At 35.0% G+C, this 71,537-nt stretch overlaps 5 protein-coding genes and 1 long non-coding RNA gene across 12 annotated transcripts; 2 read left to right on the top strand and 4 right to left on the bottom strand.

Moving 5' to 3' along the window:
* The first annotated feature begins 3,745 nt into the window (after positions 1 to 3,745).
* On the top strand, positions 3,746 to 10,174 carry LOC147291987 (aspartic proteinase 36-like). Its single transcript, XM_086236441.1, has 10 exons — positions 3,746 to 4,068; positions 5,781 to 5,910; positions 6,015 to 6,262; positions 6,629 to 6,856; positions 7,616 to 7,778; positions 7,986 to 8,059; positions 8,160 to 8,256; positions 8,779 to 8,845; positions 9,332 to 9,403; positions 9,714 to 10,174. Exons 1-10 carry the CDS (start codon positions 3,824 to 3,826, stop codon positions 9,884 to 9,886), a joined length of 1,497 nt encoding a protein of 498 aa, XP_086092567.1. The 5' UTR covers positions 3,746 to 3,823; the 3' UTR covers positions 9,887 to 10,174.
* A 10,741-nt stretch (positions 10,175 to 20,915) lies between these two features.
* On the bottom strand, positions 20,916 to 22,075 carry LOC147291986 (uncharacterized). The gene is made up of 3 exons (XR_015121007.1): positions 21,818 to 22,075; positions 21,223 to 21,316; positions 20,916 to 20,975 (listed from the first exon to the last, which is right to left on the bottom strand). It is a non-coding gene; the product is annotated as an uncharacterized LOC147291986 (long non-coding RNA).
* Positions 22,076 to 40,426: 18,351 nt separating this feature from the next.
* Positions 40,427 to 45,548, bottom strand: ANNAT3 (annexin 3). The gene is made up of 6 exons (XM_086237570.1): positions 45,325 to 45,548; positions 44,689 to 44,834; positions 42,973 to 43,200; positions 41,945 to 42,157; positions 41,749 to 41,838; positions 40,427 to 40,937 (listed from the first exon to the last, which is right to left on the bottom strand). The coding sequence occupies exons 1-6, from the start codon at positions 45,494 to 45,496 to the stop codon at positions 40,734 to 40,736; spliced, it is 1,053 nt and encodes a 350-aa protein (XP_086093696.1). The 5' UTR covers positions 45,497 to 45,548; the 3' UTR covers positions 40,427 to 40,733.
* Positions 45,549 to 50,369: 4,821 nt separating this feature from the next.
* On the top strand, positions 50,370 to 53,535 carry ANNAT4 (annexin 4). Its single transcript, XM_086237633.1, has 6 exons — positions 50,370 to 50,440; positions 50,946 to 51,121; positions 51,296 to 51,514; positions 52,252 to 52,476; positions 52,652 to 52,723; positions 53,174 to 53,535. The coding sequence occupies exons 1-6, from the start codon at positions 50,395 to 50,397 to the stop codon at positions 53,381 to 53,383; spliced, it is 948 nt and encodes a 315-aa protein (XP_086093759.1). The 5' UTR covers positions 50,370 to 50,394; the 3' UTR covers positions 53,384 to 53,535.
* Positions 53,536 to 53,933: 398 nt separating this feature from the next.
* On the bottom strand, positions 53,934 to 59,568 carry LOC147291983 (uncharacterized). Of its 6 annotated transcripts, none has more exons than XM_086237297.1 (9): positions 59,151 to 59,568; positions 58,698 to 58,790; positions 58,407 to 58,466; positions 57,198 to 57,266; positions 56,886 to 57,037; positions 56,247 to 56,392; positions 56,042 to 56,123; positions 55,803 to 55,919; positions 53,934 to 54,396 (listed from the first exon to the last, which is right to left on the bottom strand). In XM_086237297.1, the coding sequence occupies exons 6-9, from the start codon at positions 56,363 to 56,365 to the stop codon at positions 54,346 to 54,348; spliced, it is 369 nt and encodes a 122-aa protein (XP_086093423.1). In that variant the 5' UTR covers positions 56,366 to 56,392; positions 56,886 to 57,037; positions 57,198 to 57,266; positions 58,407 to 58,466; positions 58,698 to 58,790; positions 59,151 to 59,568; the 3' UTR covers positions 53,934 to 54,345. The 6 variants fall into 6 exon arrangements, with proteins under 6 accessions (XP_086093423.1, XP_086093427.1, XP_086093421.1 ...); XM_086237301.1 differs by having other exon boundaries at positions 56,886 to 57,005; XM_086237295.1 differs by lacking the exon at positions 58,698 to 58,790.
* Positions 59,569 to 64,004: 4,436 nt separating this feature from the next.
* LOC147291982 (annexin-like protein RJ4) lies at positions 64,005 to 68,807 on the bottom strand. 2 transcript variants are annotated; one of them, XM_086236089.1, is made up of 6 exons: positions 68,735 to 68,807; positions 66,984 to 67,129; positions 65,208 to 65,426; positions 64,728 to 64,940; positions 64,318 to 64,407; positions 64,005 to 64,208 (listed from the first exon to the last, which is right to left on the bottom strand). In XM_086236089.1, the coding sequence occupies exons 1-6, from the start codon at positions 68,805 to 68,807 to the stop codon at positions 64,005 to 64,007; spliced, it is 945 nt and encodes a 314-aa protein (XP_086092215.1). The 2 variants fall into 2 exon arrangements, with proteins under 2 accessions (XP_086092215.1, XP_086092214.1); XM_086236088.1 differs by lacking the exon at positions 68,735 to 68,807 and adding an exon at positions 67,304 to 67,376.
* Between the last annotated feature and the right edge of the window lie 2,730 nt (positions 68,808 to 71,537).

The raw sequence follows: 71,537 nt of genomic DNA, 5'->3' as shown, positions 1-71,537 counted from the left end.
TATGAAAAGTCAACGAGGATTTCCTTGCCCAAATTTCTTGTAGTTATATTAGGCAACAATAGAGTCGTTGTCTATAAATAGAATAAGCAATGACGATACTGTTGCATAATGTAATAGGAAATGAGACCATCGTTGCTCAATCTTTCGAAAAATTATATTTTCGAGTCACAATAGGCAACGATAAAGTCGTTGCCAATTTCGCAACGACCGCCGAAATCGTTGCCTATAATTATAGGCAAGGGTCCTAGGGCAACGACCCTAGCAACGGTAAAAAGTTGTTGCCTATTTGTTTAGGCAAGGAATTTTTAGCTTTAGACAACAACTTTCAATCGTTGCAAAATCCTTGTTTTCTTGTAGTGCTTGGGGGATTAATACATGTTTATTGGTATTAATTCCTTAGGGCATTCAAAGAGGGTGCCTCTGTCGCATACTCAGGGTTCGGGGTGTGACACTCAGGATTTCTAGAATGGGTGCCGCTGTGACGTGGCCAGTTTCGAGGTGTCACAATATAGATCTTATAATTTTGTCTGAATTTACTTGCATTTATTGCCATGCACTTTATTTTCTAAACCTTTGCATTAGTCCATATTCATGTGTGAAGGATTGTGACGTCCTTACTTATCCTTTTTTGCTTAACAAAATTAAAATAAAAAATGAAGCAAAGTATTGGGTATAGATAGCATTTCCCTTAATTATATTTTGAAATGTTGGGTGTCATGATATTTTTTCCCCATATTTATTTTCTAATATATGCTTGAGGATTTTTAAATCATATAACCTTGGCTGCCTTTAGCTTATAATCCTTGAAAATTAGTCAAATCGGAAATCATTTGTCTATCTAACTTTGATAAAACAAATGAACGGTTTCATCAAAAATATTTGGTTCGTCCATTTATTTGATCAAAGTTAGATAGGCAAATGATTTTCGATTTGGCTAATTTTTTGCAAGGATGATCTATCAATGGAGACGATCCTTGCGAACGGTTCGGATTGCCACAAAACGACTTGTGTAGGCCCCAATAGGGTATACCTCAACATAAATAAGTTGAGGTATACCTCAATAGAAGGAGCCTGTATATATATATATATCTTATAAGTTTATCTGAATTTACTTGCATTTGCAATTTTCTTTTTTAAACCTTTGCATTAATTTAGTCATATTCATGTGTAAAGGAGACGTGACTCCTTACTTATCCCTTTTTATTAACAAAATTAAAACAAATAAATAAACAAACTTAGTCATCTCTCCCCGTCCATGCATGCATGCGCACAATTGTGTATTGTCTATAAAGAATTAATTCGAGGAAGCTTCCTCCATTTTAAATGGTACGTGTAGTTTGGTGCCTGAATGGCAGTTAAAAATTAGATAAGATTAATTGAATGAAAGGAAAACAAAAACAAAAGTAATTTAGTAATTTATGAAGTGTTCAAGGATATTATTATTGAATCCCTTTTTCTCTCTCTTTTTTTTTTTTGTCTGGAATCCCTTTTTCTCTTAAAAGCAAGGAGTGAAATTTCGAAAATTTCGCCGAAATTTTCATTTTTTTGGGATCCCGAAATTTTATCACATAACCACGAAATTTCGGTAATATTTCGGCGAAATTTCGCCAAAATTTCGTCCGAAATTTCGGTAAGGTTTCAAGTGCAATTTTGTAAAATGTCGGCGAAATTTCGCGACTATATCTCTGCCAGTCTGCCCTTCGGTCGTCCACATCACCTTGGCGCCGAGAAAGTCGTCTTCGATGGTCTGGCTGTTGGGGTCGAGCTTGAGGACGATCTCGTTGTGCTTTTTGCCGGTGATGAGGTGGGGGAGGAGGCGAGCGACGGCGCGAGGCTAGCTGAGGAAGGAGGGATGAGGCGAGCGGGCTGGCTGGGGAAGGAGGGAGGAGCAAGCCGCAGGCGCGGGCGGCGCAAGGAGGTGGGCGCAGATCACTGGGCGTCTGGGCAAGGAGGGAGAAGGAAAGGAATAGTGGGCGTCTGGGCGCTGGGGGAAGAAGAGGAAAATGAAAGAAAAAGGAGGAAGGTCACGGGGGATTGGGGGAACTGGGGAAGAAGAGGAAAAGGAAAAAAAAAATAAGAGAAAAGAAAGGAAAAGGAAAAAAAAAAAAAAAAAAGAAGAGAAAAGAAAGGAAAAGGAAAAAAGAAAGGAAAAGGAAAAAAAAAAAAAAAGAAGAGAAAAGAAAAAAAAAAAAAGAAAAGAAAAGGAAAGAAAAAAAAGAAGAGAAAAGAAAAAAAAAGAAAAGAAAAAAAAAAGAAGAGAAAAAAAGAAAGAAATTTATTATTTTTTTTTTTTTAAGGTAGATTGAGATTTAGAGTCTTTAGGCAATTGGAAAGAAAAAAAAAAAGGTTTGAAATTTTATTTGGGGTTTTGATCTGGTCATTTTGGTGTTTCGTTTAGTTGTAACTTGTAAACATAAATTATGGAAAAAAAAATTTATCCCCTTATCATAAAGTTTCATTTCCTTAATGTTTTGGTTTTCCAATTTTGATAATTTGTAAAATTGAAATTTTAGATAAACAGTTGTCGCCGCTGCTCCCATCGGATTGGTTCTATTTTAACCAAATTCGACTTAATTTAACTATTGAAGACCATTTTCAAGTCCCTTTGAGTAAACTTGCTACTTTCTGTTGCCACATTGGTGATTTATTCGTGTAATTTTATTATGTAATTATTAATTAGTGACTCAATTTTTTAACAGTATTTGTCTCCAGCGCACATTATATTCACCTTATATCACATGAAACCTACTATATAATTTGGTTTCTTTAATGTTTTTTATCAATGTAGTAGATAATATGTTAAATAAGCATATGGTCAAATTTCATTCAAAATTTCCGTATTTTGATAATAATTTCCGTCGTTTTTGTCTAATTTTGTCGAAATCGAAATTTTAATCGAAATTTCCTCGAAAATTTCCGTCGAAATTTCCATCGAAAATTTCCTCGAAACCGAAATTTTACTCCTTGCTTAAAAGTAATTTTCTGAAGGTAATTGTGTGTCAAAATCTGAAAATGACTTGGTGATGTGCTAAAAAGTCTATGTACGTAAAAGTGCTTAACACATATACATACTTTTTCCATGATCTTTTTTTTTTTTATTAATCTATTGAATATATATTCTTAAGATTTGAGTTCAAGATCTTTTATCCAAAAATAAGAGATTAGATGTCATTCACTGGTCATTTGCGATGATGTTGGTAAGTAATATTACATATAAGCTAACCAACATAAACGTATATCGCTTATTCGTTATTGTAATTAGAATATACAAACCGTCTATTTTTAACTGTCATAAAAGAGTTAATTCTTTTTTTAAAAAAAAAAATTATCTAAGAATCATTCTAAAAAAGAAGTCTGAAAAATCTGAAACTATTTAACTATTTGATTAAATAATAATTTTAATTTTGTGTAGTTTTATTTACTTTGTCACAATTAAATATCTTTTCTATTTTTAAACACAAAATAGTCAAATAATATAATGACCCTTCCTTTATTTTTTATATATAACACCTGAACAGAAGTTAGAACTGGTGCGCAGTTTGTCAAACACATGGTTACGTGATGACCTAGTGAAAGTGATGGTACGTGGTTGGAACGCCGGTCAAAGAACAAAACAAAAGGTAGCTGAAACCAAAGAGTTATTATTACATATATATATATATAATATAATATAGTATAATAAAGGCAATGTCATTCATATTTTGAAATTCTGTTAAACGGTTGTTATCTGGGAGACTGGGACAGCCCTCCCTCTCTATATGAACCGGTTATCAGAGAGAGAGAGAGAGAGAGATCGATGGAGTGTTAGAGAGAGACCCAAGAAATGGCGGCAACTTTTCGGGCAAAGCTCCTGATGGCCGCCATACTGCTGCCGTGGGTGGTGGTTCTCTGCAGTTTTCCAGCGACTCTAACCCTGGAGAGAGCTTTCCCATCAAATCACAAAGTCCAGCTGAGTCAACTCAGAGCTCGAGACCGAGTCAGGCATGGAAGAATGTTGCAACAGTCCTCACCACCAAGTGGTGTCATCAATTTCCCTGTTGGAGGGACCTTCGATCCATACCTAGTCGGGTATATTAGTTTCTTGCAGTTCATAAATTTTTTTTCTTTTTGTATGATTGTTTAATTTCTTGTAAATGCTACCCAACATGTTTTTGTTATAACATGTAAATAATAGTTAGTCCACGTCTTACATTTGAATAAGTATGGATAAACCAATATAATATATCTTTATGATGCTATCATAGTGGAGACAAACAAACAACCTTTTAATTTAGGCTTTATTAATTGCATTAATGTCGTCCAGATTATATATGAGGGTTGTGAGCAAATGCCATCCAGAAAAAAAAAAAATTGTGACAATATATTTGCCATCCAATCTTTCAAAATGGAGCAAATTTGCCATTTGTTGTCAATTTCATCCATTCACCCCTTAAAATTAAGGGTATTTTCGTCAATTCATCTCATAAAATATGTAATAAATATATATAATATAATAGTTTAATATTTTTTTTGGCAACACTTCTTGCCCCCTCTCTCTCTCTCTCTCTCTCTCTCTCTCTCTCTCTCTCTCTCTCCTTTTTTCTTTGTCTCCATTTCCCTCTCTCATTTTTCCCATTCTCTCTGCCCATATTGAAGTGGCTAACTCTGAGGCCGGTGGTTGGGTGGGTGGCGGAAAGAGAAGGATATAGGGGAAGAGAGAAGGAGAGGGAGAGAGAGAGGAGAGGAGGGCAATGGCTGGGTGGGTGGCGCGGGGGTGTGTGTGTGGGAGAGGGAGCGATGGGTGGGGAAGAAGAACTAGAGTTATTTTTTAATATTCAAAGTTTTTAAAAATATTAATTTTGGTTTTTTTTTTTGGTGGTATTTTTAAGTTTTATTTTAATTATATTTACATAAAAGAATTATTTAAAATTCTTAATTTAACAGAATATTCTGATTTAACAAAAAATTTGAGGGCAAATGGCAATTTAATTTGCTCCGTTTTTAAAGATTAGATGGCAAATTATCACAATTTTTTTTCTAGACGGCATCTGCGCACAACCCCTGGACGGCATTGATGCAATAAAGCCTTTAATTTATTTTGGTTGAGGGGAGAGTATTGGATTATAATAACAATAGTTGTTCATTCTATCTCAACAAGTCAAATACGTAGATTTTTATATTTTTTTTCTCTTCTTTAATCGATCTACATTGTTTTTTTTTATATAAATATGGGTTTTAGATGATTTGATAATATCAAAAATTCTCACATGAGCACCGAGGTCATGAGGATCTGATCCAAATCCAAATACTATATACGGTACACATAATGCCTATCATATACTAGAACGGCCATATATGACCATACAGTGCCCATTCTATATATGAATGAAAAAGCTATTATATAGAATAGACATCTGTATCACCATATAGGGATATTCTGGCCTAAAATTGGACATCATGTATCGCAGTATAGTATTCGAGTCCAGACCAAGTCTTCACGACCCGGGTGCTCATGAGAGAAGGCGCCTTAATCATATAGTAATGCCAAAGCGACGGCATTTGAAGACCACATTAGTTTACAACATGATGATAGGTGATGCGTTAATTTGAACAACTAGTTATAATAATCGATGCAATCAAGTACACTTAATTGACTGTATTTATGTGGCAGTTGATCTGTACGTATATCTGCTGGCTAATCTCTTTTAGTCAATATCACAATTATTTTGATCAATAATCATACTTCTCAATTCTCATTTTGATTGTACTATCTTTTCTTGGAACTTATGTCTTGATCATAGGCTGTATTTTACAAGCGTGAAATTGGGTACTCCTGCAAGAGAATTCCATGTGCAAATTGATACTGGAAGTGATGTTTTGTGGGTCGGTTGCAATTCCTGCAATGGTTGCCCCCGATCCACTGGACTTAAAGTAAACTCATCTTTCTTAATCCTACTCTTATGTTCCTTCCTAATATGGTTTAATTCAATCCTACTCTTATTCTTTTCTTAATCCTACACTTGGTTTTCGCACAGATTCAGCTAAATTCTTTTGATCCTCAGAGCTCGCCAACTGCTTCATTGGTCTCTTGTTCTGATAAAATATGTAACCTTGGAGTTCAGTCACAAGATTCTAGCTGTGCTGATAATCAGTGTACTTACGCCTTCAGATATGGAGATGGCAGTGGGACATCAGGCTATTATGTATCAGACTTGTTGCATTTTGACACAATTGGTGGTGATCAGTCTGTGGCTTCAAACTCTTCAGCTTCCATTGTCTTTGGGTGAGATATGATGACTTTTTGTTAGCTTGATATATATTGTCTACTCATTCTTTGATAGCTTAAGCTTTTGAGGTGATTCTTGCAGTTGTCCAACATAGAATCATAGCTCCCGTTCCAGTAGGTCCTGCATTTGAAGCCTCAAAATATCCCCCACTTGACACTTATCATGTTATATGCATTTGTCTTTCTGTCTACCTGTAGGGTAGGGAAATACTAGAAGTCTAGAAGGATATTCATTGTTGATCAATTTCCTGATAGTTTAAGCTTTTGAGATTGAGTAGTTTTCACTATAATTAAGCACATCGGTCTTATTTTCTGTGCGTGTGTTGATTTGAACATAGCTTCGAATGGTGAATTATGAAACAGGTGTAGCACCTTAGCAACTGGGGTCTTGCAGAAAACAGATAGAGCAGTTGATGGGATTTTCGGATTCGGGCAGCAGGGAATGTCTGTCATCTCACAACTGTCTTCACAGGGAATAGCACCAAAAGCATTTTCTCACTGCTTGAACGGAGATGACAGTGGTGGGGGGATATTGGTTCTTGGTGAGATTGTGGAACCTAACATAGTCTATAGCCCGCTGGTCCAAAATCAGTATGTAAACAGTACAAGTAACATCTTATTATATTTTGTCGCATATCATAAATTCCATTCGACTAGTAAAATGGTACTACAGTGAATACAGTACTGAAAATTTTGATTATATGCAATTCTATAAGGGTAACAGCTATACAATTTCATCTAAATCAGTTGACATGCATCATTGCAGACATGTTTCTTAGGTTCAATCCACAACTAGTTTCTAGTTTGACTTTTCATGACTTCTTTATATACAAGTTTATTCTAAGGATAGTTTGTATGCATCTGATAGTTGCAATCTCTTAGTTTTTTGCTCTCAAATCACAGATGTAGGTCATAAATTGAGTGTGTTAAGAAAATGATGGACAACCTTTAATGTACACATGTTGCCATAACAAAACTGAGGGATTGAACCAGTAAAATGATCTCTACACATGTTACCAAAACAGTACTGTTTGATCAAATAAATTTGAATCAGTGCAGGGTCAAAAAATATTCTATTTTGGGAAAAATGGTCCATAGCATCAAATTGAACCCTGAGTAAAATTGGGAACCTCTATATATTATAAGTTGATAACTTGTAAACTAGCTTATTTTGCAGATGATAACAATTAATTGTAGCAAAAATTTAAGTCTGAATTCCATTTTGAAATGTTGGATGCTATGGCATTTTTCCCCCATTTATTTTTTGATATATGCTTTAAGACTTTATGAACTTATAAACCTTGGCTGCTGTAAGTTTAACTAAACTTACTTGCATGTTCAAAATTTCAGGCCTCATTATAACTTAAATCTGGAGAGCATTACCGTTAGTGGCCAAACACTAGCAATTGATCCATCGGTGTTTGCAACATCGGACAACCAAGGAACAATAATTGATTCTGGGACAACTATGGCATACCTTGCAGAAGATGCCTATGACCCTTTTGTCAATGCTGTAATTTTCTGTTGAAAATTTTTCCAGTGGTTAATTGATCGATCTATTTAAAATTCTGGTGTTTCTTGAGCTCTGTTTATGATTATCATACTTTTGATCTGGATCAAGTCTTTCTGGTGAATTCAAGCTGGAGCACAAAATGATTTTAGTAGATAGCTAAGAAAATGAATTATAATGTGAATAAGATGTTATTTTGTTGCTTTGCAGATTACAAGTTCTGTCTATCAATCTGTGACCCCTGTTACTTCCCAGGGAGATCAGTGCTACATAGTCACCTCCAGGTTCACATTTCGAATTTCTCATCTCAGATTATTCATCATTTTGTGCTGCTATTTCAGTTGAATATATTTTAATTCTTAAAGTGCATTTATTTCTGTTCAGCATCACTGATATATTTCCTCAAGTTAGCTTGAACTTTGCTGGTAATGCATCAATGATTTTAAGACCAGAGGACTACCTCCTACAACAGAATTCTGTAGTGAGTTTCTTTTTCTTCCATCTTATTTTCAAAGAAATCAAATCTAATTATATTTGCATCTTTGCAAACATAATTGCCATAATCTTCTTATTTCTAAATTGACCATCATAGAAATTGCTCTAATATTCTCAATGCTAATGATTAAAATAAATATGCCCAAGCTGATTAAAAAGAATATAATTAGACCTTCCAGTTTAATGCTGACACAGAAGATGCATCTTGCAGCCCCATCAATGCAAAAGATTATGAATTGTTATACTGGACTTTGCAACATGTTAATTGTCACGTATGTCAATTGCAAGGCACACCATTGATGGAAGCATAGAGCTAGCCAAACATTTCAGCTTTCCATATAATGTGGAAGAAACAAGAGTCGATCTCTTTTGTTTTATCCTATAATTTTACCTTTATAACTTTACCTTTCCTTTAAAGAAATTATGTTTTATCCTATAATTGCTAACACTGATTTTCTAATCTTGGATAATCTAACTGAAATGGGAGATTTTTTTCCCTTGGTTACAGAGTGGTGCTGAAGCATGGTGTATTGGCATTCAGAAAAGTCAGGGTCAAAATATAACAGTATTAGGAGGTATGAAAAATGAACACAACTTTAAGTTTGTTGAAACACCATTCTCTAGCAGCTTAAATTTTTTATGATGGGTGTATCAGATTGCTTATGTAGATTCAACTTCTTCTTCATGGATTACATTAGTTGTTCAAAAATTCTCAACCTTAATTTCCCATTTTATTAGTGTTGTATGAAACACTTGCAATTTGACAATAGGTTGAACTGTTGAAGTATAAAAGCTTGCAAATTAGGTTTTAATTAGTTTATAGAATCTTTTAGTTTTCATGAAAGTCATCGTTGCTTGTGACTTGGACATTTATGGTATGTTCTTGTGCTATTTGACATCTGCATGTCACTGGATGTATCCTTTCTCAAGCTGGTAGACTCCAAGTTCATGTGGTATATATTACATTCAGATCATGATATCTGCTTATTTGTTTAGGTTATGATTTTTTCAACTTATCTTTTCATTAAGATTACATTAATATTGTCATCCTTTTTCGACAGACCTCGTCCTAAAAGACAAAATCATTGTCTATGATTTGGCTAATCAACGAATTGGTTGGACTCAATATGACTGTAAGTTGGGATTAATTACTTATCTCTTATTCCAAGAGCTCAGCACACAAAAAAAGCACAAGTTGGTTATAAGCAAAATGGCTTTATGTTGAAAATATTGAAAACATGCCATATGTTATATGTTATAGTCCGTTATATGTCATGGCATTATGTGGTCATATGTTATCAGTTGAAGTCCTTAATATTTGTGAATTGAATATAATGAAAACATGTCCTGCTCATTTTAGATGCTGTAGTGACAAGGGAATTTGGCTTCTGTGTAGTTGTGTACACTGAATTCTAATTATATATGCATGAATTTACATACCAGGTTCGATGTCTGTCAATGTATCCGCAAATACTAGCACTGGAACTGCATCTGTTAACACAAGGTCCATAAATGTTAGCAGTTCATTGCGGAATGAGCCTTTCAAACTGATACCAATAAGCATGATGGCTTTCCTTATGCACATATCAATCATTGACATTTTCTCATTCCTGTAGCACATATAGGCCTCCTTCAGCTTGCAAGATTGGTTTGGTTTGGATTGGATTGGATTAAATTATTGCACATGTAGTGCAATAGGTCTTGGATCTTTGTATGCTTACTTTTCACAGAGTTTATAGTGTGCATTCCTCAAGACTTCACTTTAGATTACAGCAGTTAGCAATCAGTAGCTGCTCACTAGGGAGCAGAGTTGTTGGTCTTTGCTGTTTTGGGAGCACATAGATTTAGAAATTTTATAGGGGCTGCCTTCTAAGCACCATTGTAAATGACATTCATAAAGTTATTCGTTTCACAATAACTTAATTATAGCATCTTATGTTTGATGTCATATGCATAATCCATTTTTAATACACTTTTTAATATTTGATAAAATGAACCGGTCATTTAGTTCAAATTTTTATTTGAAAAATGTATTTGGATTTTGGACTTGCACTTCTACTGGCCTTTTCTCTGTCAGGTCTGCTTGCTTATCTCTTTTTGATTTGGAGAGATTACCTCCTTGGCCTTGGGATTTTATTTGGACTATGAAGGCCCTCCTAAGATGAAGACCTTTTTGTGGTTACTAGTTCATAATAGACTTCTAACTAACACTCAAAGAGTTAATTAGAAGAAGGCTTGCTAACACTACTTCTTACCCTTGTTTTGGTCTGTTTTATGAAACCTTGGACCATCTCTTTAGATCTTGCAGACATGCTATGAAGATTTGGACTTCTCTTGCTCTGCCTAATGATTTTTTGCCCACCGGCCTCACCCCTTGATCTTCATAAATGGCTTATGGTTAATCTAAAATCTAAGCATATTGGAGTTTATGGTTTGCCTTGGTCTCTGTTGTTTGTGATGGCCCTTTAGGTTTGTTTGAAATGGGGTTGTTGTGTTTTCTCTTGAGAGTTTTACTTTTCCTGAGCGCCCTCAACTTCTCATGGCTAATAAGTCGATCTATAGCACTGTTCGAGTTCCCAGGCAGGTTGTCATGGTTCATTGGACTGCTCCTGAGACAGGTTGGGTGAAGTTAAATTAATATTGATGGTTGCCATGGTTCTTTTAAACATGTTGGTGCTGGGGTGTGATTAGAGATAGCATGGGGAACTGTTTAAGGGGCCTTTTTCAGGGGTTAAGTGTTGCTTGGGTAGAGGGCTTCAGACAAGTTGTGGTCGAATGTGACTCTGACTCTGCTATCCAATTGGTTATGAACTCTTCTGAGGAGTGTACCCTTTCTTTAGTTATCAACTATTGCAGGGAATTTCTTAGTTTTATTGTACATATTTACAGGGAGGCTAATTTCGCAGTAGACCATCTAGCTAGTTTGTCTGGTAATCTCAGTTTGGTGATTCATTTATTTGATTTCCCTCCCCCCTCTATTGTTTCTATCCTTTCTAGTGACTGTATAGGTCTCGGCAGAGCCAGAGCTGTGGCCATGTAGTTTTCTGTTCTCTTTTTGGGCTTAGGCGCGCCTTCCAGCTTACCAAAAAAAAAAACTTTACTAAAATAGTTTTGATCCTAACCCTCACCTTTTCGACTAACCAAGTAAATCTCAAGGACGAGATTTCTTTTAAGAAGGGTAGAATGTGGTAACCATAATTTTTCCTTATTTATTACTGCCCTGTAGCATGCATAGAGTCCATTTTGATAAGAATAACCAAGTCATATGGGTGTTGTTCTTTCTATTAGGGATCGGCTTTGGCTGACTAGTAGTGGGTACGTGTCGGCTAGGGTTGGTCCACTGTATTTCATTACAGGTTATTGTTATTCTGCATGATGGCAAAGGTACATGTGCATAAGTATATGTATTTGACATGCATATTACACACATTGCATGAGATGAAGTTGTAGCCAAAGGATCAGTGAAACCTTTCTGAGAAAGGGTATGGTTGTGTTTGACTGGCCACATGAGTCTAATTAAATAAGATAAAATTGGAACCCTACGTGCAAACGGTTTTAGTGTTAAGTGAGCTGAGCAAAGGATCTAGTGGTTTGGTGATGCTCACCTCTCCCTACACAGATTTAATTCTATGCATGATTAGGGAAATAGTGATGATCAAGGTCTTTTCTGTTGATGAGACACCGCCGACTTCAACAACAATCGGGTATTCGATCTTGAGTAGCCTTTTAATGATCGAGTGAATACTAAATCAATTAGTTTTGTCTTGACTCTATTTCCTTTGTATAGAATTTGTGTAATGGCTCATTATTTGTTATTGTAACGTCACACATGAGAATTTTACATTGTAAGACTACCTCAGGGATGTGTTGGGTCAACCCTAGGCTTGTACTTTTCAATTGGTTTGGGACTGAGGTGTTAGGGGTGATGATCAATCTCATGTCAATTGCAGAGTACACCGTCTGCCACAAGCTCAATTCCTCTAGGCCCAGAATTGGAACGTGACATGCGACCCAAGTCAAACCACTAGGCATGTTATCGGTGTCAACTCGGCGGTTGAGACGAGTGATTGGTGGCTGAGTTAGGCGATCGACAATGTAATCCCTATTCTTCACAATGGATAAGTGATGAAATTACACCCATTAAAATGGAAAATTCAAGTAATCAAGTAAAGGCCTAAAAATTAGCTAGGGTTCAAGAATATCAATGGAAACAAACAAAACTTCTACCGAAAAAAAGACTCCAAAACCCAATATAAGGGTAAGGATAAGAGTTTAAGGTTAAACTTAAAATCTGAATTAGGCTCCTAGGATTTGAGAACCTGGCTCTATTCCCTGTCAAAGCCCATTGGGCTTAACTCACTCTTCAAATCAGCTTGTAAGGGAAGGATTGCCCAAGGCTGCCACACTATACAACCCAACTTTATCTTGTGATGTGAGAAATTTGTCATATGATTCATCGTAAAGTATAAACACAACCATTAAACTAAGAAAAATGCTACTTGGTACAACTATTTTTGTGAAGTTTTTTCTCAACCTATGTAGCAAATGATATGCGGACTACACCGTTGTATTAAAAACATCATAATGTTGCATGTAGAAACAATGTTAGAATGCTTTGTAAGTTGGGGAAAAAAGTAGAGAAGAAAAATTGGGCAAAACAAAATTCTTAAGTATGTACAAATATCCACCTAGGGGGGGGGGGGGAATATATAGGTTATACTTTCGGTCTTATCACAATAATCACACTCAACTCGCAATGTATTTGCAATGAGACAATAAACAACAATCCAACGATGGCTCAATAGGGATCCACTAAGCCGCCTTTGGTCAAAGAGCTATAAACTTACAAATTTATGGTCAAACCAATATGCTTTACAATAAATAAATTTTTCAATGTGATTGACCGACTTAGGTAAGCATATATATAAATATATTCAACACATACAAATTTAACTTTTTCAATCATCCAAAAAATTCAACAAGCACATTGAACAAGTCATTTAGCGTGAAAACCCTTCTTTGGGTGAAAACCATGGAACCAATTAAGCCGAGCACTCAAATTCACTATTAAAAAAATAGTTACAAGACACAAAGACTTAAAACAGACACACAACTGCATTGGTCAAATATCCTTCGGCTGAACCCACAAATGTAAGTCACTGCTACAACAATCTTTTAGAGATAACTCAACTCAAAAACACATGATCACGTCCAAGTGACCAACACATTATCCACAAGTTCCCAAATCACAAAGGACATCATAATACATTCAAAGGAAATTTCTCAAATCACAAAACCAAGGGAACGAATCACAAACAAGAGTAATAAGAAGAGAATGACGTATTGAAGATTCATGATCGAACAACCTAGAATAAAATTAATGCAAGATGTACAAATGTTTACCCAAATTTTTATCTGGCCATGTGTCGAATGAGCCGGAACCAAAAAGGGAAAAAGTCTTTCTTAAATGCGTTGAACAAGCAAATAACACAATCGTAGGCTGTCGCACCTCAAACCCCGGATATGCCACAAAGGCACCCACCTTGAATGCCCCAATGAATTAATACCACTAAATCAAGTATTAATCCCCCAAGATACCCAAGGAAGGTTAAGCCTTTTGGTTTAGTACGGGTTGAATCAGAGATAATAAATAGCGGAAAACATGAGAAGTGAAAATAAAACTTCTTTATAAAACCAACCCCCAAAGAATTAATAAAATTTGAAATACATAGTAAACACAAAGTAGAGGTTCCAAAACTACACAACACGTAATATCAAAGTAGATAGCTCAAAACAATCTCCAAACAATAAAGGAGAAATCATTTAAAATATACTCGATACGAGAAAACAATTAAATGACATCACCATTTAAATCCAAGAAGTTGACAAGTCTCATGATCCTGCTTTGATTAACCCCCGTCCAAGTTCGTCTCTTTACCGTGCTTTGTACCTATAAAACATCCAATAAACAAGGAACAAAAAAGAATGAAGGATGTAAGCATCACATACGATCATAGTTTCCCCTCAGGGGACCCTGGCTAGTTTGAAAACCACAAATTCCTTGTCAGTATAAATCATGGCGGAAATCATTTTCTGACGGATCCTTAAATCATCAAAATAAGTTCTTCAAACTTTTCCTTTGAAATTGTTTCAAAACATTTATGATTCGACTATACAAAAATATTATAAACATGCAAATTCATAACAAATCATTCATACCTGATGGTCGATACACAATAGTACAACTATGATATCAGCTGTAATAAACAAACAGCTATCGTAGCTAGTGAGAGTGTTACGGTAAACAGAGATAAGAACTCGCAATTGAGTAACCGTACCACTATCACCTAATCAGCTATAGGCAACTGCTTTGCACGGGCTTACATAACAACGTAATGTCTTGGCTAGGCCCTCTATAACTTTAATGATCAATTCTTCTAAAAGGTTTAAGGACTTGAACCCAAGGTCACAATCCTTAACTCTCAAACCAATCACAATATACATAATAATCATAACATGTTATAATAATTTAAAATCACGCGCACACACACAAAGTCCATAGTCAAGAATGTAGGATAAATCTCCCTACCTGGAATCCAATGCGCTTCTTGCCCATGCATCCTCATATGTCTCAAATCCATCCGCTTTATTGTTACGTCATAAAGAAATCATTCAATAACTGGTGTTTCTAATATCCGACATACAACAACTTAGTCAAAAATTAAGTTCAACACAATTTCGTAATGACCCTTCCTCTTGGGTCACACGCCCTTAAGAGACTCTAGTCCTAAGTTGACCAAACTCTACTCTTTAAGGGTTTATTAGTTTCAATTTTTATCTTAAAGCCAAACCACTTGAGTAATTGCTTTAATCCAAAACAATTCCACAATTTAATTAAGGTTAGAATAAATCAAACCTAAGTATTATTCAATTATCTTAATTAATTAGCATTTCTCCAAAACAAGCCACTAATTAACCAAGGTTGAATAATAACTTAAATTTAACTTAATCTCTATAATAGGGACATGCTAAGTCTAGCATATCATTAGCCTTTAATTATCTCCAAATTAAAGCTATAACTAATTATGTTTAATTAATCTATAATTAAGCAATTAAATCTCCAAAATAAAACTACGCATGCTTAATTAATAAATAAATCCTATTTAATTAAACTAAGCATGCAAACCTAAAATTAAAGCCTAAATATTAAAATAGTTATCCAGTTGTAGATCTCCAAAGCTAGACTTCACTCTTAGGGACTCCTCCTCCTTGATCTCCAAAACTTTTAACTATGAAAATTTTCTTCATTCCCTTTTGGTATGTCTCTTCTTAGATAGACTCTCAAAGAACCAAGAAGTGAGTAACTCTAACTTCACTTGGTAGTGCAAGTGAAAATGAGGTACAAGCGTCTTTATATATAGGCACAAGAGGGTGGGAAGAAGTTGTAAGTTTTCAATGTAGGACAAAAACACCTAAAAATGCACTAACAAGAGGGGAATTCCAAACCAGGTCAAGCGGTAACCGTGGGTCAGAAAAAAGATATTTTGTGAGATAAAACGGGAAGATCCAACAGGTCAAACGGGCTGGGCGAAGTGGGTCGACACGCAGGTCAAACAGCTCGCCCAGAGGTGACCGGGTCGCTCCAAGGAATGGACGGCCAAGATCAAATGGTCTTTAATGATGCTGTGTGGCTGGGATTAAAACGTGGTTTTAATCTCATGTGATGCAGCGCACCGATCCTTGCGTACGCTTGCTGTGTCAGCGCCTTTGGGCGAATGGTAACGTACCATGTGGGCGGTTGTCTGCCCAATCATCGTCCTTTTTAATTTCCTTTCTTTTTCCCTATTTTATAATTTCTCCAAACTTCAAAAATTCACCAAAAATAGTTCGGGACTCTAAATAATTCCCCGAAAAATCCTAAGGACTCGTCTCACTAAGTACTAACTTTCTATGATTTCAAAATAGTCAGGTAACATCTAGAAAATTTATGAAAAATCCTCCTCTTATAATTTAATTTTGAAAAATAGAAATAAATAAAATAATCACCAAACTCTTGAATATCCTTTTCCAAAATTCACTTCCACACAACTAAACTATAGAACCACAATCAAAAGTCTAAGTTAGTTAAAATAAAGTTAAGAAAAATTATAATTCCTTTAAACAAACCTTAAAAACAAGGTTGAAAATCTTAAATAACAAAATTACTATAAGCCGAAAATTCGGGTTGTTACATAGGCCAAGCGTATAACTGTAGTCCTGCGCACAAGTCTGTCTTCTAACCAGGAGACTGTGACTGAGGAAGGAACCCGGTCCCAACCGGGGGCTTCCACTACCTTGGTTGGAAGGACTTCAGGGTAGTGTTTACTAATTTGGTGTCATGACTATAATACGGTAAGTGAAAGTGAATGTTCGAGTGATGGACGTGAAATCAAAGTCCAAAAGATAACAATTAACAATAAAAATAATATTGAAGCAAAGATAATCTTTTGAATGAACAAAAATAATACGAGTGTAAAAAAGCACATTCAGCCACTAACCAAGATTCCATGATATCCTGGCTTCTCCTACAAACTTGCAACTAAACAACTGAGTCCCTAAAGAATAGGACTCACACGACTTCCACTACATAGTTCAGATTGTTGATGCACAAATTTCATCAAGCAATCAACGACAATAATCAAAACATAAAACGATAATCTCACAAGGGAACACAAGGATGTATAGTAGTTCACCTGATCCAAATTAGATCCAGGCTACGTCCACTTGGTTGTGAGTAGGGCTTCACTATGAATAATTGAAGAGTACAGAGAAATATAAGAGCCCTAGAGGAGGCGTTATGATTTTTTTTTTTCCATCTTATTAGGCGGAGGGCTTTATTTATAATAGATGATAAGACCATCACCTTTACAATTACCCTAATTGGATATAACACAGCTAAAGGTTAATTTTGATACAATTAAACAATAAGGTCATATCCACTCTAAGGCCCAATATTTTCGATCTAGGGCTCAACATGACACAAAATGGGTATCAACAGAAGTCCCCCAAGTTTTTGAGCAAAATGGTACTTTTTGGTTGGGAACATGTAATTAGCAGTGGCATGTTGATCGAGCTAAACAGTTGTCCTAGTCAGAGCTTATCATGGATCGGTATCGGTACCGGGCCATCTCCAAAGCACCTCTCTTCCAGGGCATCCCCTGGGTGTAGGCCTCTAAGACTCCCTTACAACGAAGCCCTAAGCCTATATTATCGGGTTGGGGCATTCTTTTCATGTTAAGCCTAAGCTATCATTGGCTTCGGACATTAATTCAATGTATTGAGGCCCACCTAGGCCTCACGTACGCCTTTATTGTATCGAGCGTTTGTATCCATGGGTACTAAGCCATGGTCCATCATAAACTACTAACCCGTGTTTAAGTTGAGGCTAGCCTAGCCTTGCTTCAGTTTAAAGGAAAACTTTAGTTCCTCATTGCTGACAACAATCACTTCAAAGAACCAACTCCCAACAATTTCCTTAGCTTCACGAACACAGGCAACTTGAAAGGCTTGGTTAATTAATATGTATGCCACTTGATCCTCACTTCTACAATAAATCATATCAATAACACCATCTTTGCAGAGATCACGCAAGAAATAATATCTCACATCAATATGCTTGCTCCTGCCATGTAAAACTAGATTTTTCGAAAGCTTGAGTGCTGAACTATTGTCACAAAAAACTGGAATAGAACCTTCTTGATAGCAATGTAGTTCTTCCAACAAGAGTCTATATATGAAGTCCCCAAATATATAAATTTCACTCACTGAAATTCTGAGCTGTAGAGTTTAAGCTATGATTGGATGATATGTTATTCCCAGAATAGACATCAACCAACAAATTACAAAGTTCAAAGGTCATTTTCGCTCGCATATCAAGCAATGCATGTTACATAGTAAAATTACGCAATTTCAAGTGGGCCATGCCAAACTGTCATATATGCATATGATGAAAATCCAAAAACTAATCCAGATAGTCATATATGCCCAAGAATGATTGCTAGATACTCTACCCTTTCAATAACAAAATGATCAAAGCCCATCCCCCTTGCAAATTGGTGCCATAGTAATATATTTGGTGATAATATGCCAAACTCTTGAATAGAGAATGACGCCCAAGATAGATCGATATCATGGAAATAGCAAGGCAATTCTCATATAAATAAATTAAGAATATTTTTTTTCATCATATCAATAATAATCTCACATACATATGAGGTGTCTTAAGTGACTTCAGCCAATCATGAGTCAATGGTGTGACCCACCACCATGTGTATATGAGGTCCCTGCCAAGTAAATCTAAGGTGGCCATTATGAAAAAGAACTTGATATGCATGATCTGCCATTACGGAATAAACATCATCCAATCAAACAATAACTTGGTTTTGGGCAATTCCACACAAATAACATATCATATAGACCTAATATTTCCAAAAAGTGGCAAATCAACCTCTCGATGATATGTGGTTACTAAGCTTTGTTTTCAATTGCATTGTCTCACTGTCAAAACTGGTTTTATATTGAAAAATATTGAAGTGGCCCCTGCATTAGTTAAAGCTTATTCTGATCTTGGAGGGGATATTTCTAACTGTTATATACTCTTCTTGGAGGCAAGTTGTCATCGGGATATTGTTTCATGGACTGGCATTAATTATAACAACATTTTCAGAGTGAGACCCTAAAGAAGCAGTCTTTCTCTTTTGTCAATTGTGTAGGGGAGAAGCAAGTTAAAATAACAACAACATAATTTTGACCTGAAAATATTCCAACCTTCTGCTACATCACTTTCATGGATAAAATACATGTAAGTTAGATTTTCTGAAGTTTGTTAACACTTTTTTGACTTGAGCAATTAGGTTTCCTTGCAAGTACAGGGCATAGAACTACAGAAGACTTCATCCTGCATCCTTGTACATTTTTTGAAAATCTAATTTAGGTGCAAAATATTTAGATAAAAATGACAGGTCCGCCCTTGGATTCCACCCTGAAACCCGGAGTAAGTCCTGTGGGATCCAATACCAAGGAAAATTGTACCGAAAATTTGGCAGAACCTCCCCTGAAATTAGACTATCTCATACTTATAAAACCTGCATAAAACACTTCTATTCCTTTCAGCCATCTCTACCACAAAGCAAATAAGGGTCTCTGACTTGTCCAAGATAAAGTAAAATAACATACAACTAATTTTTACAGGTTATCAGAGTCATTCTAGTTTTTATACAAATAAAAATGTAAGGGGACTCTAGCCTATGAGATCCTCAAACGTTTTCAATATGCCTCAACGTTCTCCTGGCTCGACTGCTCCTACTTGGGGGAAAATTTAAAACAAAATAGACAAGACGTGAGAGAAAAATCTCAGTGAGTGGACATGTTATGAAACGCAACATAAAAATTTACTTTTCTTTTCAGGAGTTTAAAAAAAAATCAATGAACTCTGAGACATCACATCACTCTTTGAAATCTCCATGTTTTAAAACCCTGTCGAAACTCCTTTTCAAACAAAATAAACGATTAGTCTACGTAAACATTTTCATCATTCAAGTAAACACAAATGATCCAAAAAGAACTTCCATAAAACAGGCAAGGTAAACGATTAAACATGATATCACACCAAAATAGACAATAATGTAATTAACTCAAATCCTCCATTGTCATTCATGCAAACTATTCATCCCTAAGCCATGAAATGAAACATCACATCATATTAGTATCCAGGAAAGCTGCTAGTCAAACACTTAGGTAATTAAGCTCGCCACATCCCGTGCATAGGCACGAGCAGGCAGATAAGCTCACCACTTCCTGTGCATAATGATCTCGATACATAGGCAGGCATGTAAGCTCGTCACTTCCCGTGTAGAGCGAATCGATGCACGGGCAGGCAAAAATGCTTATCACTTCTCGTGTAGAGCGAATCGATACACCAGCAGGCAGGAATGCTCGCCACTTCTCATGCAGAGCGAATCGATACACAAACAGACAGGAATGTAGGTCAATGCACGAGCAGGCAGGTGAGTAGGCTCGCCACTTCCCGTGCAGAGCGAATCAATGCATGGGCAGACATGTATCTTCGCACAAGCTCTAACACCACGTTCTCAAACTAACTCACACCTATCATTTAAAAAAAAATATAATGCCTCCTGTATTTCGAATTCATTATCATGTATTGCAACAACATCAACACTTGCTTGTGAGAAAGTTCATACTTAATCATAGATTTGACCCAAATCAAAACCATTCCTAAATATCTCATAACCACTGAAAATAACCTCTTGACAAGGGAAATCAGCCATAAAATTATCAGTTACTTTAATATCGTTCAAAGTTAACTCAAAACTAGAAATCTATCTATTCTCAATAATTAATTGTATAAAGATTGCATAGAAATCATTTAACTCTCGCTACTTTTAAAACCAAGACAAAGCATCCATCTCAAATGAAGAAATCATCTTTTAATAAAAACCCATGATGACACTGTATACCTTGAAAATTATAATTCAATCAAAACATAACCATATCCAAAATCCTTTAACTTAATCTATACTCAAATAAACCAAGAAATGATTTAATCCATTAAATACGCAAAATAATTCGGAAAGACAAAGTCCACTCACAGATTGGGAATCTAACTTTGATCCTCTGCTGAATCGTCACGAGCCACAGTCGTCTCGCCTAATAAAAAGCAATAACATACAATTAGTCTTGTCTTAACAACCAATAAAGTGTGTGTGTGTGTGTGTGTGTGTGTACAAGGAACCCAACGTCCTAGCTACTTCACATTCTTCCCTATGGTTAGAAGTCGCTTCTTTAAAACTATGACACTCTAAAACCTATTCCCAAAACATCCTCGACTCGACCCACGACACCCGAGATCTCAAACTAGACCAAAATGTCAAAATGAACCCTGCAAGTGGCTTACCTAAAACAAGAAAATCATCTGAGGATAGCTTCGTTATCCAACAAGGGTCCGATTTGATCCCAAATGAACTTTCGTCAACTCGAGTAGCCTCCACCTACCAAAATCGCCAACCAACTTAGTCAAAGTATTCAAATTAATGCTAGGAAATCAAAATGACAATGGGGTGATCAGAACCACCGTCGTTGCTGCTCAAAGTGGCGGCACTAAAATCAAATTCCACAATTTCTCCAAATTTCACATCACTTTTAAATTCTGAACTTCAATTGGGTTTCAAATGAATAGATATTGTCCAACAATGGTCCAAGAATAATCCCCAAACCCAAATTTTTAAGGCAAACCTGAAATGGCCCATGAACCTTCAAAATTATGTTCCTAAATATGCAAAAACTCTCAATTCTCCAAAATCGCTTCAAATTTCCAAGTCTAAACATCAATTAAAGGTTCTTATGGGTGAGAGTTGTCCAAAATTACATACAACATCCTCAATTTTCGCAATTACAAGAGGAACCCGAAATGGGTGCTAAATCCCCAAGTTTCCATTTTTCACAAACCTCAAAATAACCCAACCAAATTCAAAGGAAATAGAAGCTCATACCTCAAGGGGAAAACCCATTAAAACATTGAAGAAATCGTGATGAAGATTGGCCGGAATTTTTGGCAAGACAGAGGAGAGTGGCAGCTGGGGTTTTCTAGGTTTCTCTGTGCGCGCGAGGCTAAGTTGCTAGTGAACTCAGTGGGTGTCGGCACCTGCAGGAGGGGGTCGCGTGGGTGGCTGGGTCTCTTGGAGAACGGCCGGAGGTGGTGGTGGCCGCAGTCGGGTGTGTGTGTACAGAGGAGGATGCGAGAGAGAGAGAGAAAGAGAGAGAGAGAGAGAAAGAGAGAGAGAAAGAGAGAGAGAGAGAGAGAGTGTGTGTGTGTGTGTGTGTAAAATGAGGAAATTTTTTTTCTGATTTTTGGTTTTTTAAAAAAATCTCTTTGTTACAATTACAAAATCGCCCTTCTAGAAAAATCTACGTAGTCCCTTCCCTGAAACTCCGATTTAAACTCCGCTTCCGCCCACGTGTTTGGGGTTTCAAGTTCTATTTAACCATCTCAAAATTATTAACCAAGGTTTCACTCTTTAAACGTCCCCTCTAAAACACTAGAATTCCCTTTCCAAAATTTAAAAACAGTTCGACTAATAAAATTAAATTTAAATTTTGGGATCAGGTCGTTACAAAAAAATTTGTGTTTTTGTTTTTTTTATTTTATATTTTTTTAATCATAATTTAGGGCACAATTATTTGATGGAACACTTTTTTTTCTTTCTTTTTTAATCTCATTTATGGCTAAAATTATTTAGAAACACTTTTCAAAAAGAATTTTATTTTCCAAATTTCACTCAAAGATAAAATGAGAAGTTTAGGAAATAATTAATAAAGTTTATGATTTAGAAAAGCTGACCTAAAATTGGGATACTGTTAGTTTCTAGGATTTGTTATATTGGCTATTTTCCTTGTCAAAACCATTGTATTTATTTTTATTTAATCACTCACAAGCTCTAGGCTAGATTAAGGACAAGATCAGTTGTATTGAAGAAGTCAAGAATGAACAAAGACTCAAGGTATACTGCACTTCATTCATTTCATGAAAATAACAGTTTTTTGTCTATTTGACTAGTCATTCACTGAACATAAAGAACAATATTTTTCACGTACAGTGGTTGATACTTAAGTCACAGTCACTACAGTGGGGCCATTTCGGGTTTTACTTTTAAAGCCCATTTCATTGAAAGCCCATGTTCTGTTTTTTACTAAACATGCATGTGCATTGCACATGGCTTGGTTCCCCTACTGTATCAATCAGATCTGATTGCTTCTTTGCCATTCACGCCACACACCTACACACATCAGCACTATTCATCATCTTCCCCATTTCTGATTTTTGCAAAATAAAGCAGTTTTTGATTTTACAGCTCCTCATTCCTATCCTTAGCAATACTAGGATACCCCTCTAGGACAAAAGGAATATGCCCCTCATTCGTCTCTTGTGGACAGCCATTGATTGGCTTCCACGTGGCTCGGGCAAACATGAAAGTTGTGTGTGTGTGTGTACGGGTATATTATGTATTCCGTTCAGATCTTTTCGTGTGCGTGTATGAGCATTTTTAGTGGGTATTTTCGTGGTTTTATGCCTGGGTATTTTTCAGGTTGAGTGCTCATCTTTTATCAAGTTAGAAAATGTTTTTAATTTTCAAAATCAAAATGATTTTCTGAACTTGTTTGTTTCATCTAAAAATCTGAATGGGCTTGAGTGTTTAAATCTTTTCATATATTTTTCAAACACATTCATTTTAGATTTTAGTTGAAGGATTCTATATCAACCTCTTCATGCCTCTTGCTTGAGAAGGTTGATTTTCTTTTTTAAAGAATCCAAAATTTGCATATCATGTTCATACATTGATGAATCTGCTGGGCTTGGTGTGAATTGGTGCCATGGGTTGATGAGCTTGGAGTTGGAGCTGCCTTCTTCATGAATGACCGATTGCCTTGCTTATGGAAGTTGCACAAAGGGGTAAGAAAGCTGCCACTTAGTTTAGGACTTAGTGATTGAGCTTGTGTGCTGTATGCTCCCTTTGTATTGAACCTCCTCTATAGTGGATTGCCCGGTCAGCTGAAAAAGACCCCCAGTTTTTACCCTTTGTGGTTTTTCTGGGTGAACATCTTGTGTGCATTCATCTTCCCTTTTTGTGTTGTTATGCTTACTGACTCACTCAACTTTTAAACACAAATCTGTACTGTAGCTATATGCTTGAAATTGATATATGTCTTATATAACTGTCTAGCTAATCACACACCACTGTAGTTGTGGATAACACTGGGATGCCTACTGTGATGGGTCCTCTGAGTGTATAGGATGTCACTTGATCCATTGGTGTGTTTGATTTGTGTTGTTTACAAAAGTGATTTTTGGTTTTTAGAAGTCAATCTGGAGTTTCATATTTTAGTTACTGAATCGTCTGAGTTGTGTCTGTTTGACTAGTTTCTGAATGATCACATAAATCAAAAATTGGGGTCCGATCACTGAAAGTGAAATTAATCAAGTTTATTAAGTGAATAGATCACCTAAATTAAACTTTCAATTGGTATCAGAGCGCTACTCTAAAAGCAAATAGAGAGGTCCTAGGGTATTGTTTGTTTTCTAGGTGTGTCTAGATGGAAAGAGATCGAGTCGCAGAATCTTGCAACTCTCCTCCATTCTTTGATGGCAGCAACTACGCTGCTTGGAGAGAGAAATTTGAAATTTTTCTTGATGCCTATGACGAGTTGGCATATGAGTGTCTCACTGTTGAGTGGATTCCTCCCACACGAACTGTTGATGGGATTGAAACTCCTAAGCCTAGGTCCGAATGGTCTTTTGCCGAAGTCACGGCCTCTAGCTCCAACAAGAAGGCTACAAATGCTATTGTCACTGCACTATCTTCCTCACAATTTGCACACATACAACATTGTGTCACGGCTAGGCAAGCTTGGAACAAACTTAGGGTTGTTCATGAAGGGGACAAACAAGTTAGGTCACTTAAGCTTCAAATGGTACATGCCAAATTTGAAGAAATTAGGATGAAAGAGTTCGAGTCATTTTCCGAGTTCTATGAAAGGTTGGAAGCCCTCACAAATGAAGCCATGTCCCTAGGTAAACCTTATGAGGAGTCTACCATTGTCCAAAAGGTTCTTAGATCTCTACCTAAGATATTTCAATCTAAGAAGCATGCAATACAAGAAGTCCAAAATTTGGATGAACTCAAAATTGGTAAATTGGTAGGAAAGCTTAAAACTTTTGAGATGGAACTTGAAATGGATGAAAGGGACAGCAAGAAGTCAAAGGATATTGCTTTGCAAAGTGTCAAAGAGATGAGTGAAAACTTGAGTGAAAAATCATCCATGTCCGATGATGAGGTTGCCTTTTTTGTCAAAAGATTTAGACGAATTCTTAGAAATAAAGGGAGAGAAGCTAGGACTAGTGGTAACAACTTTAAGGAGTCCAAATTCAAACCTCAAGGAGAGAATTCATTTGAGAGAAAACAAGAGAGGAAGTCTAACTTTAAGGAAGGACGAACAACCAAGAGAGATATATGTGAAATGTTACACTTGTGGTGGAATAGGTCACATAGCAATTGAATGTGAAAATAATAGAAAGAATTATTCTTCAAGTAAGAATAAATCCATGAAAATCACTTGGAGTGATAGTGAGAGTGATGACTCAAATGATTGTGAGTCTTCTTCCGATATTGAGGGTGATGAAGTTGCATTTGTTGCATCAATCAAGAAGATTGAACAAGTTGATGGTGGATCTGACTCAGAATCTGCTCCTGATGATGAGTCGTACACTGCACTTTGTGAAAAGTATGACTTACTTTTCACCGAAACTCTTAGCATAAAGGAAGAAAATCAGAAACTAAAGAATGCTAAATTGAAATTGTGTGAGAAGATTGAGTCATTAGAGAGTGAATTAGAAAGTGTGGCTATCTTGAAACAAAATTTTGAGAGTCAAGTCAAAGTGCTCAAGGAGAGCAACATCTACTTTAAATCTTTGAATGAGAAACTTCAAAAAGAAGTACATGAAGCAAAAGAGAGCATTGTTGAGCTCACCATTGGGGCTGAAAAGGTTGATAGGATGCTTAGGATTGGAAAGCATCATGGTGACAAAACCGGTTTGGGTTTTAGTGAAAATAGTCCTAGTGTATCTAACACAAAGACCATTTTTGTCAAGTCAAAATCTGATCATGGTGTCAAAAAGGGTCTAGGTTTCATTGACATTGGTCAAAATACATCTCATTCTAAGTCAAGTCAAGCTACATCAAGTGTCACACAAATTGATTGTTCTACTTCACTTAGAAAAACAAAGTTTGTCCCGGTTTGTCATTATTGTCATGTCAAGGGTCACATTAGACCAAATTGCAACAAACTTAGAGGAAAGAAATCAAGTGAACCAAAGAAAAATATTTCTCTACAAGAGCAAGTGAACAATCTACTCAAAGAGGTAACCAAAATTGCCTTACTTGTCACCCCACTTCCCAAAAATAAGCCAAGTCCACATCAAAGATGGGTTGTGAACAGCTCCACTAAATGTCTAGTAACCTTGAATGCTTTTTCAGCCACCAAGAGGAACATTTGGTATCTAGATAGTGGGTGTTCCAAACATATGACGGGAGATAAGGAGGTCTTTACCTCACTTGCTCCTTATGATGGTGGTAGTGTGACTTTTGGAGGAGGAGAGAAGTCCTATGTGAGTGGAAAAGGGGTTGTACACATTCCCGGTATACCCGAATTGAAAAATGTAAGATTTGTTGATGGGCTAAATTCTAATTTGCTTAGTATTAGCCAACTTTGTGATGAATGGGGTGGTGAAGTGCGTATGTCCAAGAGTAGATGTAGAATTGTTGACTCCCAAGGAAGGGAGATCTTGAATGCCCCTAGGTCTAGGGATGATTGCTATGTGTTTGATGGCAATGTTGGAAAAATTGGGAATACTTGCAATAGAGCTATTGATGACACTAGCTCTCTTTGGCATCAAAGACTTGGTCACATTAATGTTTATGACCTTTACAAGTTGTCTAAGCATGAGGTTGTTAGAGGTCTACCAAAGATAGGAAAGCCCGAAACTTTTATTTGTGGTCCATGTCAAATGGGGAAACAAACCAAAGAACCACACAAAAGAGTCAAAGACATAGGCACCTCTAAGACACTTGAACTAATTCACTTGGATTTAGTTGGTCCTGTCCAAACCCTGTCAATAGGTGGAAAGAAATACATTCTAGTCATGGTAGATGATTTTTCTAGGTACACTTGGGTGTCATTTCTTAAGGACAAGTCGGAGACATTTCATCATTTTGTCAAGATTGTGAAACTGCTGAAAAGTGAAGGTATGTCGAGTCTGTCAACCCTGTCCAGAATTAGATCAGACCATGGAACTGAGTTTGAAAACTCTCAATTCGATGAGTTTTGTTGTCAAATGGGTATTAAACATGAATTCTCAGCTCCAATAACACCCCAACAAAATGGAATCGTTGAGAGAAAGAATAGGGTTTTGATTGAGATGGCAAGAGTGATGTTGAATAGCAAAAATCTTGCTAAACATTTCTGGGCTGAGGCGGTCAACACAGCATGTTACATCATAAATAGAGTCTACCTTAGGCCGGGAACCAAAAAGACTCCCTATGAACTGTGGAAGGGTAGGAAACCCAAGGTTACACACTTTAGAGTGTTTGGGAGTGCATGCTACATCCTTAGGGATAGAGAACATTTGGGAAAATTTGATTCTAAGAGTGATGAGGGTCTGTTTTTAGGCTATTCATCCAACAGTAGAGCTTTCAGAGTTTTCAATTTGCGAACAAATTCTATGATGGAGTCCATAAATGTGAAAATAGATGATCATGATGCATCTATTGAAATGGCTGCAGATAAGGATGGATTGTTCCCTCAATCTGATCCTAAAGAGGATAATTTGGTTAAAGAAGAGTCCAAGTCAGGCAGTGATGACCTTACTGATGACTCAAAAAATGTTGAGTTTGATAAGTCAGAGAGCGAACAAAATGACAAAATCTTGAGTGACAGATCTGAAAAACCAAGATAGGTGAGGTGTAACCATGGTGAAGATGTAATTCTAGGTTCTTTAGACCAGCCAGTTAGGACTAGAAAACAAATGGCAAATGAACTTGCTCATGTGTGCTATGTGTCCATTGTTGAACCTAAAAATGTCAAAGAAGCACTCAATCATGAGGAATGGGTGAGTGCAATGCATGAGGAATTAAACCAATTTGAGAGAAACCAAGTGTGGACTCTTGTAGAAAGACCAGCTAACACAAATGTCATTGGAACCAAATGGATCTTCAAAAATAATCTGATGAATTTGGGAATGTAGTTAGAAACAAGGCTAGGCTTGTTGCTCAAGGGTACTCTCAATTAGAGGGTATTGATTTTGATGAGACTTTTGCACCCGTTGCTAGACTTGAGTCCGTTAGGTTACTTTGTGCCATTGCATGTCATCTTAAGTTCAAATTGTATCAAATGGATGTTAAAACGGCATTTTTAAATGGTTACTTGAATGAGGAAGTTTTTGTGAAACAACCAAAAGGTTTTGAGGATCCTCACATGAGAGATGGTGTTTATAAATTGAGGAAAGCCTTGTATGGGCTGAAGCAAGCTCCAAGAGCTTGGTATGAGAGACTCTCTCATCACTTGTTGTCCAATGGGTATCAAAGAGGGTCGGTTGACAAGACCCTATTTGTAAAAAGGTTAACAAAATGATGTCTTGATTGCTCAAGTTTATGTGGATGATATTGTCTTTGGGTCAACTTCAAATTTTCATGTTAAGAGATTCATTGATGTAATGTCTAGTGAATTTGAAATGAGTCTAGTTGGTTAAATGAATTTCTTTTTAGGACTGCAAGTTAAGCAAGTAGATAGTGGGATATTTATCTCCCAATCTAAGTATGCTAGAAATTTGGTCAAAAAGTTTGGGCTTGAGTCTTCCAAAGTGGCTACTACTCCAATGAGTAAAAGCTCCAAACTTCATAGGGATCCAAGTGGTAAGCAAGTGGACCAAACCTTGTATAGAAGCATGATAGGAAGTCTCCTCTACCTCACAACTAGTAGACCGGACATATCGTTTGCGGTAGGAGTGTGTGCTAGGTTCCAAAGCGATCCCAAAGAATCTCATTTGTTTGCAACCAAGAGGATCATCAAATATGTAAGTGGGACTCTTGACTATGGGTTGTGGTATACCCATGATACCAACACTAAATTGGTTGGATTTAGTGACTCCGATTGGGCTGGGTGTAGTGATGATTTGAAGAGCACCTCGGGTGGTGCTTTCTATGTTGGGAATAACTTAGTGTCTTAGCATAGCAAGAAGCAGAATTCTGTCTCTTTGTCGACTGCTGAAGCTGAATACATAGCAGCAGGGAGTTGTTGTACACAACTCATTTGGATGAGACAAATGTTAGCCGATTATGGAATTGATGAGAAAACCTTTCTCATTTATTGTGATAACATGAGTGCTATAGATATCTCCAAGAACCCGGTGCAACATACTAGAACCAAGCATATTGACATAAGACATCATTTCATTAGAGATCTTGTGGAGAGTGGAACTCTTACTTTGACTTTTGTTCCTTCCGAACAGCAACTTGCAGACATCTTTACAAAGGCTTTAGAGAATCCAAAGCAAATTAGTCTTCGGAAGTCAATTGGCATTTGTACACATGCATAATTCCTTGTAGTTAAATGTGCTTCATTGTTTAAGTTTCTTTTATTTGGTTAAGTAGTTTTTCTTTTAAAGAAAATAACCACTTTGAAAGGTCTTAACATTATTTGTCACACTCTCTTTGATATTCAAAAAGGTTCTTGCATAACATGAGTCATGTCAATAAGCATAATCCCTCCTTCTTGTCAAATGTTAGCCTTGAGATTTTTTTTTTCTATTTAACACTTTGTCATAGTCAATCAAACTTGTTAAATGCTTTTCAAAGACAATTTGTTTGAGGATGCAATTTAGCCTTTCAATATAATTTCTCCTTTATGACCCATCTTCAGCTAAGTTTTCCTCATTTGAACAAATGTGCACAATCCAAAAATAACAAAAAAAAAAAGAAGTATGACCAAAGAAGTCACGGCCCTAGGGAGAAATAAGGTGTTTTATGGTGTTCTAGGGTAAAGAGTCGCAAAATTGAACCAAATCATTGCACTTAACTTGGGATGTGCCTAAACAAAACAAATGAAAATAATTTTCTCATAGCCATTGTCATGAGTTGAAAAACTTTGCTTTCAAGATTTGTTCCCAAATTAGAAATTCTCTTGAGTGGTTAAATTCTAATCTCTTTTTGTGGATGAAACTTATTCAACCTCTTTGGTTGTCTTTGACATTGTTCTTCCATCTAGAACAAGTCTTGAATGCTAGCATTGACCTCCCTATATCCCAAATATGCTTATTTTCTTGCACAAAATTTGCAATCTTCATTTTCCATATCTATTAGAGTGTTGACATTGGTGGTTAATTCTTTTTTCAATTGTGTTTGTTGTTGTGTCAAAAATAAAATCCCTGAAGCACATCTAACTCGTAGATTTTTCTTGTGTGTCATTGCTTCCAACTCTTCCAGGATTCCTCTATCTCTTTGTCAAACCACATGACTGTTTTATGCTCCAGTTCTGTTCTGTACGAACTTTGTCCATTTTGTCTGGTCTACAACAGTCACACAGAGTCATTTTCACAGGACCATTCTGCACCTTGGATTACTGTTCATTAAAGGGCATTTCAGACTTTTTTGCATACCTATGTTCTTCTCTAGCTGTCCCTCATATTACATGTCTATATTCTGCAAGCCCGGTATCGAGATGTTGCGGCTACTACAGATTATCAGCTTTAGGGGGAGTTAGTCTTTAGGGGGAGTTTGTCTTTAGAGGGAGTTCAAATTTCAGGGAAGTTATGACATTTACTTCAGTTCTTTTTTGATCATGTTGCCATTGATTTTTCTTGCACATTTTCCAACTCTATGCTCTCTTGCACTTCACTCTTCTTTTTTATGTATGTCCTTTTGTCTTTCCATGACAAAAAGGGGGAGAATATATTTGTTTAATCTACATTGCTTGTTGTGTTTAAACTGCATTGGTTGCTGTACTATCATATTTTGTGTTGTGCAAGTACTTCTTCTTGCAGGTACATTATAACATAGTGTTGGGCTGAGTGTTGAGAGTCTTGTGAGGTGAATGGGTTGATGTTTTGTCAAGGAAAGCCAAAGGGGGAGATTGTTAGTTTCTAGGATTTGTTATATTGGCTATTTTCCTTGTCAAAACCATTGTATTTATTTTTATTTAATCACTCACAAGCTCTAGGCTAGATTAAGGACAAGATCAGTTGTATTGAAGAAGTCAAGAATGAACAAAGACTCAAGGTATACTGCACTTCATTCATTTCATGAAAATAACAGTTTTTTGTCTATTTGACTAGTCATTCACTGAACATAAAGAACAATATTTTTCACGTACAGTGGTTGATATTTAAGTCACAGTCACTACAGTGGGGCCATTTCGGGTTTTACTTTTAAAGCCCATTTCATTGAAAGCCCATGTTCTGTTTTTTACTAAACATGCATGTGCATTGCACATGGCTTGGTTCCCCTACTGTATCAATCAGATCTGATTGCTTCTTTGCCATTCACGCCACACACCTACACACATCAGCACTATTCATCATCTTCCCCATTTCTGATTTTTGCAAAATAAAGCAGTTTTTGATTTTACAGCTCCTCATTCCTATCCTTAGCAATACTAGGATACCCCTCTAGGACAAAAGGAATATGCCCCTCATTCGTCTCTTGTGGACAGCCATTGATTGGCTTCCACGTGGCTCGGGCAAACATGAAAGTTGTGTGTGTGTGTGTACGGGTATATTATGTATTCCGTTCAGATCTTTTCGTGTGCGTGTATGAGCATTTTCAGTGGGTATTTTCGTGGTTTTATGCCTGGGTATTTTTCAGGTTGAGTGCTCATCTTTTATCAAGTTAGAAAATGTTTTTAATTTTCAAAATCAAAATGATTTTCTGAACTTGTTTGTTTCATCTAAAAATCTGAATGGGCTTGAGTGTTTAAATCTTTTCATATATTTTTCAAACACATTCATTTTAGATTTTAGTTGAAGGATTCTATATCAACCTCTTCATGCCTCTTGCTTGAGAAGGTTGATTTTCTTTTTTAAAGAATTCAAAATTTGCATATCATGTTCATACATTGATGAATCTGCTGGGCTTGGTGTGAATTGGTGTCATGGGTTGATGAGCTTGGAGTTGGAGCTGCCTTCTTCATGAATGACCGATTGCCTTGCTTATGGAAGTTGCACAAAGGGGTAAGAAAGCTGCCACTTAGTTTAGGACTTAGTGATTGAGCTTGTGTGCTGTATGCTCCCTTTGTATTGAACCTCCTCTATAGTGGATTGCCCGGTCAGCTGAAAAAGACCCCCAGTTTTTACCCTTTGTGGTTTTTCTGGGTGAACATCTTGTGTGCATTCATCTTCCCTTTTTGTGTTGTTATGCTTACTGACTCACTCAACTTTTAAACACAAATCTGTATTGTAGCTATATGCTTGAAATTGATATATGTCTTATATAACTGTCTAGCTAATCACACACCACTGTAGTTGTGGATAACACTGGGATGCCTACTGTGATGGGTCCTCTGAGTGTATAGGATGTCACTTGATCCTTTGGTGTGTTTGATTTGTGTTGTTTACAAAAGTGATTTTTGGTTTTTAGAAGTCAATCTGGAGTTTCATATTTTAGTTACTGAATCGTCTGAGTTGTGTCTGTTTGACTAGTTTCTGAATGATCACATAAATCAAAAATTGGGGTCCGATCACTGAAAGTGAAATTAATCAAGTTTATAAAGTGAATAGATCACCTAAATTAAACTTTCAGATACAAATGTTGAGCTCAAACAATAATTTTAAGGCTTATTTACACCATTGCCCCCTGTAAGATACACTTTTTTTCACTTTGCCCCCTGAACCTTAAATCATCTCAGTTTGCCACCTGAACTTCACACAATTATTGCAAAAGACCCTATGTCGTCAACTCTGTCAATTTTTCCGTTAAAATAGCTGACGTGGCAACTATATGGCATGAGTGAGACCCTTTTTTAGTTATGTAAGATCCATGTGGAAAAAAAATAATAAAAAATAATTTTTAAACTAAAAAATAATAAGATCCATGTCAATTTTTTATAATTTTTTTTGTCCACATGGATCTTACATAACTAGAAAAGTGTATCACCCATGCCATATAGGTGCCACGTCAAATTTTTTAACAGAAAAATTGACAGAGTTAACGGCATAGGGTCTTTTGCAATAACTGTGTGAAGTTCATGTGGCAAACTGAGAGGATTTAAGTTTCAGGGAGCAAAGTGAAAAAAAGTGTATCTTACAAGGGACAATAGTGTGAATAAGCCTAATTTTAAACCTTGTGTCCAGTAAAGTAATGACACATAAGGTGGGATACAAATGTTGGAAAAAAAAAAAAAAAAAAAGGTGAGACAATTAGCATTATTGGGTCACCAAACCTTAAAGAAGTGGTTTTTTTTTTAATGTTTGTTATTTAATTATTTATTATTTATATATTGATCGATAGATGGGTTGGGTACGTAGTTGGTATGGCTTCTTTAATGAAATTCTAACATACCAGAATACAAGTTAAATGAAACTAGTTCGTAAGGATTAATCAAAATATCATGGAACTCAAAGAATTAGTCCATAAGCATTAGTCAAAATGGCTTAGTCATGGCTGTGGTATGGCTTCTTTATTTTATTCCATAAGAAAGGTTTCTAATAAAAATGAAACTAGTCTTTAATCCTTGGTATATCCAATGATAGACATACTAGCTTCCACAATCACATCTTAATCATAATAGATTAATCAAGAAATATAGCTACTCATGTTCAAAAAGTTTCATCAATCATAATAAATTTCATAGTTATATTTCATGAGTTTCATATATTAACTACTTTTGTTGGGCGGGTGTGGTAATTTGTTCATCTACGAAAAAATTTATGATTTGTAAACAATTTCTAAACAATAACTGCAATTTCAGATTTCTGAAAATAAGAGTAGCAGTAAGACCATATATTAATTTAGACACCACCTAAAACGTATTACATGTATGCTTCTGCCTTTAAGAATTATAATTTATAGAAACTTTGAAAGTTTCTTAATTTCCAAGATCTAATAGTAGATTATGAGCAATGAAAGAAGATAAAATAGTATAATGTTTAGCCGTAAAAAATTTTATATCGAAGTTAACTACTCGTAACTAATATCCTAGCTATTCGTATACAATTTGTGTCATTATTGGAACTAATTCAAATGAAAAATATGTTGTATTGGATATTGTTTGGTGTTAATAATAGTAATTAGTATAATCTCTCTTACGTTGGAATTTAACAATATAATATGACATTCTTCCTTAATACATATTCTATATATAACTATTATATAACATGACCAATGCCAATATTGATGGCATTAGTAGGTAAATAGCTAAGCTACAAAATAACATATAACACATTTCTATAAAAAATAAATTATGTAGAAGGGCCAAAAGTACTAACATATAACACATATCCCAAAAATTTAATGGAATTCGTTGTAGAAGAAGCATATAAAATAAAAGCAAATGTTTCACTTTTAATGAAACATTTAAAAATACAAGTTTATTTAAGATCGAAAAACTTTCTTTCTTAACTGCAGTATATAGGCACGTATCACACTTAATTTGTAAGTATATTTGTTCGTATCACATAAAGATAATTTAATTTGTAATTTTCCAATTACAATTCAGTGCATTTAAGTAGTACTAACCGTATCATAACTCCAAAATATAATTCAATTATGCATAATTCATAGCCAAAGCAATACTCCTCTCAACGAGCCGATAACTCTCACTACAAAATATAATCCAATTATGCATAATTAAATAATCTTTCTTGATTCTAATTTTTAAACCTTTGTTGTGACTTATTTTGCCTTCTAGATCAATGTTTTGAACCTAACCTACTTTTCAATATGTGACTTAGTTTGCTTTCTTATTGATCGTTTTGTGTTGGGATATGACTTTATAAATGTTAATTGATATCAGTGAGTTTGCATTCGAATGGTATGAATTTATTCCTATTAAATATTATGTTTTCATTATTTAAATAGTCATCTTTCGTTAATAAAAGATATTTCGATCTCTTACCAAAAACATGGGCTCCCTCGTAACACTTCACTAATTAAGCATGTTGTCAAAAAAATTAACTTACTAGTGAATCGCAGAGAGCCAAGATAGCTAGGAGAAATATGCAAAGAACACATTATACTTACGACAAAGAAAATAAATCATTATTTAGAATTGGTTCCTTAATGATTTATTTTATCTTTTCAATGTCACATATAAAATTTGTGAGAGCGAGACCTTATGCCTCAATTGCAACCTCTTTTCCAAATGTCACTTTCTTCATATTAGTCAAGCTTGGTAAAAATAAGTATATGCTTTGGTAAATTAAGGATTCTCATGGAAAGTCTCAAATAACGGCGGCCCATGTTGTTGCAAAAGCTAGCTCCATCGATATCATTTCGTCTTATTGATGAGGATGAGTTTTGGAAAGGACAATAAGTCCATATAGAATAATTATAATTGGTACCCATGTTTGAAATTTTTTATTAATTACAATAAGTAAGTTTCATAGTTGTAGTTTATGAGTTTCATATATTAACTACGTCCTTTTGGTGGGCGGGTCTGATAATTTTTTCATTTAAGAAATGTTTGATGATTTGTAAGATATTCTTGAAACGGTGCCCGATGAGATAGAGGCACAATTTCTAAACAATAACTTCAATTTTAAATTTCTGAAAATGAGAGTAGCAGTTGCAGTATTAATGGCTATGAATTCTACATTCCTATCGTACAAGGGGGAGAAAATTTATAAACTGTACGTATTTGGATGAATTGAAAGATGAATAAGACGTTGGAAGATGGAGGCTCTTCACATAGTCACGGTGGTTGGTAGGGGATTTAAGGTTATGGTATAATTTATAAGGGACTAGAACAAGAAGTGTACCTTCTACATTGTTTTTTCTAATATTATGAATCAAAAACTTCATATCTAAAAGACATGATCGAATTGCCTCCATATGTAGACTATGGTTCTACCTCATTCATGTCCCCGACCTCTATCTTTGTTGAATCCTTTAAAGAGATATATCTCTCGAATGTCTTATCTTTACATTCTTCCAAAACTTTGGTAGTGATTCAAACGCTGATTTATCTTCTATTGGAAATGTCAGACAATGTCAGAAAGATTAATGTCAATAGGAGACCCTTCACACAGTCACAGTGGTTGGTATGGGTGAGTGTTCCAATTCTAAGAAATAATATTAGTTGATCAAAAATTCTTGGGATAATTAGTAGGGGATTGAAGGTTATGGTATGATTTATAAGGGACCAGAATAAGAAAAATACCTTCTAAACTGTTCTTTTCTAATTTTACGGACCAAAAACTTCATATCTAAAGGGAATGAATCGCCTCCATATGTAGACTATGTTTCTACCTCATCTCTATCCCCGGCCTCTATCTTTGTTGAACCCTTTAAGGAGATATATCCCTTGAATGTCCTATCTTTACATTCTTCTAAGACTTTGGTAGTGACTCAAACGCTGATTTATCTTCTGTTGGAAATGTAAGACAAGGTCAAAAAGATTAATGTCGTCAAAGTCTTTACTCAAAGAAATGGAAACCACAAAGTTTGGTGGTGGTCATGCTTTACCGCCAGATCTAGATTTTAGGGTTTTGGATTGTGAGGGGAGAGAAATTTCAGATTTAGGGTTTTGAGTGGCAAGGATCACAAATACAGTATATATATAAGACATTATAGGAATTTCATATCCTATAGCTATTCATATCACCTAATATGAATATATAATTTGTGTGTCATTAATATTGGAACTAAGATGAAAAATATGTTGTATTGGATTTTGATTGATGGATTTTGTTTTAGGCATATTTTCAACAATAAATGCAAGTGTGCAAGCAAAGCTGCACCCTATGCGTTGTTGTTAATTGTACCGACGTGAATTTATTCCTATTAAATATTATGTTCTAATCATTCATATAGTCATCTTTTGTTAATAAAAAAACTTCTCTTACCAAAAACACGGGCTCCCTCCTAAACATGCTGTCAAAAAAACTTACTAGTGAGTTGCAGAAAGCCAAGATAGCTAGGAGAAATATGGAGAGAACACATTATACTTACAACAAAGAAAATAAATCATTATTTAGAATTGGTTCCTTCATGATTTGTTTTATCTTTTCAATGTCACATATAGAATTTGTGAGAGTGAGACCCTATGCCTTATTTGTAACATCTTTTCAAATGTCACTTTCTTCTTATTAGTCAAGCATGATAGAAATAAGTATATGCTTTGGTTGTCTCAGTTCCTTCTTTTGCTAAAAGGCAATGATTGTTTGGTATGGATAGTTCAATTCAAAGTTAGCATCCACCAAATCATTGTGATTTACTTTGTTAAATCATTATTAGGAGTGAGTTGTGCGATACTTTAGAACTTTAGCTAATTTCACGTACGATTGATATCTTTACATAAATAATAATTTTATTCAACAAATATGTTAAGAGATTATAATTATTATTTATCAAGAATGTTATATGCATTAGATATCATTCGGTGAAAAGTTGGAGAGAATATCACCACTTCTAAAAGTCAAAGAATATCATGAGTTTTGGAAGTCAAAGTGAGTCTGTTGATGAATATAATGGATATAAAGTAACAAGCTCATATAGAGATTTTTTTCTTAGAAAGACCCTTGGGTGTGTGAGATTGTGTCAAAAACTACCCTAAATGAAGCTACCTTTCGATCGAATGAGTTGCCGATCCTTGAGAACTTAATTGACCACAATATCAACATCGTATGAACTTGGGAATGATAAGCTGACAGCCAATGGGAGCTTTTCGAAATCGGAAAATCAAATGTGGCATATTGTGATATGCTTGCTCGACTTAAATTGTTACCGCAATAATATGATTAATTAGAAAGACAACATAAACGCACTTTTAATTAAAGACCATACAAAGTTCACTAGCATGGTTGGTTCCTTGTTTGACTTCTATAAACATGATGTTCTTTTCTTTTCATATTACAGTGTCTGACATTAAGTGCAATATAGGAAAAATGACTAAACATTTTCCCTTTGTTTAGGCTTATGAGTAGTTATGTACCTTGCCTACTATTTCAAGAACATAAGCAGACTATGCAATATGTTTGTTAATATTAGCAAAAAGTATCAATCAAATTTAAAGAAAAAAGCAACTATAACAGTAACCTCTTTTCCTTTATTTATAAACATACCGAATTAATTAGGTCACTTGTATTGTAACACATTTAAACTGTTAGAAAACTAATCAATAATTTATAATGGTAAACTTTGCAATGGGAAATTCCCTAAGACAAAAATCATTGAGTTGTAAACTTTAGCTTCGGTATGTTTAAGTGAGTCAAAGTTTGGACTTGATCGTTGATTTGAAGCGAATGTTGATTCTCTCATATCCGAAGCAGTTCTTAAAGGTGAGTCTTGATGTTCAATTTCTCTTAGGATTAAGGTAATGTGACTTGGAGTCCTTACATGCATTCTATATGGTTAGAAGTATGTTCATGTGCATTTAAATGTGTTTAAATATTTTCAAAATTGAAAAGCATGTTGAAATTTGTTGGAAAATGAGTTTTGGTGATCGATCCTACCCTTTGGAGTGCTAAAATATGGTTTGGAGAGAATGTTCAATATATTTTATTCATTTCATAGGAGGTATATATAAGGTTACATTGTGTGTTCATCAAGAAAAGTAATTAATCCTAATTATACCAGAATAAGTCAACTACACAAAAGAGGGAAAGAAATTATAATCCTAATCACATACAGCTCATGTCTACATTTCCCCTCAAGTTGGTGCACAAATATCACCAATGCCTAACTTGCTAAGTGAGTTGTGAAATACTTTGCCAGACACTACCTTTGTAAGTACATTTTTAAGTTGATCCTCTGACTTCACAAAAGGGAAGCAAATAATCTTAGCTTTCAACTTCTCCTTGATAAAGTGCCTATCCACTTCAACATATTTGGTTCGATCATGTTGCACTGGATTATGGGCAATGTCAATAGAAGCTTTGTTGTCACAGTGCAACTGCATAGGTTTCTTTGGTTTGAACCCCAAATCTTTCAATACATTCTTGATCCATAGTAACTCACAGACATCATGTGCCATACCTCTGTACTCAACTTAGGATCGACTGCTCTGATACCATGATGAAATATGGTTTGGAGAATGTTTAGTATATTTTATTCATCTGATAGGAGGTACATATAAGGTTACATTGTGTGTACAGCAAGAAAAGTAATTAATCATAATTACACCAAAATAAGTCAACTATACAAAAGAGGGAAAGAAATTATAATCATAATCACATACAGCTCATGTCCACAGGGAGGATCGATCCTCCGTAGCCTATCTTGTGTGAAGCTCCTGTAGGAACGATCCTACCGAGGCAAAGTTTTTCCTGATTGTCTATAGGATCGATCCCACACGTTTCTAAGTATTTTTTTAAAGTTTTCTAAACCTAGTTTCTCAAGGTTTTAAGTCCTAATTCAATGCTAATCCTTTCCTATATGGTTTGTAGCTTATTTTCTAGGTTGTTAAGGTTTTGGTTCTTATAAATAGCTAGTTTTGTCATAAGTCTAATTTTCTCATGCATTATACACTTTTGAGAGATTGTGCATTCTTGTGTTAAGTATGAGCTTTGATTATATGGACATTCATGTTGCATAAACACTAATCATATAGGAAAATTCATCTTGCATAAACATAGATAGTTTGAATAGATTGTTCCTTGTGAATCTATTCAAGTTTTCGTCTTCATTGATTCATTCTCTGTCAAAGATTGAACTCGAGCATCAAGATCGAAGCTTGGTTTGTGAACTAGCTCTTGTCTTCATAGCGTTGGCAAGAAGGTATCCATACAATTCTTGTGATTGAAAAGCAGCAAGTGGCGTGAGGTCAGTTTATCTTTCTAGAAGAAGTTTAGATAGGTTTGGATCAAGTCACTAGTTGTAACTTTTATAATATCATAGTGGATTGTTTTCTCTAGATTAGGTCCCGCAGTTTTTCCCAGTTGAGGGTTTTCGAATTAACAAATCTCTGTGTTCTTGTGTGGTTGGTTGAGTGTTTGTCTGATCAAATTTGATTTATTTTAATCCGCTACTTAAATAATTAACTTGATAATCTTAAAAATTGAATTTGTGTGATTAAATCTATTTGGGTTTTTCATAATCAATTGACCAAAAGTGGCCCAAAACAATCCTTTTTATTGCTCCTTAAACTGGTTGGCTTAAACTTGATTGAATTTTTGGATACCATATGGTTGGTCTTGCAAGTCAGGGAAAATACTTGCTGCCTTTGTACCATGCACATCTGTCATTGTGATTTAAATAGAGTTTTGCTATTCCCATTCCTATCTTATTTCTCCACCTACCTTACTTCCAAGTTTTCAACATAGTTATTCTCAGCTTGCTGTTTCCCAAAGTTGTGTTTATTGGATAGACAGATCCTATTACAAATCTATGGCCCAAGCCACTTTAGCATCAAATATAGGCGACTGTCACACCATGTAACTGTGTAAGTAAAGAAATCCATTGGTTTGCTTCCCATTGGTTTCCAGAAGCAATTGGCATCAATTATGACAAATGGTCTAGCTACTTATACATCAATTTTCCTTTGATGATGAAAAAGAAAGCAATGTTGAAATTTTTACAAATGGTCAATAGGGCCACAAGTAGATCACAAGTGTGGGTACACTAATATAATCATACAACTTTTATTCCAAAAGCAATCCAAGGTCTTAATTGAAATGGAATGGGTGCTTAATTATGGGGGTTGAGTGAATCAGAGTCTTTCTCCAAGCAAGGTCATCAAGAAGTTTTTGTAGTCTCCCGATGTGTCACCTTTAACATCATCTTCGAGGCTTGTTTTGGACAGTTTGGAATACTCCTCTCTAACTTTGATCATGTCAATCTCAGCTCGGGTTACAATGGCTCTAGTGAGGGAATCTTCATCTGTTCCGAGCCCAACAGCAGAATCTTTGATGACCTGGTGGTGGTTCAAGAAACAATGGAAGTCATTTGAGATCATTTACTAACAAGGAGACATAAATTCTCTCCATATCAAGATCAAGCTGATGCGCCTGGTCCTGCTGGAGAGAATATTCTTCAAAATGGAGTTGGTTCAAGCTTGCATGAAAAACAAAAACAAAAAAAATGGTGTGCAAATTGTCCAAAGGAGATGAAAAATGTTGTGTTAGAAAACTTTTCTGCTAAAATTGAGGTTAAAATTGGATCCTAAAATAGCCAATGACTGTTATTCTAGTATCTTGTCCAATTTTTACTCTCTGCAAGAAAGAAACTGACCAACATCCTCTTTTTTCTTTCTCTGTGATAAAATCACAGTTCATATATTGCCTGGATTCTTCTGGCCATCGAAATTGCTCAGATGTAAAACACTAAAAGCTGGATTTTCATTCATTGCACCAAAGCACGCCTGGGGTCTAAAACTAAGACCATTCTAGAGACCAATGAATTCTCATATATTCCTTCCAAAGCAAGAAGAATGGCTAAAGTTGTTCCACAATCAAGGTAGTTCGCAGCATAGTTATTGAAATTACCCAAAAGAAAAAAGGATTGAGGGATAAGAGAAATTAACCACTTAGATCAAATTTCTAAGTATGACATCACAAAGTCTGCCTACAGCTACATAATACTTCTATAATCCAACCAAACAAGACACCATCATTAGTATTGGATTCCATTAAAAGGTATTCCTGTTTGAAGTTGCATCCAATGCAAGTCACAAATGAGTAACAAAAAAACAATATAATATGTTTCTGCAGAGGGAATGAAATTACCTGTGCAAAATATTTCTCAGGTGATTCTATGCACCAAATTACCACTTTCAAGAGATATTGCAAATCACCATCGCCAGAACTCATAATGTCCTGTCAATAAATGTGCCAAGTCCCAAAAGGGAAAAAAATGAAATTAAAAATGAAAAGAAAACATAAGTTTTTCGATTAGCAAAGAGTAGAAAACTAGAGGCAATACTTGGTCAATGGAATTTCCATAGTTTTTCTTGTAACACTGAAAGGTTGCTCTGAGCTGAAATAAATTCCTTGTGCTGAGTATCCTAACAACATGATCGTGATCTAATTGCTTTGCTTTGATGGCTTCATGTAGCCTAGATGCCTCTGAATTGGCAATGCCTGAATCCACCAGCTGTCTGTCATACCTGTAGGAGCTCACTAGACCCACTAGAAGCTGTCCCAACCCACAGAACATTATAATTTGAAGAGTCGATCATAAGCAGTGCAAAACAACAATTTTCTGCTTCCAGTGAAAGAAAACAAGATATATGGAGTTGCAAAGCGGTCAAAGAGGTGTATGTGACTTATCACCTATGCCAACATGTAAGGTAAAGTAGAAAAGTTGAGGCTTTACCAGGTCCCCTTAACTTGGTGTGAAGGTCACAGGCCTTACCATTGAGATTTGAGAGTCAAATGGGTGTGAATCACAAAGACAGTTAACTCATAAAATGAGACTTTTTTTTTCCATGTTTATTAATTAAGTAATATTAATTCAGAAAATCAATGTTTAATTACTTTGACAATCTCCACACTTTTTAAGGCTCTTTCAAGATCAGGATGTTAGTGTCTTAGCATTATATAGGCAAAATAAGCCACTGACATGCTACAGCCCAGTGATGCGCCCTTTTCCATGTAGTTTCATCATTTACGATGAAGGAATAAATTTCCATATACTATTATATGAGCAAAATTCTTCTTTTTTCTATGTAATTTTCAGTTCACAAAAGAAAAATGAGGTTAAGCTTCACATAATGGGAGTTTCTCAAACACCAATCGAGGTTCAGAAAGAAAGAACCCCTTGTGTCATTTGCTTTACTGTGCTAACTGCTAGAGTGCTAAGTGAGCTGACATGGGTGTAGCAACAGACACCACAGAGTTTAGCAAATGGCATGCAAGTGAGTTTAGCAAATACCATGTATTTATTCATGCATAACACTAATTTACCAAGTATTTGAATATAATATTTTCAAGCTGTCAAAGTGCTCTCACCTTTCTGAGTGGGAGGGAAACAGTGGATGCAATGTCCTCCTCGAGAGAACAATCAAAAAGTGAGCTGTAGACCTGCCTCACTGCCATCAAGTGGTGGGGAGATGATGCACATGCTATCTCAACTATCACTTTTAGGTGTTTTATGCCTTTCTTCTTTGTCTTCAGTGCATCTTTTGCCAATTTTGCATCCCTTTCAGGAGGATCATATGTCCACAAAATTATTGCTCTCTGTTACACATCATTACTTGAATTGTTACAAATAAACGCATGGAATAACATGAATGAGAACAACAACAACATGACAATCTTATGAAAATTAAATTTGCATTCTATGAAATCAAGTACTAGTTTTAAGACCAAATTTTTTTTCCATTGTTGGACCCATATGAAGTAATAGATAATATATTAGGGGTCCACTTACACAAGTAAGATCTATACATTTTTGTAACCATTGAAGACAGTGAGATCTAATGGCTTTTCATTTTTTTTTTTTTTTAAATATAAAAAATTTCTTTAACTTGTTTACTTTTTACCTTCCCTCTTAAAATTAACTTCTAAGATCCTAATAAAAAATGTATTGTTACAAATCATTAAAATTCTTAACCAAAACAAACTACATATGTTAGCAAATCACCATAACATGCACTCCTTAGGTACTTAACGACAATTCAGAAACCTTATCTTAATTAGGAAACCATGACTATGATATGGTGTAAACCAAGTTTGAGTCTCTTTGCGTTAGCCATCTTTAAAAGGGAATCAAATGGATCCCGTTGTGTGAATGAACAAGTAAGTTTTTCATAAGAATCAACTAGACTAATGGATATTATGACTAGAAATTCTGGAAAGACCACCAATTGCTGCAATTGCATCAGTACCTAAGGTATAGAATAAAACCTCTGGATGCTGAAATACTTATATAATATATAAATTGTTGTTGCCTTCATTTTATTATTTCCAAAACAACTTTAAGTTTCCATCTTTTTCTTTGTAAGCAAATAATTGCATCGGAGAAAACTCACGGAACATACAAATGTTCAGCAAAGTATAGAGAGAGAAAAATCATTTAAAATTCATATTGATATTTTTGAACAGATAGCACTTTTGTTTGTTAGGGCCCGTTCTGTAACATTCTTCTTTTTTTTATATTCCAGTTAAAGAGATAGAGAGAAAATATATGGAAGAAATGATAGAGGTAGATAAGAAGTGAGAGAGGTGAGGATGAAATGAAAGAGAATACATAAAACTCAAAACTTAAAAAAAACAAAAACAAAAACTCTTTAAAATTGTTTTTATTTTATCATGCTATTTATATTTACTCCAATCTCCTTCAAATCTATTAGCTCTCTTCTCACTTTGCTCTTCTTTTTCCTCCATCTTTAATTAAAATCAAAATAAAAAAAACCAAAAACAGAAAGTTAACCGAACGGGCCCTTAGAAATTTATATATCAACTGGAAAAATTAGAAAGAGTTAGTCTTCAGCAAAACAGAAAGAAAACGAACAAGTAGATTAAAAATAATGATAATAATAACAATAATAATAACAAACAGGCATGTATTTTTCATATTTATGTAGGAAGTTTAGTACTGCTTTTCAATGGTTAGCATGATAATACTAAAATATATACACCAAAATGGCATGAAAAGTTAGGAGCTTTTTTGTCCCCTCTATGAATTATGAGAAATGAGAAGCATAATGAGTTGGAGAAAATTACTCCAAAATCTCCAGAGACTTCATCATGAAGATTATCAATGAGGGATTTATTGTAAAGCTGTTGATAAGTTTCTCTGATTTTCCTCCTTTGGCTTGCATTCCTATGTCCTAATATCCATATTACAGCATCCTCGTCTGTTCCCAATCCTAAACCCATTTACACAAACACTCATTAAAAGAATGGTTCATGAATAATTCAACAATTAAAATTTTGAAATGGGAAAACTAAATATGAACAATTAAGTGAAAATTTTAGCCCAGAAAGGAAAAAGAAGGGATAGTTCATATACATACACACATTTTTTGTGTGCATCTGTGTATTCACTAATAACCAATGAAAGAAATTCAAAACATAATGAAAAAAAACACAAAATTTTATATGAAAATGATCACAATGAATTTCTGCCATCCCATTTTTGGAACAACAAAATCAGAGGATGAGAGAAGAAAGTTGATACACATATAAAACACACACATGTGCAACCAATCCATCCAAATTCAGAAAGAGAATCACAAATTCACCAGTGACCCATGACACACAATTTTTGAATGAAAGTATCACAATTCCAGTATCAAAATTCAATCATTTGTGAGAATGAGAGAGATGAAGAAGAAGAAGAAGAAGAAGAAGGGATACCATCAAATGCTTTTTTGAGTCTCTGACAGTCTTCGTCTGGAGGAGGAACAGTTTCTGGGACTCTGAGAGTGGCCATTCCGCTCAGGTTGTGCTCTGAGAATGAGATTCCAGCTGACAGATTTTGTCTGTGCACTGAGGCTGAGTTACAGAGTCGACCAAACAAAGTCTGCATTTGGCCGTTTCTCTCTCTCTCTCTCTCTCTCTCAGCCGTTTTCGGTTTTGGTTTTTCCCTCTTCATCAGCCTGAAACTTAGCTGGAATCAAAGATTTGTATGTCATATTCTTTAAATTCACAAAGATACCCCTCGTTTTACATTTTGAATTCACTAGACTACCCCTGGATTTTTTATAAGAAAAAGAGAGAGAGAGAGAGAGAGAGAGAGAGAGAGAGAGAGAGAGAGAGAGAGAGAGAGAGAGAGAAATCAGTTTTTTGGTTAAAGAGAGAGAAATCAGTTATATTAAAATTTTAGTCCCTAAAGTTTACCCCATTTTAAATTTAGATGCATGTAGTTTTGATCTTTTCAATTAAGTTCCTTCAGTTAACCATGACTTTTTTTTTATCAGAAAAAAAACAATGATTTTTTTTAATAAACATAATTATGATTGCAATTAAGGTTAAGGGTTAATCAAAAATAAGTTCAAGTTAGGATCCATGTAAAAAATAATATATTCACTTTAGTTGTCACTAATAGACAATAACAATTTTAAAATTGCGTTGTTCGAATAGCCCATAGTGTTCATACACTTGACTAAAGATTAGATCAGTTTAAAATTTGCTTAAACAATTGAATTTTTTTTCTTTTACATTACAAAGTTTGTAAGTGAGATTTGAGCATTTACCATAAGGTCAAATGAGAATTTATGTCAATTTCACATAATGTGTACGCGTTATTCGCATATGTCTTACTAAGTCGCAAAAAATGATTGATTATATTTCGTGCAAGCTCATTTCATTAATCTAATTTAAAAAATTAAGCTTAAGAGATCAAAATAAGAAAATCAACCTAAACTATGCATAAGGGCTAAAATTCTGTTTTGACTTAAATAATTTGGTCGGCATGTTCTAGTAAAAATATATTATACCAAGAATTTAGGATCTTATTCTCAATGAGAACATGAGCCCTTAAAGTTTTTTTGGTTACCAAAAAATTAAAAATAAATAACTATCCGCTTATTAAGTTAATAAAGTGAGGTATTTCCAATAAAAGAAACAAATAAGTACGACAACTTAGCAAAAACCTATAAAAGTCCCCTGGTGTTTGTTCAAAATATAAAGTGCACCCTATTATTTGTGATTTTGACACTAGACCACCAACCTTTTTTATATTATGAGAAAATTACATAAATGATTCACTTATTATTCGTTAAGTCTCGTTGTGATCCACAAATTTTTTTAAGTTTCATATTGGTCCACGAATTATCTGATGTGTTCAATTTTGATCCAAAATGAACAATTTTGTCTCTCAAAATCAACTCATTTGTATAAAACTGAGGGGCATAATTGTCCGATTTTGCCCAATTTGGACTAAAAGGGAACACATCAAACAATTCGTAGACTAATATAAAACTTAAAAAAAATTAAAGACCAAAAGAAATCTCATCAAACAATTCGTAGACTAATATAAAACTTAAAAAAAATTAAAGACCAAAAGAAATCTCAGCGAATAATAAGTGAACAATTTCCGTAATTTTCTCTTATATTATTTTGGTCACCATGGAGACTTTTTAGAGCGTTATAAACATGTGAATTTCATGATCATAATTACCCATGAATAGGTGATAAGTCGTTTTCTAGTCAATGGATATAAAGTCTGTCATAAAACGCATCAGTTTTTGCGAGCATTAACTACTTCTACAACCACCTAAGTTACAAGGATACAACTTAATCACAAGGTGTTCTAAGATATCAGTTTCATTAGGCTGAGTGAAATATTAATCATTCATTATTTGAGTAGTAAACGCTTAGTCATAATGATAATTTAGCATAATTCAAAACCCAATTAAGTGGTTTAGGTATAACTCATTTGGAAAAATCTGGTAATTTGATTTAGTTAATTTTTGTCTCTCTTTTGTTGGAAGAAGGCCATGAGTTCAAAACTCATGGATGAGAATTATTAATCATTTAACAGTGATTTTATTATTATTATATAGATGTTTATAGACTTAAGATCTCAACCTTCATTTTGTTTTTTGGCTTCACTCTCCTAGTTTCCCTTGGAGGCTCGAAGAACTGAACTAAGAAGACTGAGAGTTTCGACCAAAAAAAAAAAGAGAAGACTGAGAGTGAGATGAATGCTTCATCTCATAACACACGTCCTTTTAAAAAAAGCAGATATCTAGTTATGGGTCGTATCAATTATAATAGTTTTGAAGTAAGAGTTTGTCTACTTTATCTTTAAACTATAAAACATATATCTTGAGAAAAAAAAAAAAAAAAAACTATAAAACATATATATACATGCATATCATAATAGAAACGAAAAATTTTAACTAAAAGATTCTAACTATACCTCATGTCTCTATTTAGATACATGAGTTTAGCGACATGAGGTATAGTTAGAGTCCTTTAAATAAAAATTTCCTTAATGAAAATATGAGTGTAACACTACAAGAAAAATAGATTATAGGGGCAAAATAAAGGAAGTGCCTTTAATTAAAAAAAAAAGTAAAGGCGTAAATTCGAGAAGTGCCCCTATGTTTTTTTTTTAAGAAATAAAATGACAGAAAATAAATGTCTCTACTTATATTAGTGGTAGAAGAGAATCGCTCATAGTATTTTAACAAAAGATATAAAAATAGAAACACATATTTGATAAACCAAAGAACGTGACAATGTCTTATTTTTAAAAATATGAACACTCATTGAATCTCAATTATTTTAAACAAGTAACATATAAATATATATATTAAAATATTATTTGATAAACCAATCTAGTATTCATAACGATAATAAACATAAAGAAAGGGGAGGAAAAATAAATTCAAAGCAGATAGTCTGCCAAGTGGCAACGCAACCTGTTCCAGCTCATCAATCACTATCAAATGATATCCCAAAAGCATACATATATAATTAATAATGGAAATTGGAAGACCCTAGCTTAGCTGTATCTGCATCCACACATTTGGACTCTTATGTATAATTATGTATTCATGGGTTTCCATGTCCTTCATCGACAACCAAAAAGATAGCGGCAAGACCCTATTCTTATATTTATATAAATAATTGCTTTTTCGACCCAAAAATATATAATAATTGTTTTAATTTGTTCTACCATGTGATTCAGGTGCCACACCTCAATCCAAGAAGAAAACTCCAAGCAGCTAGCATCTTCACTAGAAAGAACAATCTCAACTTAAATAATTATTGTCAGAAAGACTATATTAGTTTTAGACCCACATGGAAAAGGAAGCAAATTAAGACTAATTCATTTATTATAGAAAAAAAAAAAAAAAAAAAAAAAAAACCGCTCCTCCTTAAATAGTAAATCGCTTGAACCAATATTCTCTTCAGTAATCTTTATTAGCAACACATTTTGTGTATTATATGATGATATAAAACATTTTTATCTCATCTTATATGGCAATATGGTCATAATTAGTGTCGTGTTTACCTTTTTTTTTGTTATAGTGTTGTCTTCCCTTAATCATATAGAATGACACATTTTTCGTATAAAAATACAAATTAATAAAATTATAACATAGTTTTTTATGTATCATATATGGACGACCCACAATGTGACTGTCAATCATCTCCTAGAGTTTAGAGATGATTGATAGTCACATATATACAAATTAATTAAGATTTCAAAGATATATATATTATATATATCCTTGTTGGCAAGAATATATAGTCCTAACATATTTAATAAATTCATGTCAATCATGGTTAATTATAATTAACTGTTTAGTTTATTTAATTAATTTTTAGATTGAGGATCATGATGATGATGATCCTCCATGTCCATGATGACTTTCTAGAAACGAGACATGTATCATGGTGGGCATCGTCTAGTGAGATATATATAGCAGCATCATATCTGTAATAATCTCCCAGAAATATTAAACAAACTTGTATCATGAGTACGTGTTAGAGTCACATTTATCACACTATAGAGTTTTTAAATGCACCACCATTTTCAAAGATAAAGAAAAATGCACGTCCATCTTTCTTTCCACACTTATAATTTAAACAAGCCCACCGGCCACCACAAAATAATAATAATAATAATAATAATGTGCTCCGATAAATTTTTCATTTTTTTTTTTGTTTTGGATATTTGCTATGAATCATTGCATCATAAGTTTTTTAGTTGGAATGGAAATTGTTGTTGGATTTTTAAGTTCCAATTGAAGAAAACTTGTATGAGTGATTTAATGGTAAAAATGTGGGTATAGAATGAAATTTAAACTCATAGGTTCCGAACATTCACGAGATTAAAAATGTTTGAATTAAAGTATTTAATATATATATATATATGATTTCAGGTAGTTGTAAATATTCGTGGTTTACTTTAAGAACTTGCACTCAATTAGGGAATGGATTGTGAGAAACTTTTTCATTATTCAAAAAATTTCTTTTAACCTTCGACAAAACTAAATATAGATATTTGTTTGAGCAGAAAATATTTTAAATTAGTACCAAAAAAATGTCTTTTTAATTCTCTTTTGGTGATGACATGACAAATTAAATAGATTCTCATCAAATTAATTCATACAACCGAAGCTGTTTGATTATAGGGGCAGATACACGATATCAAAAATTCTGTGATGAAAATTGAAAATTGCATAAAACACTGGGAATTTATAGTAGATACCCCAAAATATATGGGCAAGGATGCAAAAAACGCTACAATAAATAAATGATTTTAAATACTGTAAGAAATAAATGAATTAATAACATATTTACTTTGTAACATCCGACATTGAACTCTCACTCTGTTTCTTTGCTGTATAATTACTAGAACACCCTTAACTTTAATGACAAAAATAGCCTTTTGGGTTCATATATATGCAGCATGGCGGAGAAGATCTCTACACATTGCCTAACTTCAACAGAATCAACAATTAAGCAATGGCTCTCACTGATGAGCTGAAGACTCTCAACAAGGCTTTCTCAGGTTCCCAATGGCTTATTTTCTTCCAGTTTTCATTTTCATTTCAATTTTTATTAGCTCATATTCTATTGAAATTACAATTCATTTACGTGCCCATTTTCCACTGTTCAAATTGTTTCTTAGTGAATTTAATTAATCAATATAATTTATGGAATTATACATGTATTTCTCCATTTTTACTTAATTTTGAAGCTCAGTGATTAAAGTTTTAATGCTCCAAAACCCCAAAAACCTTAATACTCCCCATTTCTTTTGTCATCAAATAGTGCTTTCATACTTCTCTTTCCGGTTGTTTCTCATTATGATTTCAGATAAGTAAAAATGCCACTAAAACATAAAATAGCACTGTTAATATATATGTTTGGGATAATAACATTGGACTGATTTTCTGTAATGGTCATTATGTGAAACCAGTTAGTGAGACAATTTTCCATTAAAAATAATAGGGGGGAAATTCACTATTTTTTTTTAAAAAGTAGAATTAATTAATGTTGATTAATTGGAGCAGGACTTGGAGTTGATGAGAAGTCATTAATATCAATATTGGGAAAATGGCATCCTGAAGAAAGGAAATCCTTTAGGAAAGGAACTCCCCATCTTTTCAAGGAAGATCATGAACGTCAGTTTGAGCGCTGGGATGATCACCGTGTTGAACTTCTCAAGCATGAATTCATGCGCTTTAAGGTAATTTTCTTGTCTACTTAATTTTCTTAGTTAAATCTAAATCTCACTCTGCTTGTAAAAAGAAAAAGTAAAATCCTATGTCAGACTGTCTAATAAGAAAACATCGATCTCTGCTCACATTTATGCAAATACATGATAAATAGGAGTGACGAGTTCCTTTATGATTTTTGTCAGAATGCTGTGGTGTTGTGGACAATGCATCCATGGGAAAGAGATGCTCGTTTGGCAAAGGAGGCCTTGAAGAAAGGCCCAGAGTTGTATGGTGTGCTTGTTGAGATTGCATGCACTAGATCGTCTGAAGAGCTCTTAGGAGCTAGGAAGGCCTACCATTCCCTCTTTGACCACTCCATTGAGGAAGATGTTGCCTACCACATTGATGGCCATGAAGGCAAGGTAAATGCCATCTTCCTACGCATGCTTACAATAATTTTATTTCTTTGCTTGATAGATAGTTTCTATTTGCCAGTTGTGAATGTGAAGATCCAAGTCAAAATTATAGGTTGAGTAAAACTATTTGTACCATATTTACTAGCCGCATCTTTCACATAGATGAGATTTCAAAAAACAGATAGTGATAGTGTTACCAATCATGTACCGGCAGCAGCAATGGCATAGCTATGAGTTGGTTAATTTGGACTCTAGTCCGAGCTAGTACACAGAGAAAGAAAAAATTTCTAGGTGAAATTTGTAGCCCACAAAATCCAAGCCCCATCTATATCCCACCTTCTAAGTCACAGCCTCCTATCCCTTTAAATGCCTAACTCAATTCAATTCTCAATCCTGACCGTCACTGCAGCAGGATAGTTAATTAATTCATGTGACATTTTTTTTTAATTCTTCAGTTTCGAAAACCGTTTTTATATCTTACAAATACCATATTCCAAAACGAGAATTGCCATCTCGAAATACCTCTTGCACTCCATATATATGTGAAGTGCAAATATAGATAACACTTCCATTATAACAGTGTTATTTGCCCTCCCGCACAAAAAATGTGTGGGAGTGCAAAGGGAAGCACTTTCCTTTGCAAAATTGCATCAATATGATATATGATATCAACATGCATGTGCAAGTATTTAACTGGTGTCTTTTGTTTCTTTTTTCTGATTTTTGGCATGTGCTTTGTACAGCTCTTGGTTGCTCTTGTGAGTGCCTATAGGTACGAAGGACCAAAAGTTAAAGATGAGACAGCAAAATCCGAGGCACAAACACTTTGTAATGCCTTGAAGAATGCAGATGAGTGGAACCCCAATGCAGAAGATGAGGTAATTAGGATACTATCAACAAGGAGCAAGCCCCACCTAAAGGAAGTATATAAACACTACAAGGAGATTTGTGGCCACAACATTGATGAGGTACGTATGAGAAAAAGAGAGATTGTAATGCCTTGCACCATATATATACCAAAAGGAATGCAAAGCTTTTCAGACCAAAACATCAAATTTTCAAACTATGTACCCACTTGAGTTAAAGTCACATTCTTGAGGTTAGAGGCATGTATGATGTATTCCTATTGGTTGCTTTGTTTAGGATCTTGATCATGCTTTGAGGATAAAAGAGTCAGTGCAATGCCTATGTACTCCTCAGACATATTTCAGCAAGGTAAGCTTAAAGCCACATTAAGATTACAGAGGATATACAAATATAGTCTTGTTCTCTCATTCACCATGGATATTATAGGTAGTCAATTACCGTTGGATCAAAAATCCAATGGTTGACATTAAATACGAAAGTAAAACACTTCGTTGGGATTTGAACCAAGTTTGAATGCCAACCATTGGATTTTGATCCCACGGTTGGTTAAGTGATTAAAACTCTATGTGTGTTATATATATATGAAACTATTCTCTTGCCAAACTATGAATTTATACTATTGATTAAGTTGATTCTTGTCTAAATACATAGTCCAAATTCACAGTCTGACAACATAAGCATCTCATATTTCTAGACTGTTTGGCAAGAGAATATTACCCTATATATATATTCTTCTTATCATTTGCATGCATATGACTTCTCTGCCTGTGCATGATATTTATTAATTGTTTTCCTCAGGTCTTGGATGTGGCATTGAGAAATGATGTGGATAAGAAGACCATGAAGGCACTTACTAGAGTAATTGTTACTCGAGCTGACACAGATATGAAGGCGATCAAAGAGGAATACCAGAAGAATTATGGAGTTTCTCTAACCCAAAAAATTGAAGAGACAGCTAACGGGAACTACAAGGATTTCTTACTTACTCTGGTTGCAAGAGGAGACTAACTAAAGGGACAGACTCAAAATTTGGGGTTTGTTGGGATTATTTGAGTGGTCTTCTGTTTTACCCTTTTTCAATTGCTGTTCTAATTTCGTGGCTACTAGTGTTCTTCTGTATGAGTATTGTGTCACCATTAAGCGAAACTGCAATAAAACAATCAATCAATGAGGCATTTTAGCATTTGAATAAGCTTTTATGTTCAGTTACAAACTACAAAATTTTATGGTCGGGGCAGTATATATGCATAAGAAGTCTGTATTCTTGCATATGAAGATAACACATAAATACATATCTTTACACGAGTTTTCAATTTACTTTCCTTGTTATTAAGCATCTTTGTCTCTCATATTGAAAAGTTGTGCAACAATATGTATTCCTATAGGGCATCGATATTGTTTACGGCAGGGTATTTAAACAAAGGGACAGTTTGGTGTTTTCATAGAGGCAAATAGTGTTAGTTTTGTAAGAATTTGAAAAAGGGAGTCCAACAAACTAGAACTAATGCCATGCCATTGTGGGTCATTGCCCTCTCTATTTGCCCCAGTTTACCGGTGAATAAAACTGAAAATTATACCCAAATCTAGGGAACAATGTCACAGATTACACAACTGTAAACTGATATCCTATTTCTAGAACATTTGACAGTTTAAGTAGCAAAATAAAGAGCATAACAGTGGACTTTTATGCAACTAACACAACTAGCTATAGATTATGAACAGTGATTGGGAGAGCACAAAACCCATTATTCAGGAATACACTCTCACAGTCTCTGTCAACTATAGGTAATTCCAAACCAACCATAATTAAAAAAGAAAAAAAATGTAAGTTTGCACATCACACATTCATCTGCTACATAATCCATTATTGGCATCAAATTAACTTCAAATATCACCACGACTCAAGCTTCATAGAGATACTGGTATGAGATCTCCAACTCATCATCTGGCAACCAAATGGAAATATCCTTCTAGCCACTTCCATCAAGTTGTCCAAGAGAAAGAAGGTGTGCCATGTATTGCTGCAAACATGTAAATAAAAATGAACAAGTTAAATAACACCGTATGAGTGAACTTGTTCTCTGTAACCCAATAAAACAAAATGCTTGACTGTAAACTTTATTAATCCATGGATTTGTCAAAGAAAAATTCCGAGGCAACGATACATAATTGAATTGACAAACATCATAACAACTACTATAAAAATGTTCGGGATCATTCACTTTTCAGGACAGACCACAGTTTAGTAAATGGTGCTTGTTAATGCTTGTATGGGTTTAAGACCGAAGGTGTTTCTTTTAAGTTGGATCACTGACTCAGTTGAGCTTAGCTAATACACCTACAAGCAATTCATAGAGCCATTCTTTTGGAAAATACAAGTGACCACTGACCAAGTGTAAGATTTTGCAAAATACAAGTAACAACTGCCCAAATGTAGAATATCACCCCTCTGGTAAGCATTGAGAAACTGCATATTTTCCTGAAAAGTAACACACCTCTTATTTAAAGCTTGTGTCCCTCAGGTTCATATCTCACCTTGCCAGCTGAATACTATAAGCATAGTCTATGTCTTAGAGTGGGAACCTATGAATAGTTTAAACAAAGCAGCACACAAAACCTGTACCCTATATGAATAAGCAGGAATAGGAATGCTTAGGCAATTCTCCATTAAAGGTAGCTTTTCTAAAAATGAGGAATGCTGATGAAGGTAGTTATATAACCACGTACTCAAAATATCACAAAACACGAAGTCCAAAACAGAAGTTTTGTGCATCAACACAGCAGTTCTCAGACCCCCAGCCTAGAATTGTGTAGAGGAACTCACAGTATGTTGTAGCTTGTATCCAAAAATGAAAATTTGTTAGTATGATCTATTCAATACTGGAATGAAAATTCAACATTGTCCCTGCACTGTTCAACGCCTTAATCGGTTCATTCACTAAAGCTAAAACTACCAGCCTTAGGCCCTTACCGACTGCTCCAATACCAAGTCTACCAGAAATCAAGATTACTGGCATTTTGTATTAGTCAGAGTCTCATCTTTTGGCCCCTTTATAAACCTGAATCCAAACCCTTGGAAGAACACTCTAGAGTACTTAACGAGACTCCTAAACATCCACCATTTATTCTGGTTGACTGTAGTCAGGAATTTCAATCATTATGCATAATAACTTTCAAAACCTTTAAAAAAGCACAGACCACGGAATGATATTTCCACAGATTTCATGGCTAATTTTTTCGTTTCAAATTCTGTTTACATAGTGGTCATGTCTATCGGCAACAATTCGTACAAGAAAAATCAGCATACCAAAATGTTAATAGAAATTCAAATTTCATGAAAATTAAAACCACACCTTCATTCACAGAAACCAAATTCAAACTGTTCACTTGGGAAAGTGGACTACTCAAGTAGAATTGAATAACTTACAGCATGGTATGCGTACGGCGTTTTCCCCTGACGCTCAAAGTGTTTAGTCATGATGCAAAACTCAATGGGACCCCACTCTTCGGCTTCAAAGCAATTACCAAGCGCAGCTTTATACAACTAGCAAAAAACCAAGAATCCAAGTATCATATCCAACACTAAACCAATACCAATCAAATCAAACACATTCAAATCCTCAAAAGTAAACCTTTCAAGTTCCAAGAATCCCAATATTCACAAACCTTTTCCGTGTCCGTCAAAAGCTCGGTTCCAGCTGGGTAAGATGCATAGAATTGGTCGGCTCTGGAAAACCCAGCTCTAGTTCTGCAACACCAAATACAAACAACAAAGAAAACCACTAACCATAAATGTTAAGAAACAGCATGATCTTCAAAACCCAGATGCATTCTGCCTTTTTATATTCGTTTAAGGTTGCAAGTGACTCACGTATTGTTCGTGTAAGCGTAGCTCACCACTGCGGTAAAGCAGTAGAATCCAGTATATGACACAATTCTCCGGAACTTCTGAATCTTTAAAATCTCTTTGAAGCCATTGTAGAGCCTCATTATAATTGGTGATTATAAAATGATTACCTGAAAGCCAAAATGGTTAACAAATTTTCAGCTAGACATTTGATCAAACAGATGGTATGGCTTTCAGGGCTAGCCCGAGAGACAGAGAAATGGGAAGTGTTAACTAATTGGGAAAATGAGAAGCTTAAAAAGTATAATCCTACGAATTACTGAATTGGTTTTACCAAAGAATAAAAGTGTGCGAAGGGAAGATTGCAGAAACTGGGATGAATGGAGAGGCTGATGGTGGGGGGTTATGGCGTCTTTTTCCCTCACTTTTTTTCACTCATTTTTTGTTTTAAGTTAATTATAGCAACTGCCAACAGACCATGACTATTGTGCATGTTCAAATTTTGTCCCTAGATTAAATTTCGTCTTAAAATGGTCCCTAAACCTTAAATTGTGTGTGACTTTGTCCGCGACATCAACTTTGTTTATATTTGAGCCATACATTGGCATTAACCATGGCAAGACAATTGGAAAGGATATGGGGTGAGAAAGGAAGCCGGCCTACCTTCTTTGATTGAGATTGGAGCTGACAGGACTGCCCCCAGATTCCACCCTGAATCTCGGAGAAGTCCTGTAGGAATTCAAAATCAAGGAAAATCTTACCGAAAATTCGGCAGAACTTCCCCTGAAAATGGACTAACCCAAAATTTTCAAAACCTGTTAAAGCACTTCTAAAACATCAACCACCTCTACCACAACTAAAAATAAGATCTCAAGCCTACCACAAGTAATACAACTCTAATCAGAGCATATCTAATCCACTATACAATCATATCTCATTTTATTTATTTCAAGGGAAACCTTGATCCTAATATACCTATAAGCTGGAGATGAGAAACTTGAATGCCTCAACGTGGTACGGTCCGACCTCGGTGATCGCTACTACCTGGGGGAAACGTCAAAAACAAAATGTGAGAAAAACTCTCAGTGAGTGGACAAAATATAGAAACCAAGTATTTAAGTTATTCATACTTCCAAATTCCTTTAAAATCAAACTCCTCTAAAAATCTCGCGTCACTCTTTGAAATCCCGCAGTTTTAAAACAATTTCACAAGTTAATTTCAAAATCTCCTTGTAAACCACGATCATGCTTAGAGTTTGAGAAAAACATATGAACATGAAACTATTTCTAATCCTCAGAATGCCCAATGCATAAGAAAACTCGTAGAATAATAAAATCTGAAGTTGAAAATCAATCTTTGGAAATAACAAGTTCTCAAACTGAAATCGATACTGTCAATTTATAAATAAATAAATAATTTAAGCTAAAAACTTTCTTCTCAAACCACTCTCAATATACTGAAAACCAATAAAACTGCTCAACTGTTAAAAACCTTTGCTGCCATAAACTCATCACTTAAAATACTTAACAAACTGAAAACACACACTAGTCAGTTACCCATAGAATCTGTCATACACGCGCAGAGCCAAGAATCTGTCATACGCATGCAGAGCCATAAATTCTGTCTTACGTACACGCAGAGCCAACCCCCAAAGGGTCAAGCATCACGACACACGGCCCAAAGCCTATGTGTGTGCCGCAATGGGACCCAAAGACCTATCTAATCTGATAACCTGGAAGGGTACTGAAGTGGGTGCTTTGAAAATCAATAACTCATAAACACATAATCCAAATCTCAAATCCTTTCATTTTTCTTCCAAAACTCTTCTTAACAAAACCAAACTCATCAAAATACACTTCCTTAAATTGTAATATCTCATAACAAATATAAATAAACATTGAGACGAAGAATACAAAATATAAATGATCTTTCCATAACCAAGTTGAAATTAAATACGCCATTCCAAATCATAGTACGTACTTTTAATATAAATTTATATATGAAAGCACGCTAAAATATTTCTTGATCGTGAAATTTATGAAATCCAAGATAAGTGTATTTAGTTAATATAAATGATTATTTGATAGACATTTAAAATTTAAAACTCAAAATGAATTCAAGTTAAGCCAAAGAAATTGAAACCACATAAAAACATAAATTATTAAAATTCAAGGTCTACTCACAAATTGGAAAACTCTAGCTTTAATCCTCTGCTGCGTCGTCTCGGATTTCAGGGTTGTCGCCTACAGTTAAAGAAATGAAATATGAAATTAGGCTCGGCTCAACAACAATTACAGTGTACGTGTGAAGCCTAAACGTTCTGCTCAACCCTTCTATTTTTCAAAGATGATTTATTACTTTTCTTAAGGTATGATTACCCAAATATCTTCTAATTCCTTCCCGGCTCAAAATCCAACTACACCCAAACATTTAATCCACCAAACATATCCAATTAAACTTTATGTGCGCCATACCTCGACCAGGACTCGTCTCTGAGTCGATTTGATACAGAAAAGTATCTGAATACAATCCAAATTGAGGTTTTGTCAAATCCATAAGACTTCCTCCTGCTCCAAATCAATAACCAACTTAGAAATCACTCTAAAAAACAAATCTAATTTCCAAGAATGACAATAAGGGACGAGACCACCACTGATGCCGCCCAGCCTTGTTGTTTCCAAGATTAATTTAGCCAAAAACAATTGACTTCAATAGAACCCATTTAATTTCTCAAACTTAAGCATCAATAGGGTCTCATAGGGAAGAAATTTGTCCAAATTAACCACAAGAACAGCCCTAAAATTCAAAATTTTAGAGCATCCCGAAGTGGCAGCAAATCCCTAAACTCAATCTTCCATATAAACTCAAAATTAAGCAGCCACAACACAAGATATTGAAAGGCCCATCAAGAGGGAGAGAGAACCCACCTGGTATGGAGGTGGTTGGCGCCGGATTTCACCGAAAATTTGGTGAGACAGAGGGGAGCCAACCCACTGGGTTTTTCTTAGTTTTCTGTGCGCGCGGGTTGGGCTGGCTGGAGGAGCGGTCGGGCTGAGCTGGTCGGCCAAAGGGAAGGCCGCCGGAGGTCTCAGGTGGCCGGAATGGACGACGGCGTGAGCTGAAGTGATGACAGGTGTGCAGGGGCTGGTCGCGCACAGAGAAAAGGGAAGAGAGAGAAAACACGGGGAGAGAGAGAGAGAGTAGGCTCGGGGGAGGTGGTCGGCGCTGAGGGGTGTTCGCCGGAGCCAGAGGTTGGCAATGGGTGGCCGGTGATGGTGGCTGGTGGTGGCTGGGTGATGCGCGCAGGGGACGGGAGAAGAAAGAAAATGGAGAGAGAGAGAGAGAGTGTGCGCGCGCGGAAGTGAGAGAGAGAAAGTGAATATAAGAGAGAGATGGAGGGTTGTAGAAAGGGGGAGATGTTTTTGAAAATTTTTTTTTGGGGGGGGGGTATTCAGACCACCCAAAAATGCTGAGTTCACCACCCCATTGATTTTTTATCCATTTTTACCCATTTTGCCCCTGCATAAAAAAAAAAACTCACCCCTCCAATTTGGCCGGCCATCCCTCCCAGCCCTCCCCGCGACCCACCCCAGCCTTCTCCGCCGCCGGCGCGACCCAACCCAGCCCTCCTCGCCGTCGGCGCGACCCACCCAACCCTCTCCTGGCCCGATCTCCCTTCGCCCGATCTCTCTTCCCTCTCTCTGCCATCTTCTCTCTCTCCCCTCTATCTACCTCCATCCCTCACCGGATCACCATGGGTGGCCGGCGCGACCCCCGATCTGGAGGTCTATGGGGTCGCGCCGGCCACCCATGGTGGTCCGGTGAAGGAGGGAGGCAGACAGAGGGGAGAGAGAGAAGATGACAGAGAGAGGGAAGAGAGATTGGGCGAAGGGAGATCGGACCAGGGGAGGGCTGGGTTGGGTCGCGTCGGCGGCGGGGAAGGCTGAGGTGGGTCGCGCCAGCGGCGGGGTGAGCTGGGAGGGGTGGTCGGCCAAATTGGAGGGGTGAGTTTTTTTTTTTTTATGCAGGGGCAAAATGGGTAAAAAATTAATGGGGTGATGAACTCAGCATTTTTGGGTGGTCTGAATAGCCCCCCCCCCCCTTTTTTTTTTAGAAAAAACCTCAAATTTAAAAGTCTAAAATGTCTTCGACTTCACACGTCCGTAACTTTTAAATTGTAACTCCGATTGACGCGTGCTACGTGTTTATGAATTCGTAGACTCGAGACCTATCCAACGAGCCAAAAGTCAAAATCAAAAGCCCACTAGTTTTAAAAGTTAACTTTGATTCAAAGCCAATTTAAAACAAAAATACTAAATTAAAACAAAACCCTTTTTATTTTCCAAATAAATTCCTAAGATGATCAAAATGAATTCTTAAACATTTCTAAAGTAATTTAGTAAAAATTTTCTGAAGTCTTTCAAATTTCATTTCCCTATAAAATCTCTTAAAATAAACAATATTGAATAAAAATTTTAAATTTCCAAAAAAATTTGAGTCGGGTTGTTACAAAAGCAAGAAAGCCTAGGTAAAAAATAAAATCAAACACATGGTGTGCATTGTTACCATCAAGAGAGAACCATGATTTGAGATTGCCAAATAATTCCCCAAAACACGAGAGTGCAGCACCAAGGTTTATGATGTGCTTGGCATGCGGGCTTGTTGAGTTGCACACGAGCTGGAACTTGAGCTAGGCATGTGCGCAAGGTGATTTGATTAAGAAAGAGTGGCTGTATTATTTGTTGGCAGAGCTGCAAGCTTTTCTTTTTGGGCAGCTGATTGGTACTTTGAATGAAGTGTTTAAACGTACACACGAAGTAAAATTTCGATTTTATTGAAAATTTTGACGTTGCGGAAATTTTGATTTTGATAAAATTAAACAAAAACGATGAAAATTTTGAATGAAACTTTATCATATGATTATTTAACATATTATTTACTATCAATAATGCTAGTTGTCCCACATTTTTTTTCTCACATTTGTATCCCACATGATGTGTCATTACTTTACTGGAAGGGTATTTCCTTTTTCTTTTTTAGGTTTTATTTTTTAATTTTTAGTGTCCAATGTATGAATGCCATGTCAGATGGTATAAAATTGTGATATAAAAATGTGGTAAGTGTAGCATTACTGTATTTACTATATTGAATAAACCAAATTATATAGTAAGTTTTATGTAATATAAGGTAAATATAATGCGCGCTTGAGATAAATACTATTAAAAAAATAAGTCACAAATTAATAATTATATAAATAATACCTCAAATTTATTTATATTACAATATTAAATTATGAATTAAATAAATATTCAATAAGATGAATATAATGTGTGTTGAAAGAAAATACTGTTAAATAAAAATAGTTTACTAATTAACAATTACATAAAAATGACCTATTTTTAAGAGATATTTAATCATTTTAAGTCCAATTGTCCTTAAAACATAGGTGGACAAATAAGAAAATGACTTGTATTGTTATTTTCTAAACCCCTTAACCCAATAACTAAACACAATCCAAATAGATTGTGAGATCCCAAAAAGTTGGTTTATAATTTATTTTGGAGTAAATAGTGATTTATTGATAATTATCTTATTAATTTGAAGATATAAGAGTTTTTCTGAGAAATTTTGGAAGACAATAAATGAATTTGAAGTCGTAAAAAAATAAGATATCATAAACATCTTTTAGGGTTTAGGTTTTAAAAATAACTAAACGAAACCTTTTTTTCTTTCCAATTGCCCAAAGGCCCAAAACTCCAATCAATTCTAAATCATTTTTTTTGTTTTTCTTTCTTTCTTTCTTTCCTTTTCTTTTTTCTTTTCTTTCCTTATTTTTTCCTCCCGTGACCGTGCAATGACTCTCTCTTTTTTTTTTTTTTTTCCTTTTCTTCCATATTGTATTTCAATGATCCAAACCATCTATTTATTAAGTCTATATTCAAAGATCATCTTTGCAAAAAATTAAGCAAATCGAAAACTTTGATCAAATAAACAGACGAATAAAATATTTTTGATAAACACTTGAAATGGTGATCATTAAATTACCGGTCAAATGATTTCCAATTAACTTAATTTTTTGCAAGCACAATTGTAACACCCTGGATTTTTTTCAATTCTATTGTGTGTTGAAACGTGTTTTCGAATTTTTTTTGTACTTAGAAAAGAAAGTTTTCTTAACGGAAATGAAGTTTCCTTTGTCTCCCTTGTCTTTTGGGTAACTAACTTGTACCATTAAAGGTTTAGAGTGGAGCTCTAGTATCCTTGAATGTAATTTTGGTGATTACCAAGTTGGAATTAATTTTTTAGAATTAAATTCTATGACTCCGTAATTTTGTTGTTTTGAGGTTACAAGAAATTAGAATTAATTACTATGACTCCGTACGAATTTTCGGAGAATTATTTGGAATTTCAAGCTATTTTTAGTGATTTAATGAAGTTTGGAGAAATTATAAAATATGAAAAACGAATTAAAAAGAAAAGATGATGACTGGGCCGACAGTATGCCACGTGGCGCGTTGCGACTGGCCCAATGAAGCTGACGAAGCGGTGACGAGGTGTCACACGGACGCTAGCAGTCAGGCTCATGAAGAGACGCGTAGGCGCATCACATTAAATCAAGACCTATGTTCTAATTGTGGCTGATGAAGATCATTTAAGTGAAATGATCATAATCGTCTGTTCCTTTAAGGAACCGATCATTATGCGCAGCGGGTCGTGCTGACCCGCGTGTCCTCTAAACAGGCTAGCTTGCCCGTTTTGTCTCACAAACTAGCCGACCCATGGGTTTTCCCTCAATCCGGTTCAAATTTTAAACCTTGTTTTTGTGTTTTTAGTGCAATTTGTCCTACATTGGAGATTTACAACTTCTTCTAACCCTCTAGTGTCTATAAATAAAGACTTTTGTCCCTCATTTTCATTTGCACCACCAAGTGAAGTTAAAGTTACTCACTCCTTGGTTATTTGAAAGTCTCTCTAAAAAGAGACATACCAAAATGAAATAAACTTCTCATAGTTTAAAGTTTTGGGAGTGCAAGGAGGAGATCTTAGGAGTGGAGTCTATCTTTGTAGGTCTATAACCAGGTAAGTATTTTAATATTTCTGCTTTATTTATTATTTTTAGGCTTTAATTTTAGGATACATGCTTAGAAATTAAGTATGATTTATTTATTAATTAAGCATGTTTAGCCTTACTCTTGGAGACTTATTTATTTAATTAAAGGTAATTGGCATGTTAGGATTAGTACGTTTCTATTGTAGAAATTAAGTTAGATTAATCTAAATTATTTTGAGGAATTGTTTTGAATAAAAGCAAATAGTCAATTAGTTTGATTTCAAAATAAAACTTGAAACTTGTAAGCCCTTAAGTAAATTCTAAAGAATAGAATTTAGTCCACGTACCTATCTATCGACTTATATTAGAATGAAACCCCATTAAAATGCTACAGAATTTTTGTTCTTCTATTACCATTTCTCTTCATATTTAATCTTTAAAACAGTTTACTAAAAAGAATCACAAAACACAAGAAATTTAATTTCATCTTTTTTATTCTCTCCATATATTACTATCAATCCAAACACAAAACACACTGCTAGATTATAAATTTAACTTCTGTTTATTCCAACCCTTAATTAAAACACTGACAGACAATTCCTTTTAAAAATAGACTCCAACAAAACCACAAGGAAATTTATGACTCAAACAAGAACACAAGACTGACATCAAAGTCCAACACATAAAACAACATCATCCATAGCACTAATTTGCTGGTCTTAGAAGGATTTCAATCTTCCTTTCCTAACAGAGTAAGGAGGAAGGCTTTGTAATCCCCTGAAGTTTCTTTGGCCACAGCATGATCGAAAGGAACACTGTTCTTCTTGTAATAAACCTCCTTGATTTCCTTCAAGTCCCTCTCGGCCCTTGTAACGATCACACGAGTGAGAGCATCCTCATCAGTCCCGACCCTTTTGATTGCATTGCGAAGCACCTTCACAAAAAATCACAGGTAATTGAGTCAGAAAGGGAACTGTTGCTGGAACAAATTAAAGAGAGAATGAAGATAAATTTTGCAGCTCCAAGGAATTTAATTTGATTACCTTTTCAAAGTACTTCTTGGGGTCATTGAGGCATCGAATGGCTACATGCAATGCCTTCTGGAAATCACTGGCACCATCATCCAACACATTCTGAGAGAAAAGAGAACAAACATTAAAACACAAAATCACTGTTTGTGCTCACTGAAATAAATTAGAGTGATTCAGAATTGAAACTACGATTTTTTTTTTTTTTTTCATTGCAGACAAAATTTAGAGGTAAATGCAATACTAATTAATAGTGCCTCTATACAAAATTTAATGACTTTTTTGGCCATGTTGGGAAAATAAAAATCTCAGGTATTCAAAATCTTGCATTTTGGTATATGAAGTTAATTATGAACCTCTCTACACATAATTAATCAATTGATTTTGGATTAGCTGCTCTAACTTCAACACAGGGGGTTCCATACCTTGCTAATGGAAATGCCTTGGTCATCTCTGTAGCGGTTGAAGGTTGCCATGAGCTGTGTCTTGCTCCTTGTGCTCAGGATCCTAATAACATCTTCATGATTGAAAGCCTTGTCTTTGATAGCATCGTGAAGAATATCAGCTTCTGAATTTGCCAATTTTGCATTTATCTCATTACCATCATACCGATAAGCAGTCACTAAAGCAACCAGAAGCTGTAACATTGACCATAAACCATCAAGACCATTAGCAATTCAAATTCCACTAGTTTAAAACTTACACTTTTGGGTCAAGTTGGTCTAGAAAACTATGCTTTTGACACAATAATATAACAAAGAAGTGCTAAAAGAAATGAGAAATTTTTTCTCTTCTAATTAAGACAATATAGGATGTAATGTTGTTCGTTGATTTAGATAGAATATGCAGTTTAAATTGACAGTTTGACAATATAATATACCAGAATGTCTAGCAAAGAAAATTACCTTGCGGATATCACCAGTGGTGTGAGCACCTAAATCTTCTTCCAAGGAATGCTTGTAGCGAAGTTGGTAAGCCTTTCTCACTGCCAGGAGCTCTTCAGGAGACAGAATGCATGAGATTTCAATAATAACATTGTAGTCAGTGTCAGATTTCTTAATGGCCACATGAGCCAGAACAGCATCTCGATCTGCAGGGTCCAATATCCAACGATACACTGCTTTCTGTATGTGTCATCCCCAAATGAAATTAATTTTGTTGGTATCACCAACATGAAAAGAGTGAATGGTATACAAACTAATATTTTTTTTTTTTTGGCCAAGGTATACAAACTAATATTAATTCCAGTAATGCTACACTTACCACATTTTTATACCACAATTTCATACCATCTTACATGGCATTCATACATTGGACACTACAAATTAAAAAATAAAACCTAAAAAAGAAAAAAAAAATACCCTTCCAGTAAAATAATGACACATCAGGTGGGATACAAATGTGAAAAAAAAATGTGGGACAACTAACATTATTGTATTAATTCGTATATATACTAAATATTTTGGCATGCCAATATATTAAGATATTCTGAGTGCTGTACACATCCCATATTTCATGATTTCTTTTTCTTTTTCTTTTTTTCTCTTACAGTTAAATGCACTGCAGTTAGCATTCACAAATATGGGATTTAACATGTAACAATGATCGCGCATTTGCATCCCGCATTAGAGACGACCTCTAACAATGAGTTCGATCCACATATAAAAATGTGAGAGTCAAACTCATTGCGTCGAGCATATGCTATAATTTGTGTGCATATATTGATAATATGAAGTAATACATTACATGGTCAAACATGGCTTTTAATCTCATCAAGCATTTACCTAATATTAATCAAATACATACCTCGACTTTCAGAGAATAGGCACATTGATTAGGACCATACATTAATTTGACCACTTGTTAATTACTTCAATTGTAGTTTTTGTAGTATTATTAGTAGTAGGAGGTGTATTCAATTGAGATTTTGAAGGATTTTAAAGAATTTATAAACTCATACAGATTTCATGAATTCTATGGATTTTTATGGAATTCATGGAATCCATCAAAATCTAAGGGAGAAAGGTTAGAATTCTTATAGCCTTTGTTTTTAGTTCAAAAACCATCAAAATCTACCAAAATTCACAACTTAATGAAATCCTTTAAAATTCATGAGAGATTGAATACACCTAGATTTTTATAGAATCTTTAAAACTATGAATTGAATACATTTGGATTTCTATATAATATTTAAAATTCTAAATTGAATACACCTAGATTTCCATGAATTTTCATATTCTTTTAAAATCCATTATATATGGATCATATACACCCCATCTTTTAGAATCTCAATTGAATACACCCCCCTAAGATTAGTTTCATCATATATATATATGGATCATACACCCCATTATTTCTTGTGATCTGTTATTGTATGTCGCCTAGGATAACCTTTATGCATTGGTCCTAGTCTCCTAGATAATATTCTCTTTTCCACCACCTTCTATATCTTTGTAGTAAAAGGACAAAACCTTTCGGAGATTTCTATGTTTTTGTGATACACTACAACTACAACAATTAAAATAAAACTAAAACTAAAACAATTAAAACAAGAATAAAACTACAACAATTAAATATAAAAAAAACAACCAATAATAACAACAACCACAACAAAAATAATGGCAATATTGACAATCATGTTATATATATAATAAGAGTGATGACGATGATGAGAAAAGTACCTCAAAATCCCCACTGAGCTCGGACTCAAGGCGCTTGAGAAGATCTTCTTGATAAAGTTCTTCATAAGCTAGCCTGATTTGGTTTCTTTGAGCTGCATTTCTATGACCCAGTATAGAGATTATTGCCTTCTCATCAGTCCCCCATCCTATGAAAATACCAAAAAGAAAAAAATTAAAAAATTAAAATTTACCATATATTACTTTTCAAAATAGAGAACACAATGATCAGCTGCATAAAAGTTCATGAAATCCTCAATTAATTATTTATTGCTTAAGCATAAATAAAAAAAATTGAATAAAAGAAAAAAAAATAATTTAACCTTTAACAGCTTTTCTAAGAACTTCTGCATCTTCAGTGGGAGAAAAGTTTTCAGAAGCAATAAGGGTAGCCATTGTTGAAGTACTGTTTACTCTCTCTCTCTCTCTCTCTCTCTCTCTCTCTCTCTCTCTCAAGATGTTTATGTTGAAGATGAAGATTTCTATGTCTCTCTTAATAGTGTTATATGCTCTTACAATGCACAATATTTATAGCAAGCATTGCCCATTAAGCGACATATGCAACTTAAATTTGGATATTATTTTTTATTTTTAAATTTTAAATTTGAAAATATTAATTAATGAAAATATTATTTTTGAAAATATTAATTAATGAACATATCTACTATTTTTCCACAATGAGATGGTGTTAGCTGTGTTTTAGTTGGCTTTGGTGTCTCATGAATAGATGGTGGCAAAATGGCAATCTCTATCTCATAGGGTATTCTCGATATGGCCTTTGCTTGATTCAGAAGACATTTAATTGATTTCCCAATTTTTATTAATTTTTTCTTATTATGTCCACAATACATATAACTAACCTCTTCCATGTATGGAATAGACATGAATTGAGCAAAAGATACACACCCGATTAATTCCATATTTGCTAATTGGGTAGTGTGCATGCACTAGAAGTGTACAACTCATGTCCAAACACACAGTCTGCCGACTCATTTCATGAATATCATTACTACACATACCATATTTCACACCAAATTAATTGACTTCAATATATTACTACTTAAGGATTTCCCTTACATCAGATATGTGTGTGTAAATGACTCCCAATCGAGTCATGTTTTTCGTGTTGATGGGCTATCCCAAACTCACTCTAAGTTGCTGTGCAATTAATTGATTTGCTTCAATGTGATTTAATTTTTAAATATTTCATTAATTTACGAAAAAAAAAACATATAGTATTAACTTATGGAAAACCTAATTAAAGGTTAAAGATAAACCAGCTAATTATTGGTTTAGTAATATTTATCTTTTTTTTGTTGGAAGAGATCTCAAATTCGAAAAATTCCCCCTTTCTGGGCCCATATCAAAAAAAAAAAAAAAAAATCTAAAAATAAGATTACTATCATACATTTAATTTAATTTACGTTATGATAGAAGACAAAAACCATTAGGAAATCGTATCTCGTGGTCTAACATATATAAGCCACAACTAAAAAAAGAAAAAATGTTAGATTAAAAAAAAAGGAATTTATACACATGCATAACACAAACATATATTGGATTTTAATCAAACAATTTGAGACTGTAAACTTTCACGGTCAAATGGTGACCAAGTGATCAAAACTCCTGAAAAAATATAAAGTGGTTAGACCATGAATCATTAACACTAAATCATTGTTTTTCTAATCACCAACTTCAGACAAAATGTAGACTGGTAAAGGAAAAGAAAAAAAAGAAGAGAATAATTAGATTACCTTGACACGCCTTTCTGAGAGCTTCAGCATCCTCATTAGGAGAGAAGTGGTCTGAAACAATGAGAGATGCCATTGTTATGTGTACGTGGTTTCTTCTGCTTTCACACAATTTGAATGAGATGAATGTGAATGAGAGAGTACTAGTGCTCTCCTACTCCATGTATATATGTGAATGTGACCCCCCATTTATAATACTAAATTTCTTGTAATATCCAACATTGTAATTAACGCCAACTCACAACAACCATGTTTTTCAGCTTAATTACCTCCTTACTTTACATGTGAATGACTGCATGAAGAATATTATCTTAATTAATTATCACACATATATACCCTTTATTCCCACCAATAATTAATTTAATGAAGAATAAAAACAAGCTAGGAAAGCGCGCAGAGCATTTTAATAAAAAAGAAATACTATATATGTGTCCACACTTTACGTGCCTTTTCTATTTGCATGTCTTTTTCGTACCATATTAATATTTTTAACTAATCAATGGATTGGATTTGGGTCTTTTCTGTTTGCATGGAGGACATGTGGGATGATCTGCAATGTCTTTCCTACTGCTTCCTGATGAGTTCCTTCGGAAATGAGAGAGACTGATGAGCTTTAATTTCTTCTTTTCTTTTTTCCAGCTTGTCATTATTCAATAACGTACCTTCTTTTCTTTTTCCTTCAATTGGAATTACTTATCTCAATATTTTAGTTTATTTTAGGTTCCTCCGCACTTATGCGACAGCATATTTAATTTGATTACGGAGACATATGGATACTTATAGGAACATTATTTGATTAATGTTATCTCTAATATTGAAATTGACTAAACAAAACACTCTAAAGAGAGTAGTCATTGGAAGGCGGTATTAGTAGGTCAAACAAGAATTTTAGGAAAGAGTGCTTATATTCTCATCTTAGAAAAAAATCATTTAAATAACCTCCTCAACTTAATATTATGGTTAAGTATGGCCGCTTTACTAACCCTAGGGTAACGTGCAATTCGAAAGGTTTATTGCAGATAAAATAATCAGTGAATGTCTAAGTGAGGTAAGGCATAACAAACTGAAAAGGTTTTTTTTCTGTGCTTTAAATTTGGGCTAGACTAATTTAGTTCATGGCATGGGCTCATGCATGAGTTAACGGTGTTTGAACTTATGAACGATCGTGAATTTTCTAATATTAATCGAAGGAGTAGATGAATTCCAATTTGGCCGATTTTTTGCAGGGATGATCTTACAGTATAAACGAATAAAATGAACGACTCCGATCGTTGAAATCACATTGTAGTCTTCACAATTGTTGAATCGCCAAAGCTTCAACGAAAAAGTTAATAGAATTATACTCTTCAAGTGTATTTATATGTAGAAGCTCATATTTCTATCATGTTTTTAACGATCCGAACCGATCATTGGCTAGTCCCCCACTCAAAGATCATTCATACAAAAAATTATCTCAATCGGAGAAGTAGAAGTTAGGTTTAACATTTTGTGTGTATGAAGGATCATGGTTTTTATAATGATAATCGAACGGCTAGATGAACTCTTATTGAGCCAATTTTTTGCAGGGATGATCTTTGAGTATGAACATAGATGATGAACGACTGTGATTGTTGTAATCACGTTATGGTCTTCACAATTATTAAATCGACAAGGTTTGAACGAAATAGTTAATAAAATTTTATTATTTAAGTGTAAAATCCATTCATTTATATGTAGAACCTTATATCTCGATCGTGTTTTCAACGATCCGAACCGTTTATTTATTCGTTTCCCACTCAAAGATCATTCCTCCAAAAAATTTGGTCAATTGAAGATGTAGAAGTTTGGTAATCGGAGCTCGAACGTATGAACAACCATGGTTCATACATAAAATTGTGTTTAGGCGACGAAATATACCTTTGGGCGACGAAATATTCACCGCCCAAAGTCTAAAATTTTGGCGGGATGAAACGGCACCCTAAAGTCAATGACTTTGGGCAACGAAATCATGTATTCCTTACCTAAAGGTGCTTTGGGCGACGAAGGTGTGTCGCCTTAATTTGTATATCCAGACTACTGTGTTTCACTGTCACTCATCTCTCTCAACTCTCGCTCCTCCCTCCTCCCGGATGCTCCTCGTCCCTCTTCTTTCCTCCTTTATCCCTCATCCCAAAAACCCACACCTTCCTCCTCCCTCCTCCCTCCTCCCTCCTCCCTCATTCCTCATCCCGAAAACCCACCCCCTCCACTGAATAGAATTTTATTATTTAAGTGTAAAATTTATTCATTTATATGTAGAACCTTATATCTCGATCGTGTTTTCAACGATCCGAACCGTTTATTTATTAGTTTCCCACTCAAAGATCATCCCACCAAAAAATTTGGTCAATTGAAGATGTAGAAGTTTGGTAATCGGAGCTCGAACGTATGAACGACCATGGTTCATACATAAAATTGTGTTTAGGCGACGAAATATACCTTTGGACGACGAAATATTCGCCGCCCAAAGTCTAAAATTTTGGCGGCATGAAACAGCACCTAAAGTCAACGACTTGGGCGACAAACAGGATTTCGTCGCCCTAATACCATTTGGGCGACGAAATCATGTATTCTTTGCCTAAAGGTGCTTTGGGCGACAAAGGTTTGTCGCCCAAAATCTTTTAATTTGTATTTCCACACTGCTGGGTTTCACTGTCACTCATCTCTCTCAACTCTCGCTCCTCTTCCTCCCGGCTGCTCCTCCTCCATCTTCCTTCCTCCCTCATCCCGAAAACCCACACCGTCCTCCTTCCTCTTCCCTCCTTCCTAATCCCGAAAACCCACCCCC

The sequence above is a fragment of the Dryas octopetala genome, chromosome 3 (assembly GCF_963921425.1).
Source record: "Dryas octopetala chromosome 3, drDryOcto1.1, whole genome shotgun sequence".
NCBI lineage: Eukaryota > Viridiplantae > Streptophyta > Magnoliopsida > Rosales > Rosaceae > Dryas > Dryas octopetala.
Note: the sequence above shows the minus strand (reverse complement) of the source record. Positions and strands in the feature narration are given on the sequence as shown.

Coding starts and splice junctions, on each gene's coding strand:
- LOC147291987 (XM_086236441.1), top strand. CDS start 3,824: ATGGCGGCAACTTTTCGGGCAAAGCTCCTGATGGCCGCCATACTGCTG. Junction 5,911..6,014: donor CCCGATCCACTGGACTTAAA/GTAAACTCATCT, acceptor GTTTTCGCACAG/ATTCAGCTAAATTCTTTTGA. Junction 6,263..6,628: donor TCAGCTTCCATTGTCTTTGG/GTGAGATATGAT, acceptor ATTATGAAACAG/GTGTAGCACCTTAGCAACTG.
- ANNAT3 (XM_086237570.1), bottom strand. CDS start 45,496: ATGCAGACTTTGTTTGGTCGACTCTGTAACTCAGCCTCAGTGCACAGA. Junction 43,201..44,688: donor AAGTCTCTGGAGATTTTGGA/GTAATTTTCTCC, acceptor GATGTGTAACAG/AGAGCAATAATTTTGTGGAC. Junction 40,938..41,748: donor CTGAGAAATATTTTGCACAG/GTAATTTCATTC, acceptor AACCACCACCAG/GTCATCAAAGATTCTGCTGT.
- ANNAT4 (XM_086237633.1), top strand. CDS start 50,395: ATGGCTCTCACTGATGAGCTGAAGACTCTCAACAAGGCTTTCTCAG. Junction 51,515..52,251: donor TTGATGGCCATGAAGGCAAG/GTAAATGCCATC, acceptor TGCTTTGTACAG/CTCTTGGTTGCTCTTGTGAG. Junction 52,724..53,173: donor CTCAGACATATTTCAGCAAG/GTAAGCTTAAAG, acceptor TGTTTTCCTCAG/GTCTTGGATGTGGCATTGAG.
- LOC147291983 (XM_086237297.1), bottom strand. CDS start 56,365: ATGAGGCTCTACAATGGCTTCAAAGAGATTTTAAAGATTCAGAAGTTC. Junction 56,124..56,246: donor TACGCTTACACGAACAATAC/GTGAGTCACTTG, acceptor TTGGTGTTGCAG/AACTAGAGCTGGGTTTTCCA. Junction 55,920..56,041: donor TTTTGACGGACACGGAAAAG/GTTTGTGAATAT, acceptor GTTTTTTGCTAG/TTGTATAAAGCTGCGCTTGG.
- LOC147291982 (XM_086236089.1), bottom strand. CDS start 68,807: ATGGCATCTCTCATTGTTTCAGACCACTTCTCTCCTAATGAGGATGCT. Junction 64,941..65,207: donor CCACTGGTGATATCCGCAAG/GTAATTTTCTTT, acceptor TCAATGTTACAG/CTTCTGGTTGCTTTAGTGAC. Junction 64,209..64,317: donor CCAAGAAGTACTTTGAAAAG/GTAATCAAATTA, acceptor TTTTTTGTGAAG/GTGCTTCGCAATGCAATCAA.